At 35.1% G+C, this 72089-nt stretch overlaps 5 protein-coding genes and 1 long non-coding RNA gene across 7 annotated transcripts in view; 4 read left to right on the top strand and 2 right to left on the bottom strand.

Moving 5' to 3' along the window:
- Positions 1 to 15439: 15439 nt before the first annotated feature.
- On the top strand, positions 15440 to 30095 carry LOC114267786 (hexokinase-3). Of its 2 annotated transcripts, none has more exons than XM_028208848.2 (9): positions 15440 to 15923; positions 17244 to 17394; positions 17497 to 17679; positions 18185 to 18259; positions 25915 to 26070; positions 26169 to 26267; positions 26359 to 26486; positions 29248 to 29329; positions 29528 to 30095. In XM_028208848.2, exons 1-9 carry the CDS (start codon positions 15652 to 15654, stop codon positions 29912 to 29914), a joined length of 1533 nt encoding a protein of 510 aa, XP_028064649.1. In that variant the 5' UTR covers positions 15440 to 15651; the 3' UTR covers positions 29915 to 30095. The 2 variants fall into 2 exon arrangements, with proteins under 2 accessions (XP_028064649.1, XP_028064648.1); XM_028208847.2 differs by having other exon boundaries at positions 15443 to 15923; positions 17244 to 17406.
- A 1331-nt stretch (positions 30096 to 31426) lies between these two features.
- LOC114267789 (uncharacterized) lies at positions 31427 to 35736 on the top strand. Its single transcript, XR_003631060.2, has 2 exons — positions 31427 to 31556; positions 35388 to 35736. It is a non-coding gene; the product is annotated as an uncharacterized LOC114267789 (long non-coding RNA).
- Positions 35737 to 35794: 58 nt separating this feature from the next.
- On the bottom strand, positions 35795 to 37973 carry LOC114267787 (ubiquitin-conjugating enzyme E2 20). The gene is made up of 6 exons (XM_028208849.2): positions 37552 to 37973; positions 36946 to 36973; positions 36613 to 36840; positions 36434 to 36497; positions 36238 to 36297; positions 35795 to 36119 (listed from the first exon to the last, which is right to left on the bottom strand). Exons 1-6 carry the CDS (start codon positions 37671 to 37673, stop codon positions 36067 to 36069), a joined length of 555 nt encoding a protein of 184 aa, XP_028064650.2. The 5' UTR covers positions 37674 to 37973; the 3' UTR covers positions 35795 to 36066.
- An 11996-nt stretch (positions 37974 to 49969) lies between these two features.
- LOC114267784 (uncharacterized) lies at positions 49970 to 61588 on the top strand. The gene is made up of 15 exons (XM_028208845.2): positions 49970 to 50548; positions 50662 to 50747; positions 52503 to 52657; positions 53023 to 53087; positions 53232 to 53423; positions 53574 to 53637; positions 55788 to 56003; positions 56104 to 56237; positions 57235 to 57421; positions 57581 to 57640; positions 57727 to 57981; positions 59167 to 59425; positions 59509 to 59714; positions 60116 to 60166; positions 60606 to 61588. Exons 1-15 carry the CDS (start codon positions 50277 to 50279, stop codon positions 60894 to 60896), a joined length of 2493 nt encoding a protein of 830 aa, XP_028064646.1. The 5' UTR covers positions 49970 to 50276; the 3' UTR covers positions 60897 to 61588.
- Positions 61589 to 62088: 500 nt separating this feature from the next.
- LOC114267785 (ubiquitin carboxyl-terminal hydrolase 24) lies at positions 62089 to 68243 on the bottom strand. The gene is made up of 7 exons (XM_028208846.2): positions 67796 to 68243; positions 65576 to 66232; positions 65296 to 65480; positions 64630 to 64889; positions 63696 to 63838; positions 63021 to 63197; positions 62089 to 62527 (listed from the first exon to the last, which is right to left on the bottom strand). Exons 1-7 carry the CDS (start codon positions 67808 to 67810, stop codon positions 62339 to 62341), a joined length of 1626 nt encoding a protein of 541 aa, XP_028064647.2. The 5' UTR covers positions 67811 to 68243; the 3' UTR covers positions 62089 to 62338.
- Positions 68244 to 71780: 3537 nt separating this feature from the next.
- LOC145804274 (uncharacterized) overlaps positions 71781 to 72089 on the top strand; it is a 1581-nt gene continuing 1272 nt past the window's right edge. The window contains exon 1 of the mRNA XM_082897976.1: positions 71781 to 72089. This exon is cut by the window's right edge and continues 375 nt beyond it. Within this exon, the coding sequence (XP_082754102.1) occupies positions 72030 to 72089 (60 nt within the window). The 5' untranslated portion in view covers positions 71781 to 72029.

The following is a 72089-nucleotide window of genomic DNA, read 5'->3' as shown; positions in this document are numbered from 1 at the left end:
TATAAGATTGTTGTCATTTAAAGCGTAGCCCATTGATCACAAATTTACACCATGTAAGAAAAGGACAAAAACATCCAAGTGCATAGATTGTCAAAAAGAAAATACAGCAATGGACCAATACGAAAATAGGGTTTTTATTGAAAATAACGCTTCAAGTGCTCGGCATTCCATGGATGGGGGAGGTCTCGGCCTTCCATGTCCTGAAGTCGGTAAGTACCCGGACGAGGTCTGGCCTTAACAACGTAAAGTCCCTCTCACTTGGCTGCCAGCTTGCCCTCAGCCGGATTTTTGGTAGCAAGAGTTGCTTCGCGCAAAACAAGGTCTCCCACGGCGAACTCCCTCGGTCGGACTTTGCGGTTGTAGTCTGTTCTCATTTTCTGTTGGTATGAGGCTCGCCTGACAGCAGTGGTCTCTCGGAGCTCTTCAATCAGGTCTAGGTCTATCCGACACAGCTTTTCAGTTAGTTCCGGATTCGGGTGCAGAACCCTTGGGGTGGGCAGACCGATTTCCACTGGGATGACCGCCTCAGCGCCGTATGTTAAGCGGAAAGGGGTCTCCCCAGTGGGGATTCGGGCGGTAGTGCGGTAGGCCCAGAGTACGTTTGGTAATTCCTCAGCCTAAAGTCCCTTAGCAGCTTTCAATTTAGTTTTGATGATCTTTAGAAGAGAACGGTTGGTAACCTCAACTTGGCCATTGGCTTGGGGATGACTTGGAGAAGAGAAGCAGGGCTGGATTTGAAGCTCTGCTTAGAATTTCCTGAACTTGGCATTGTCGAATTGTTTACCGTTGTCGGAGACGATAGCTTGAGGGATGCCAAATCGGTACACGATCGACTGTCAGATGAATCTGGTTGTGTTCCGCTTGGTGATTGTGGCGAGGGGTTCTGCCTCCACCCATTTAGTGAAGTAATCAATGGCGATGATTGCGAATTTGGTTTGGCCTTGGCCGGTGGGCAATGGGCCAACTAAGTCGATCCCCCATTTAGCGAATGGGTAAGGACTGCAGAGTGTGATCAGTTCTGTAGGAGGAGCATGAGAGATGTTGGCAAAGCGTTGGCACTTATCACATTTAAGCACGAATTCAGTGGCATCTTGATTGAGAGTAGGCCAGAAGTAACCGGTGCGAAGTATTTTGTGGGCTAGAGACCTGGCACCCAAATGATTACCACATATACCCTCATGGACTTCCCTCATCACGTAAGTCGCTTGAGCAGGATTGAGGCATCGCAGGTATAGGCGTGAGAAGCCACGTTTGTACAAGAGGCTGCTGATGAGAATGTAGTTGGACGACCGGGCCCTGACTTTGGCGGCCTGCTGTTTATCGTCTAGCAGTTCCCCCTTTGTCAAAAATAGAAAGATGTCGGCTGCCCATGGAATAGGTTCATCTTGGAGGAAGTGGACTTGCTGCTGGTCTGGGGAAATGGCAGGGTGGGGCAGGTACTCGAGGCGGACACCATAGCTGAGGTCTAACTGGTCTGCAGAAGCTAATTGAGTCATCTCATCTGCCTTAGAGTTTTCCGCCCGAGGGATGTGTTTGATGTGAAAAGTGTTGAAGAGGCGAGCAAGGGGGAGTGCAATATCTCTGTAAGCCCGCATTGTGCCTTCCTTAGCATCAAATTTCCCCGTAATTTGTCTGACAATGAGCTGGGAATCGTTGAACACTTGGATATGGCTGACACCAATGTCTCTGGCGAGGTAGAGACCTGCGATCAATGCTTCATAGTCAGCCTCATTATTGCTTACATCGAACAAGAAGTGGAGAGGACACTTGAAATAACCACCCTCGGGGGCGATGAGGATGAGACCAGCCCCACTGCCTTCTTTGCGGGATGATCCGTCGACGTTGAGGGTCCAAGAGTGGGGGTCTTCTGCCTCAGTGTGGGGTTGCGGAGGCGGGGCGGCCGTGGTTGGAGTGGGATTAGTGAATTCCAGGATAAAATTCGCAACAGTCTGCCCTTTGATCGCCGTTCGAGGTCGGTAGGAGATGTCAAATTGGCTGAGCTCGACCGACCATTGCATAAGTCTGCCGGACAGCTCTGGTTGTTGCATTATCTTCTTCAAGGGTTGGTCAGTGATGACCGCGATGGAATGGGCTTGGAAGTAAGGACGGAGTCGTTTTGAGGCGGTGACCAAGGCCAATGACATTTTTTTCTAGCAATAGGTAGTTCTGTTCTGCGCCTTTGAGAGCCCGGCTAATGTAATAAACCGGGCGCTGTGCAGAACCGTCCTCCCTGATGAGGGTCGTACTGATTGCGGTGCTCGATACGGCTAAATAGAGAAAAAGGGGCTCACCCGTGAGCACCTGGGAGAGTAAGGGGAGGTTGGCCATGCACTACTTCAATTGTTGGAAAGCCTCTTCAGACTCGGTCGTCCACTCAAAAGTTTGTCGAAGAACTTTAAAGAAGGGGAGGCACTTGTCCGTTGCGCAGGAAATGAAGCGGTTGAGGGCGGCAACTTTGCCAGTAAGCCTCTAAACCTCCTTAACCGTTCTGGGTGACTGCATTTCTATCAAGTCCTTGATCTTTTCAGGGTTAGCTTCGATGCCCCGCTGACTGACCATGAAACCTAGGAACTTCCCAGATCCTACGCCGAAGGTGCATTTCTCCGGATTGAGCTTTATTTGATATTTTCGTAAGGTGCCGAAGGTCTCTCGCAAGTCGGCCAGATGATCAGTGGAGAGTTTGCTCTTGACTAGCATATCATCGACATATACTTCCATGTTTCGTCCTATCTAATGATGAAAGACGGCGTTGACCAATCGTTGGTAAGTGGCTCCAGCATTTTTCAACCCAAACGGCATGACACGATAATGGTAGGTTCCCTGGTTGGTGATGAAGGAAGTGCGTTCCTGGTCAGACGGGTTCATCAGAATTTGGTTGTACCCAGAGAATGCATCCATGAAGCTGAACATTTGATGACCAGCCGTGGTGTCCACAAGCAGATCTATGCGAGGAGGGGGATAACTGTCTTTGGGGCAAGCTCGGTTGAGGTCGGAGTAGTCGACACAAAGTCGCCATTTGCCGTTGTTTTTACGGACCAGGACCAGGACCACATTTGACAGCCATCTGGGGTAGTCCACGTTTGTGATAAACTGTGCCTCAAGGAGCTTATCTACTTCAAAAACAGTTAGAGTATTGCGCTCCAGGTGAAAGATGCACTGCTTCTGGCGAAAGGGTCGGAAATGGGGCTCAATGCTGAGACGATGGGTGATGAAGGAGGGGTCAATACCTGGCATGTTGGAGTGGGTCCAGGAAAATACGTCGTTGTGCTCAATCAGGAGGGCCGTAAGGTCGGCCTTGGCCTGGAAGGATAGTTGGTTGCCGATCTTGGCAGTTTTTGTCGGGTTGGTGGGATCGATGAGGACCTCGACAAGCTCTTCCACTGGTTCTCCTCTGACCAGCTCATCCTCGTCTCTGACGTCGAGCCCTTCAATGATCATAGCCTCCTTTAGCTTAACCTCTTTAAGTGAAGCGACGTAACATTCTCTGGCCACGGTCTACTCTTCTCTCACCGTGCTGACTCTAGGGTCGGTGGAGAATTTGATGGCAAGATGGAAAGTGGATGTGACAGCTTGGAAAGCATTTAGGGTGGTGCGGCCGAGGATGATGTTGTAAGCAGAGAGACAGTCGACGACGAAGAAGGTGAGCAACTTTGTGGTCTACCGCGGGTATTCTCCGATTATGATGGGAAGATCGATGAAGCCGATGGAGGTCACTCGATCGCCAGTAAAACCGACCAATGGGGTTTGGAGAGGGGACAGACTTTCTTCCCCGACCTTGAGCTGGCAAAAGGCATTTAGGAAGATGATGTCTAAAGAACTACCGTTGTCAACGAGAACTCGTCTGACTTTGTAATTGGAGAGGAGGGCAGAGATGACAAGGGGGTCGTCATGGGGGTAACAGATGCTTGTGTAGTCGGCCTCCGTAAAGATGATGGGCTCCATCCATTGCTTGGGCTGTTTGGAAGGGCAGTCCAATGTGACAACTTCTTTGTCCGAGGCCTGCCTTATTTTTCTGAGTTCTGCCCGCTGAGCCGAGCGGGATGGTCCTCCACAAGCAAGCCCGCCAGCAATAATTCTGATCTGTCTAATAGGGGGGGCAGGTTACCTTGTGCCCGGGGTTACTGTGGAGGGCAATCATGACCTTCGTTAGGTTATGCGAGTTGTCGAGGAGGGGTGTGTCGGTGGTTGTTTCTGATAGGTTCAGTCCTCTGCCTCTGCTGAGGACGGGCTTCCGTAAACCGATTGAGACGTCCCTGACGTATCAAGCCCTCGACCTGGTCTTTGAGGTTAACACACTCCTCCGTATTATGGCCGTGGTCCTGATGAAAGCGACAGTATTTGGACTGGTCTTGCCGGTTAGAAGGAGACCGTGACGGTTGGGGCCATTTTAAGGGATAATCTTGTTGAATCTGGTTCAAGACTTGTTCCATGGGAAAGTTGAGGGGGGTGTATCGTTCGAACCGGCCGGCCGGTCCGGTTGACGTCACCGGTTGGCTCGGGGTGATCGGTCGATATACTAAGGTGTTTGGTGAGTGTACTGGGTGTTTCTGGTTTTTGAGTCCTTTCTCTTCTCTCTGGGAGTTGGGTTTTTGGCTGTAGGATCTTGTTGGGCGGTTATGGAGTCTTTGGCGTTCATGTATTTTTGGGCTTTGGAAAGTAGGGTTGCCATGGAGGTCGGGAGGTTTTTGGAGAGGGAAAAAAGGAAATCAGATGATCGTAAGCCGGCCATGAAAGCAGTGAGAATGACCTTGTCATCATTTTCTGCCACTTGCAAGGCCTCGGTGTTGAAACGGGTGACGAAGCTGCGCAGCGACTCTCCCTCCGTCTGATGGATGTTAAGGAGTTAAGTTGCCGGACGCCGTTGGCGCTGGGCACCAATGAAGTGGCTGAGGAAGAAGTCACTCAGATGCTGAAAGGTAAAGACAGAGTCCGTCGGTAGCTGACTAAACCACAGTCGGGCTGACCCCTTAAGTGTTACGGGGAAAGCCCAATACATGATTTCATCAGGGAATGCATGGAGGATCATGAGGATCCTGTAGGTCTCCAAGTGATTGACTGGGTCCGTTGTACCGTCGAAAGAGTCAATCGAGGGCATTTTAAACTTAAGAGGTAGAGGTTTGTCCCTGATGGAGGCAACGAATGGTGAGTTGGCTGTGGTAGATGGTTTATGCTGTATGTTCTGCATGACTCCTTGGAGCTGGAGCTTCATGGCTCGGAGTTCTGCATCCTAGAGTGGAACGTTGTCACCACCGGAATGTAGCGGGGGTTGGACATTACTGGCCTCTCCTTCGGGTGTGGGTGCCTGGATCGATGAAGGTGGAACCCAGGGTGACGGGTTTATATCTGGGGGAGGGGGTCGCAAGCCTTCCAAGTTGGGTGGATGGGGTTGCTGGATAGTATGGCTCGGGGTTCGTTCTTGGTTGGGTGGGATATCTAGAGGTGGTGGAGGGGGCATAGGAAGGTTTCTTTGGAGTAGAGCATTAATCAAGGCTTGGTTTTGCTCGGCCAGACAGTTAATGTTGTTGGTGAGCTCGGTGAAATACTGCGGTGGGTTGTTTGGATTGGGAGGGTCGGTTTAGTGGTCGGCAACATTGTGGTAAGAAGCCATGGATCTAGTTGTGACCATCCACCTTGGTGGGTGGCAGGAAAGGGTTATTGGGAAAGGGTTTCCGGCGACAATGAGCACAACTGGCGCGCGGAGCAAAAATGTTTCCCACAAACGGCGCCAAATGATGATAGAGCGTGTTCCAGATGAAACGGGTCGGACTGATCCACGCTTCCCAAACCGGTGTCCGAGGTACCAAGCCCACTGAGGAACCTGCACAAAAGTTCAACGGGGAATGGGGAGTCCCCCGGCGAACCCTCCGACGAGCAAGTTAGAAAGAGAGATGGAATATATAGATGGATTAGTGATAGAGAAGCTTAACATTCTTCTTGTCTTCGACGTCTGCTTATATCCTCTGGTAATCATTTCGTTGTCCCTTCCGACCTGTCATCTTGGCCGAAAGTCTATGCTCTAATTTGCCTTGTTCATGGTGAGGCCGTTCTGTCTCAACGGGAAGGGGTTATCGCAATATATGTTGTAAGGGACTTCATTAATGGCTGATGTGCAGTGTAATAATTTTGCAGGATCTTTGTCTGCTTATGTGGCTTGTCTTTCTATTGCCACGTGTTTAGATGTCATTGGTTCTTAATGCCATGTTGAGTTCCAACAACGTTGGGCTTTAGTAGTTGAATTATGTATTGGGAAAATGCTAGAGGTCCCAAATTTTTTACCAACCAAATGACCAAATATCTCACATGGGTGTGGGGCCCACAAAATTGCGGACCCCACACCCATGTGAGACATTTGGTCATTTGTTTGGTAGAAAATTTGGTGTCCCTAGCATTACCCTTATGTATTGGGCCATAAATGGTGGGCTATAACTTTTATGGGCGTATCCATGTCAATACAAATACATTCGGAATAAATTGTGGATTGATAAAAGTGAGTTCATAGCATTTTTGAAAAAAAATATTCAGCTTGTTTGATTTTCATTTTCATAAACCAGTTTTCAAATTTTTTTTATTTTTTATTTTCCATATTGTAATGTTTTCAATGATTTTTTTAATATTTTAAACATTTTTTAAAATTTTTAAACACACCTAACATAAATACACTTAAAAAGTATAATATTTGTGATTTTTTTTTTTAAAAAAAAACACACTAAACACCAAAAAATACAAAAACAAATATGAAAATTCAGTACATTTTTTTGTATTTTTTTATATTTATTAATTTTGTAAACTATTTTTTACAAATATTTTACTATTTAGATCCATCTAAGTAAGGTGCATATAAAAAAGTTAAAAAGAAATTGCTTAAAATTTAAAAAATATTCACTAAAAACAAAAAATCACGAAAAACAAAAAACTAAATTTTCAAAAAACTGAATTCAAGAAACTGAAATCAAATACACTGATTAATTTTATATATGAGTTGAGAGTTTTAGAGGTGACTCAATTATTAGAATACTTATTATATTGTTAAAGGCCTTTAAGAACATTTTTAAAAAAATTCTCAATTATTAAACTACTTATTATATTGTTAAAGGCAACATTTTTATAAAAAAAAAAATCTTAATGCTCAATGTCTCACTTTTCAAAAATTCAATAAGATAAACTCTCATTTTGATATTTAACCTAAGGTCACATACTAAACTCTAGGGCCGGTAAGGATTACAACGCACTAGCCGTTTGGGTTAAATGAGTGTTTACAAAACGATGTAATGTAATAAAATGAATTTCAATTATAGTTAATGAGTGCCTTAAAATATCGATTAATCATGCTTAAATTGATTGTACGTATTTTAAAAATGCACTCTTATACTCTGTATATAAATATTTTAAGTTTCTTATGAAATGTGTTATAAGAGTACACGTTAATAAAAAGTGTTAAGTAAATATAATAACAAAGTGGTAGAATTTATCAAAATATTCATATTCTTCCTTTGTCATTCCTCTTTTTTCCTTTTCCCTTTTCAACTTTAGGGTTGATTTGGGGTGTCCTAAAAAAGTGTACTTTTTGTCTTTTTATGAAAAATGTGCAGAAAAGTAGAGAGGTGATGTGATGAAAAAAAATAAAAAGATAAAAAAATAAATTATATAGTTCATGCCAAACTAACCCTACTGCCGGTCACTTATTGTTGGACATCACTCTTCTACCCTTCCTTGCCATCTTAGCCTTTTCCCATCCCTCCTCCACCACCCACAAGTCCTTTCTCATCTCTTTCTGCCACCTTCATCATGTTCCTCTCACCTCTTTTTGTCATCTCCACCACCGCCGTCACCTTCCTACCCACCCCTCTTTATTCCTCTCTTCCTACTACCTTTGTTTCCCTTCATGAAATCCTCTACTTCTCTTCCCTTGAAATCCTGGAGACTGCTATGTATACAAATTAGAATATATAATATGATTAAAAAATATATTATATTCATAACTAACATCACATTCAAATTAATCTTAACTACACAGTATATTTCTTGTATTTGATTTTTCACACTTAACATCGAGAAGCAGTGAATAAAATTATTACCATTTATTTAATTTAATACTTTATATTCTAAGAGTAAGGAAGCTCTATTGAGTAGTTCTCATTGTTTGAATAGGCATAGGGATTCCATCTTCTTGTTCAATAAAGTAAAAATCTTGATCTCTCTCATAAATATTTTCACAATAATGGTGCCAACTAATGGAGCTGGTAACGTCTTTTGTGTGGTATAAAACGCATAGGATTAAATTCTGTATTTACCTGCACAATAAAAATCAATAAATAAAATTCTATATTCATTGAGATGGGTAGGAGATATGGGTTGGGAGAGGGCTGCCATTATGTAGGTCATAATTGTTGGACCTCAAAATTTTCAGTTTTTATTTACGGTATTAAAGCCTCGTTTGGAAACAGGTTAATTTAGTAATTTTTTGGCTATTTAGCTAAAAAAGTAGGTAAAAAAACTTATATATTTGTGATGATTTTTTTGGCTAATTATGAAAAGATGTGCAAAAAATAGAGAAAAAATAGAATCTTTGACTTTTTGACATGAGTTGTTGGCTTTTTGGCTAAAAAGGAGCTTTTTGACTTTTTAACTAAAAAGGTAAGTCCCCAAACGGAGCCTAATAGCAATAGAACATCTCTCTCTATATATATACATCAAATACATTTTAATTGATTTAATTTTGAGAAAAATAAAATGATTAAAAATTTATAATATTAACAACAGGGTTAAGAGTTATTTTTAATATTTTCTAACCGAATAATCGGAGTGTGCTTATGATTAATTTAATTAAAACTCATTTGACTTCAATTTAAATATAAAAAAATCAAATGCAAAACACAAATTTTAAAACTTGTTTTTGTTTTTTTCAAATCAAAATTGTTGCATTGAGTTGAAAGCATGAGTTGGGTAGACTATGATTAATGGGTTTTAGAAGCGGGGAAATGAAGCAGCACGGGATCATGATCAAGCGGCACTCACGTGAGCATTTACTCACTCAATGGCACGAGTTATTATAGCTATTTATAATGTGAGGGCACCCTCATTGTCTTACCATGAACCCGCAACTTATATTTCATTTGTAAGGTAGAAATTGATATTCAAAAAGCAAAACCAAAACCTCAATTCCCTAAATTTTAGATAATTATTTTTTTAAAAATTTATTTTTACTAGTAAGCATAATATTCATATGTAATTTTTCAAAAATAATATTGGATTCATTTTATTATTTTGACATTTGAAATGTAATACAAGTGCTCTTAAATATGACAAATATCTTAATTAAAATCAAATTTTAATTTGTTTACAATGTAAATTTGTAACGTACATTATATTTCCTAGCATAAATTTAACTTAAATAATAAAAAATAAGAATAAAAATAATGGGAAATTGTTTACTTTGTCCACTCAAACTATCTCACTTTTATCTTTGAATTATTAAACAATTACTTAAATTATTAATATTACTTTATTTTACTCTAAATAATTAATAAAGTTAATATTTTTAACAGAATATCACACCTGTTGACAATCAATTCTACTACAAAACACAACTAACAATTTGAAAAAATATTCAAAAAAAAAAAAATAATAAATTGTAACATATTACTATATTGGTTTAATAAAATGAAGCAAATCATATGTGCACATACATATTGTGTGTGTCGACATATATAATATTTTGTGAAAAAAATGCCTTATTTGGTTTATGTTTTGATATGTTATTTTAAAAATAAATTTTTGGAGAGAGTTTAGAAAATTTAAAAATTTATTTTGTTGTATATTTTGAAAATAATTTTAATCTGATATTTTTTTTTATAGTTAAATAGTTGGGTGTGAGAGGAAAAGCGATGAGAAAAAGAAAAGAAATAGAAAAAGTGATTAATTAATATATGGTAGAAAGAAATATGATTTTAAATCCTTTTTTTTTTTAATTTTTTTGACCAAACATGTTTTTAAATTTTTTTTCCCGAAACATATTTTAAGAGACAAGCCAAACATTCCCACTAATTTTTGTTAACAATTTCGAATAAATTAAACTAATCTCAATAATTTATTTATTTATTTTTTATCAGATAATCTCAATAATTTAAGATATATAAATAAATAAAAAATGAGAAGGGTGCACTTTAGTGTTGCATGGGCAACTCTCACTCTATCACATCTCTTATTTTCTTATAAATTTTTATTTTTGGTAAAAAATAGACAGAGGGAGAAGGTACAACTTTTATGCTTAGCTGGAATTAGCTGAAGACAGCTGGCGAGTAGTACGGTTCGGTTGGATACGCAGCCACACCGTCGCCGTTCTTCGCTCTCTCCCTTTTACTGTGGATGGAGCTGTATCAGAAATTTTTTTTTTTTAAAAGAGTTTTTTTTAATTGCCCATTTTGTCCTTGACTTTTCATCAATTGCCTCATAGGTCCCCATACTCATTTCTTATATGGAATTCATCAAAGTAATCAATTTGTTTTGTTCTCACTTTGCAGTGGTGGGGGACCCTTGATCACTGGTTTTTTAATCTTACTAGATTGCCCTTGGCCATTACTATTGTGAAAAGGGTGGATCAAAAAAAAATATCTATGTTCAAAACAAACAAAGAAAAAATATCTATGGTCCCCAATTTTTTTTTAAAAGTTTGTAACTGATATTTTTATGGTTGTGTTAACTAAAAGAAGATTTAGGCCTCGTTTGGCAAGTGTTCTTTTTAGTTAAAAAGTCAAAAAGTTATTAAAAATTTGAAAAATCAAAAATTCATACCAAAAAGTCAAATATTCTTTTTTCTCTCTATTTTTTACACATCTTTTCGTAAAAAGTCAAAAAGTCATTCTAAACATATTATTTTTTTTTATATCTCATTTTAGCAAAAAAGTCAAAAAATTACTAAAAAAGTTTGTTTCCAAATGAGGCCTTAATGTATTTATTATTGAGATTTTTAGAAGGATAAATTACACTCATCACATTTGAGATTTGAAAAATACATAAAAAAAATAATTATAATAATTTTCTCTTTGATATGACTAAAGCAAATATAAATAATGCAGATTATGTGTAAATACAATGATAATTAAGAGTAAAGTCTACATTTCAATGAAAAAGAGATATCACTCTCATTTTCTTAATATGATTAACAAATTATTTACTAGTGAGAAGGGGATTATGTGTTTACTCCTAGAAATTCAAAGCAAATAAGAAAATAAAAATTATTGTTTTTCTACAAAATATTTTGTTATTTCTGTTTGACTCGATTTCTCAGGTAAAGATTCAGTTTGATTAGTTAAAATGTGTTGTATTTACACACATGCTATCTATTATGAGAGTACAAACTTTCACAAAAATAGCACTTGTTGACAAAAGAAATCCAAAAAAAAAAAAAACAAACATTTCTATGATTGAAAATGAAATAACATTTGAACTAATAAGAAAAACACAATTAAAATAATTATGATTGAAATGAATATCACCATGGAGAGTTAACATGGAAATAGGATCTTGTTTTATTCTTTAATTAATTAATTATTATCATTATTATTATTTTTTTCAAATAGGTAATGAAACAATTAAATTTTTAGGTAATGATTCATCCCCCCTTTTCCGCCCCCCCTTTGACCCCCTCTCTCTCTCTCATTGGTTACATTTTCTTTTTCTTTTTCTTTTTTTTCCTGCTCCTCCAATCACCACCCGCCATGTGGCAAAGGGGGGGTGAGGGGGTGACCCCAAAAGGGGGTCCCAAACATTATTCATTAAACAATTACTTAATTTAAGAAGAAACAACATAATGTAGGGTACATTTACATAAGAACATGGCAAGCCAAATATACACAATTCGTTTCATCTTCCATTGTGAAGCTTAAGATTGACATGTATTTGGTGTTTGCATGTTTGGGCTTCTTTTGGTCATGGAGCTACTCATCTAGAAATTGTTTTGTAATTTGATTTATTTTGGCATTTCCTTTTAAAGGTTTTGTATCTTTGCATTCCTGTTTTTACTGTTTGTTTTAGCATTGTTTGTTTTGTTTATGTTTTTGTTTGGTTGTTTCCATTTTTTCTGTTAATAGTATTTATGTAGGAAAATTTACTTATAAATCTCATATTGAGAAATGGTAATCCATTTAATCTCAATAATTTTTTTATAAACTAATTAGTCCCATCCAATTTAAAAATGTAGATTTGATATATTATTTGAAAATTATATTTACAGTTATATCCTTATTTATATTATTATTATTTTTTTTTCCCCTTTGTTGCTAGAAAAGTAAGGTGCACAACATATAGGAATCAAATTTGGAAAGAATTTTTATATGGGAATCTTTTTAATTGGAAAGACTTGAAATGTGAAATTCTTTAAAAATTTCAAAAGGAATAAAAAAATAATTTTAAATATGAGATTCTTCAAATATTTCAAAATAAGTACAAAAACTACTTAATAAACTCTAGACAAATGTATAATTACAAACTGTAATACTCTAATGTAACACTCCAAAAAAACTTCTCCCAAATTTAACACTTTAATATAACACTCTAAAAAGAATTCTTTAGTGCAACATTCAAAAAAAAAAAAAAAAAAAACTTCTTAATGTATTTTTCTCAAACGTTATAACACTCCAATATAACACTCAAAAACAAATTATTAGTACAACACTCCATTATAATACACACAAAAAAAAAACTCCTTAATATAATTTTAAAAAATGTAATACTCCCAAAAAATGATATAGGATTCTTCAAACCATTTCAAAATGATATAGAATTTTTCAAACTTATTTCAAAATGATGTAGGATTTTTCAAACCATTCCAAAAGGAGTAAAAAAATTTCTTAGTAAGTTTTGGACAAATGTATAATTTCAAACTGTGAGTGTTACGTTTAGAAAAAGTACACTAATTTTTTTAATGTTTTTTGTGTGTTACATTGGAGTGTTATCTTTGAAATTATATATTGATTAGAGTGTTAAATTTATGAAAAGTATATTAAGAAATTTTTTTGTGTTACATTAGAGTGTTATGTCTGGAAAAAATATACGAATATTTTTTTTTTAGTGTTACGTTGTTACGCTTGAGAAAAATACACTAAGCTATTTTTTTTAGTGTATTACATTAGAATGTTACATTATTGAAGTGTTACGTTCTTGTTTATAATGTGAAATTTGTTCCAGGAGAAAAAAATCCAAAACCTCTATAATGTGGATTACCCATAATTTCACATTTGGAGAAATCTAATTTTATCCTTAAAAAATTGAGCCCCAATGGGTAAGTAACTACCTTTTTATATAATTTATACTTTAATAGAACTTTTAGATTCATAATAAAAAAAATAAAGGATTAAATAGTTCACATGATCACATTTTTAAATTTATTGGTGTGTCACCCATTTATCTATTCATTAAAACAAGTTTATTTATTTTTTTCAATAATTGAATATTCATCATCTAGTATGATCATGTTAGTTATTCAAATTTAATTTAAAATTTTACCAAGATTTAAATTTTTTTTAAGTCTTTCTATTTATTTTTTGAGTTGATTTCAAATAAGTTTCAATGAGATCGAATAATTTATTTATTTTATTATTATTTTATTCAATCTTACCACTTAAAAAATTAATAAATATTAAAAGTACTGAAATTTGACTTAGTTAAATATGAAATCCTTTAACACTTTTAACAAGTTAAATACAAGATAAATTTGAATAAATTAGTTAATTTTATTTGGTTTTACTCTCATTGTAATTACTTAAGGTTTTATTCCTTTCACTAAATATTTTTTAAAAAATCATACTTTGTTATTGTAATTGTGTTTATTATATTTTATTATAATGCAATATTTTAATAATTTTTTTCAAAAAAAGAAACCTAACCAAATTAAGCATGGTGCTCTAATCAAGTGGGACCAGTTGCATAAATTATTTTTTCACCAAAAATTATATATTCAATCAGATTAAATAAATTTATATGTATTTTAACTACTGCATTTTAGGGGTGAGTAGCGGATATTCCAATCCGACTAAACCAATTGAATCGAACCTATCCGCCGCATTTTAGATGGATGTGTGATGATCAACGGAAGGTTACGGATTGATTTTTTTCAATTTGCCTAATTTTGGATGGATGGCGGATTTAATGTTCCTTTGGCCGCAACCGAACCACTAAACTGCGAGCACCCCTAATAATTTGTAAGATTTTGTGTTTTCAATTTGTTTAGATATTTTGTTTGTATTTTCAATTTGAAAATCCTTTTATCAAATGGCAATGGTTGATATTTGGTATTTTGTGTGGAAAATACAAAGCTTAATTTTTTTTATTTTTTTTAAAAATCAAATTAAATAGTTTTTGAATAAAAAAAAAGTAATGAAATAGTTTTGATAATACATAATTTCTTTTGTATGTATTTGTTATTGGTAATTGATTAATTACTTGATAATCTTTTAGTTATGTTGAGTTGAATTATTATCCAAAAAAAATTGACAAATTGTTGTATTATGTTCAAAATTTGTAAAAGTTTAAACCGCTAAATCGATTCGCATTTATGCGTCAATTCGCTCAGTCCACATTGGTCAATTTGGTAGACGGATGTGAATTAATTTTTTTCAATCCGTCAATTCGACGGATGAATGACAGATTAAAAGTTCCCTAATTACAATCGAACCATGAACACTCTACTGCATTTTATGCATGTCCGCTCAATCCACATCCGTTAATTTGATAGATAGATGCGAATTACTTTTTTTTAATTCACCCATCTAACAAATGAATGACGAATTAAAAATTCCCTAATTACAATCGAACCTCAAACACCTTACCGCATTCTATGCCTATTTAACTTTTTTTCTCCGTTATGTTATCTCTTTAAATTAAAAATAAACAAAAAATAGGACAAACACCTATTCAAACAATAAATAAATAAATAAATTCAAAGACCAAATTTGTTTTATACACATCAACTCATATGGAATTAATGCACATGAGAGATTAAATGTCACATCACACAATAATATAACATAATTCTTTTATGGGTCGTCATAAACAATTCATTTGATAGAGAGCATGAGCATGTCATTTTCCTTTCTTTGTTGGAAAGGTCCCAATCACCGAGTCAACAACTAACCATACCTTTCAAACAAGGGTTTACCGAACCATTTTCTCAAAAGCCAATGGGCAAAATGGTAATTTCACCATCTCAGTGTCAATTTTTATCTGCCAACCCTACCAAACAGCCCATGTGGGCCCTCAAATCTACAACCAAATCAAAATTGTCAATTTCAAATATATTTTTGGGTAAAACCGATTTTCATTAACTCTATGTTAAAATGGAAAATAAAAAAAAATAAATAAATAATGGAATTTTTAAATAAGAGCAAGGGCAAATCAGCCTTTTAACCACAATATAAATATCCTACAGTTCGCTTTCCAACACTACATAGTGCGAAGACCGCAGACAACACACGCACACACTCTCTCTCTCTCTCTCTCTCTCTCTCGAACTTTTCTTCGAACGGGTCGTCGGCGAGAGGGGTCTCCGGTGAACCTCCGGCGATAGACGACGGTTTTGGAATTTCGAAACGGTATCGTTGCGATGGCTTGAGTGGGTTGATTGTGGAGGAGGAGTTTTAGCGGTGGTGGCGAGAGATGGGGAAGGTAGGGTTGGGGTTGGCGGTGGGGTGCGCAGTGGCGACGTGCGCAATCGCGGCGGTGATGGTGGGGAGGAGGGTGAGGAGGCAGCGGAGGTGGAGGAGAGCGGTGGCGGTTTTGGAGGAGTTCGAGGAAGCGTGCTCTACGTCGGTTTTGCGTCTGAGACAGGTAGTTGATGCTATGGCGGTTGAGATGCACGCGGGTTTAGCCTCTGAAGGTGGTAGTAAGCTCAAGATGCTTCTCACCTACGTCGATAAACTTCCCAATGGGTATGTACATACTCAACATTCCATATCAATATATATATCTTGGGTTTTCATTTGATTGAATAATATTGAGAGGAGTTTTTAATGGGTGTTTGTTTTTGGGGTTGTTTCAATTTGAAATTTTGTGATTTGAATCTTGTTTTGAGGTGTTATGTTATCTGATTTTTGATTGCTATATAGAACTTTAAAATTTGATAGTATTTTGTGGGGGGTTCCTCTTTCTTTATCACATTCTTTGTATATTTTAGGAATTTGAATGCTTTTGCCTATTTGAGTCTGATTCTTGTTTTTGGTTGGTGATTGATTTTTTGTTTCAAATTTGATATTCTCATCTATCTTTGTTGTCCCAGTTTGATAGCTTGTACTTTATAATTGTTTTGGGTTTTTTGTTTGGTTGTTGCTGCTACTACTGTTTGTGGCAAAATCGTTATTATAATTGTGGTTTCTTCTTTTTTGATGATATACCCATAAAAAGGTTTTTTCATGCCGACACATTTAAATGGACCACATACTATTTGTTTTTTTTTTGTTTTTTTATTTTAGGATTTTTAAAAGCAGTTTCATACAGTTAATATTGTAACCTGTTTTTGTTTTGTCATTCTGCACTGTGATGGAGCAATCTTTTAGCTGCTTTATTGGAGAATTTTTTTATTCGAAACTTTAGGCATCATGGGAAATACTTATATTCTCATTTGAGTATTGTATATTTGGGAATTCTGGGCCTTGGGCTCCACAATTGGGATCAGCTGGTGGTCTTTGATTGGTTTTTATTTAAATAATTACCAACTGATTCTCGAATTGTATCTGGAAAAATATTCCATTCCACTGTCATCCTCCAAATTTTAATTTGGTTTTGTTTTGATGGGAGAATCGTTGGATATCCATACATGATTGGATTTTATGCATAAATATCCTAGTAGATGTGAATATTGGTCTATTTATTATTGTATAATTTTCAGGTATATACAAAGCATATAACATCATTAGATTACCTAATATTTGAAATAATAGTGGAGATTTTTGTATTCTCTGCAATTTTCACTATGGTCTACCTATCATTGTGGACTTCATTGTTGCAATAACTGCAGAGGGAGGTAATCAACTAAATGATTCCAGAGGTTTATTATCCAGTTTGTATGATTGAGAGACTGTTTCATCATTGTTAACTTACATTGCTGTCTTCAATTCTAACACTGGCTATCAAAAAATACGATATGACTTGGGATATTTTTTATAGCCACTTGTCAACTTCTTTTTCTTTTTTCTTTTGGCACCCTCTTTCCTTGGTGTACTTATAGTTGATTATGCCTGAAATTCCTCCAGGAGTGAGAAGGGAACCTATTACGCGCTAGATCTTGGAGGTACTAATTTCAGGGTCTTGCGTCTTCAGCTTGTGGGTGATAGGTCTGCCATTCCTGATCCTGATGTTGAAAGGAAACCGATTCCTCTAAATCTAAAGGCCAGCACAGGCGAGGTGGCCGAGTTTGTACCGCATACGTTCTACTACTTCTGAGCTCAATTTTGCATTTTCTTATCTTATGATATTATTGAAACTGGAATGTTCTTTTGCTGGCAGGAACTCTTTGATTTGATTGCTTCATCACTAAAAGAGTTTATAGAAAAGAAAGAAGGAGTTCATGAACTATCAGCAGTCAAAAGAAGGGAACTTGGATTTACATTCTCGTTCCCTGTGAAGCAATTGTCTGTCTCGTCAGGCATTCTAATCAAATGGACGAAAGGTTTTACCATTGAAGACATGGTTAGTTGGATAGTGATCTAATAAGATGTACCTGTGGATGCTTCAAATCATTTTGAACTATGTGATGAGCTGCAATATAGTTAGGAAACATTCCTTTCTTGTTGATGGCAAAGTTGGAATTTGGATATTGCCTTCAGTGACATTGGTCCTGGGGCATCACTTAAACCATTTGAGCTCAATTGGTTTGACTGGGTTGTGGCTGTGATGAGCTGCAATATAGTTTAGTCTTGTTGATGGCAAAGTAAAATATAGATCTCCCCTTCAGTGACATTGATACTGGGGCATCACTTAAACCATTTGAGCTCAATTGGTTTGATTGAGTTGTGGCTGTGCTGAGTACAATACAACCTCATGTTTGCTTAACTTGATTCAAATTATAGTCTTAATAATTAGAGAAAATGCCTTTCTACTAAAAAAGAAATAGAAAATAATCTGGAATCGGTGATTATTCAAGAGACCACTGGAAATGGAGATTTATATGGTACAAAAAATTTTTTCATGTCAGGTTGGAAGAGATGTTTCTGAATGCTTACAACAAACAATGTCTAAAAAAGGCGTAAATATGGGGGTAGCAGCACTTGTAAGTGCTTTCTCAGTTCCCGTTTAAGTCATTTTACTTTCTGAATGTTCTTTTGCTAAGTGTTGAATAAATATATTTTGTGTCCATATATATGTATATATTTAAGTGTGTAGTGTGTACTAAAGGTTGGTTGTGCATGTTCTTGTTTGGCTGTTTGTTGTTCAATATATTGCTGGATACTTCAGTACATTATTGTGGATTGGTACTCTTTTAAAATAGTACATATCTAATGCTTGCTTCATTTTTCGTCCTGCCATCCTTTATGTGTACCGTTTTAAAATACTACCGAGTGTATGCTATTACTGAGTGCGTTAACTGTATGCTGAGTGTGTTAAATGTATGCTATTATTGATTTTTCAAATTAAATATATATGTATATAAGTGTGCGCAATGTGTGTTATTATTATGTTTTTCCAATTACATCTGTAGTATTGAGTTAGGAATTCTTTCTTTTTACTGGAAAATGGGTCTTCAATAATTATTAATGGATGTCTAAAATCAAGCTTACCAGTAATTGATCACTTAATATGTTACTTAGAGCTTTTTCCCGTAGGTTCTCATTTGTTATTGAAATATTCATCTGGAAATCTAGAAATACTGGAAAAGCATGTCATTCGTCTGTGGATTAGGCTCTTTGTGCACAATCAGCTTTGACTGCACACTGGAAAATAATGTTGTATGCTGTATTAATCCAACCTGGAGCCTATAAGAATATATTTTTGTGAAGGTTGACAAGATTTTGAAGAAAAAAATTACTGTATAATTTTTATTTGTATGTGTTTCATTAAAACTCAGCTATGTGGTTTCGAACATGAAAGCAGCCACTTAGTGCAAATTATAGATATGTACCCAATCTACCTCTCCGAAACCCCTCATCTAATGGGAACTGAATTGGGCGTACATACTTACCAATTCATTTTCTTCTCATTTTTCTAAGCCAACTAAACAAAAGGGGGAAAAAAGGACTTCTTCCTCTTCATTTTCTTTACCTATCTTTTCAGTTTCACTTTCCTTCTACAAACGCAAGATCCAAGCACAGGGTTGGTTTGTGCCATTAGTTAATATCTGTCACCCTGATACGTCTTCGCTAGCAAGAGGAATGTTTAGTTTTTTACATGAACATTAGTTATTTTGCTGTTAGAAATTAACACTTCTCTTTTTCATTCCCCCCCCCCCCCCCCCTCCTCCTCTTTTGGGAGCTCACTGATTCAGGGATTTCTGTTTGCATGTCTTGATAAGACTCACATACTTGAAGTTCTTCAATCCATAATCTCTTTTCCTCAACTTATGATCTCTTTGCATGATCCTATCAGTTAAAACACTATTTTGAGTTTGTTGTTCATTTCCTAAAGATTCTAGTACTAGGAATGGCAACGGGGCGAGGCTGGGCCGGGGACTACCCGTCCCCGATCCCCGAAAGTAATACCCCCCCCCCCGGTCCCCGATCCCCGACGGGACCCATAGCCCGGCCCCATCCCCGCCCCCGACCTCGGAAAATCCCCGGTTTTTATTTTATTTTTATTTTTATGTAAAAATCTATAAACATCAATAAGCATTCTCAATCACCCTTCACTACTGGATGTATAAATTTTAGAATTTATCAGTTGGAATATCAACCCTAATAGCTTCATTTTTTTAATTAATTAGAACTCAGCCACAACAAATAAAAAAAAGAAAAGAAAGAAAGATAGAAAGATCTTGAAACAACATACAAATTTGAATCATGTAGCAACATCCATTTAAATCAATAAACATCAATAAACATTAATAAACAAAACATCCTGAAGCAACATACAAATTTGAATCCTATAGCAACATCCATTTAAATCAATAAACATCAATAAACATCGTGTAGCAAAGCATCAATAAACATCCTGTAGCAACATCCATTTAAATCAATAAATATCAATAAACATTAATAAACATCTTGTAGCAAAACATTAATAAACATCAATAAACATTAATTCAGCAGCCCATACATACACAACCCACACACAAAACATCATGTAGCAACAAAATAACACAAACAAAACATCTGTCCAGCAGCACACACAAGAAAATTCAACAAGTAACAAAGAGAATAATTAATCCCAAGCACAACCCGCAAGGGATAGGTTACCCAAAAGTTGAAATTTAAAAAAAAAAAAAAAATATCCATTACAACATAAAAAAGCAAATCCATTGTTTCTTCAAACCAATACAAACCACACAACTTCCATTATCTCCTTCAACTTGAATTCCTGTTAAATAACAAAAAGAAAAAACAAATAATTAATACTAATAATAAAATGTAAAAAATGTTAACAATTAAAACAAAAAAATATGACAACTAACAAAAAAGTGGCACATGACTGATCTGACTCGATCTCATCATCATCATCATATATAGTTGCATAGTCCACCGATTCCAATGTTGAATTTCCTAAAAAGTAAAGAATATAAATTCAATAGTGAAATTATTCCATGGTAATATAAATTATAAAAAGTGAAATAATAATATGTAAATTGGATAAAATAATACCTTTCATCTTTTCACCCTACAACCAACTTTGTGCACACATTAATACTTCTAATATGTTTGGATGAAGTCTACTACGATGTGGATTCACCAACCTTCCGCTAGTACTAAATGCTGACTTAGAAGCAACAGTGGATACAGGAATAGTTAAAATGTTCCTAGTTATTGCCTTTAAGGTCGGATACTTTGGTCCACTAGCTTTCCACCAATTCAAAACATCAAAACCTGAAGTTCTTGGCAAAACATCATCTTCTAGATAATGGTCCAACTCTGATCTTACATTCTTCATTTTTTTACTTCTCTTTCTACTAATAAACAAATCAAATTCTGAAAGGGTCTCTGTAACAATTTCTGGATGAGCAGAAGAGTCACCAACAACATCGGTCTCCATACCAACTCGATGCTGATACTCTTGCAACAAATCATAACAAATATGACGAACCCTATCAACTTCATCTTCAGCTTTGTCTCCATAAAGTTTTTTAAAATAGAACTCCAATACACTCATTTTATACCTAGGATCAAGTACAACTGCAACCCCAATAACACCATGTATCACTAACCAATATTTATCAAATTTTTCCACCATTTTTGATGCCATTGTTCTGATCACTTCAATTTCACAAGAGAGCCATTGAGACAGTGTCATCCTAATCTCACATAAAGTTGGGAAACAAACATTGGCTGTGGGATACTTTGTACCAGAAAACAACTCAGTGATAGAAAAAAAAATCTTAAACCTCTCACTAATTTCTCTAGCAAACTCCCATTCTTGCTCAGTTGGCACAGTCTTATATTGGGACTCTCTAATTTTCAACCTAGAAAAGACATCCTTATACAATAAGGCTGTCTGAAGCATCAAGTAGGTTGAATTCCACCTTGTTGCACAATCAAGTCCTAATTTCTTAGTATGTGGAATACGCAATTGGTTGACTGTTTCTTCAAATTTTTCTACTCTTTTTGGTGTTGCTGTCCAATAAGTTACACTCTCTCGAATTTTCTCCGCACCAACTCGTATGACATCCAATCCATCTTTCACTATCAAATTCAAAATATGCGCACAGCAACGCATATGAAATAAAGTACCACCCAACAAAAGCGATGAATTACTTAACTTATCCATCAACATGGTAATCATGGCATCATTTGTGGAGCAATTATCAACAGTAACAGTCGAGATTTTTCCATCAATATTCCAATCCATCATACACTCAAGCAAAGTATCACAAAGAACTTCTTTTGTGTGTGGACATGGAACATAAATAAACCTAAAATATGATATTCATAAACAAGTATTAATAACATGCAAGTTGAACTTCTTTTGTGTGTGGACATGGAACATAAATAAACTTAAATGATTTGCAAATTTATAAAAATATACCTCAAAATGCGACTTTGCAATATCCATGAATCATCAATAAAGTGTGCGGTGACAGCCATGAATCCTTTCTTTTGATTGCTAGTAGTCCACATATCAGTTGTGATTGCCACCCTACTTTTATTATGCTCTACCAAACTCAATGTCTTCACCCTCTCATGATCATAAATCTTTAAAATATCACTCTTTATCGTATTTCGAGAAGGCACTTTAAACAATGGTTGAAGTGCTGCTGAATATCGTTTAAAACCAACATGGTCTACGATAGAGAGGGGATATTCATGCAAGATTATGGCATGTGACAACTCTTTCGTAGCAAAATCTTGATCAAAGATATAAGAATTCATTTTTGGAATCTCTCTACTAAAGTTGTTAGTTAACACTTTTTGCCTCATGTCCATCACTTTTTTCCGAGTACAACTCTTATGGTGATCATGCAAATGCCTAGTTCCATTTTTTGAATCACCTCCAAGCTGCTTATTACAATAATTACATATTTCCTTCCACACTCCATTGACTTGTTTTTTAAAATGTTCCCACACAACACTTGGTTTTTTTTTAGTTCCTCCACAAGTAGTATTAGACTCTTCTAAATCAATAACATGTTGATTAGAGAGGGGAGACGGTGAGTTCGTAGGTGCGTTCGTAACTGGCGATGAATGTTGTGACGCGTCACTCTCAAATGGTACTTGAGAGTTAACGGGTGCTTCAGAGTTAACATCTGACATTTTTAACCTTTATAAAAATAATATGGATTGAATTAATATAAATAAATTAAGGGGATGTGATCCAACTAACAGTACTAGAATGTTTAGTTCTTAGATTAGATCCTTGAGAAGACAGTAAAGGGGATGTGATAGAGTGTTCAACATGCATTATAGAAGATGCAATATGGGTTCTCCGCTAAATAATAGTTAGAGAGACTCCTAATCCAGAAGAAAACTCATTATTTAGGATACATTTTTCTTTCACATGCATATTTTTAAATATTCTTGATGAAGTAATTTTTAAAATGAAAAGGCCAGATCCTTGTCATCAGTTACAAAAGGGAAAGCAAACAGGTTCTGTCTGTGAACATTGATTATCACTAATGCAGCAAAACATGATTTGTGGCAATAATCATTTTAACAAAATGCAACCAAATTATATCTTCCATTAGTTCAAATAATCACTGTCAAACTGTGTCTGATCAATATAAGCTCCACATGCAAGGAAGCAATAGAATCAAAATACCTCCAGTCCGTAGAGTTCAAGCAAGCACTTAGATTGCAGGTCCTCTCCTCTGCTTGATGGCAATTCTGGTTCAAATTTAATCATAAGCAATGTCTCAAAAAATAAATAAATAAATAAACAAACAAAAAAACTGAACTACTGTAGAGACCATATGCAAATATTACTAATTGATTGATTATTCTGATAAGTAGATTACAGATAGAGCTAGTCAAATGGTGTTGAAGGTTAAATGGTGTTGAAAGTTGGAGTCTTGCCATGAATTTTGATCTTCTGGTTCCAAATATGGTGGAGATTAAATTGTTATAGTGTGGAGTGCATGTATGAAACGAATTTGAACCATAGATTGCTATTTCTGAGTAAAATTATGGGTGTGTAGACCTTTTGTCTTTTTTGGGGGGGCTATTGCAGAGTATTCAGTTCCAAGCTCTTAAGGAGATGAAATGAACAGATCTCAGGTTCAGCCACACACCACTTTTCAATTTCTGGTCTCTGGGTTTTTAGGTCCATAGACTTTCTACACTTTGAATACTTATCTTGACTGACTTTTGTAAGCAATAATTCAAAATATTCTTCCAATATGTTCTAAAACACATACAATTTATCTTATAACATAAATAAAAGCAATTCAAAAGAAAGCACAAAGGTGTGATGATCACAATAGACAGAGTATATATAATATTCATCATAGAAGGCAGAAACAGATTTTCACATACATGGCCAAAATTGAAGGGTGCTGATTCGGGTCCCATATCTGAATTGGATAGATTATTTATGAAAAAAAAAATATTAATTTAATAATAATAGTTACACGATTTCATCATATTTACCTTTAAAAGAAATAGATGATTTATTAGTCATCTATTTTTTCTATAAAAAAAAATTGATAAAATCATTAAATCAAATCAATTTTCTTTTTCTTTTATGAATAATCTACTTGTATAATTTTATTATAAGATAATCTATTAAAATCCGTACACAAGTCTAAGAATTTTCCTTCATAAATTTTTACTTAAATTGAAGATCCAAACACAACATAATAAACTCATGTACCCAATAGGGCTCTACAGTAGGAGAGTCCATTCTTTTTAACTAAAAATATCACAACAACATATACCCATAATCCCACTTGCTAAAAAAGAAGAAAAAAACAACAAAAATACACACACACACACACATATATATATATATATATATATATGGACAGAGAGAGAGAGAGAGAGGTGGTTTGATGATCACTTGTTCTTAGAGGTAGAATTGGAGGAACAAGAAGATGGGCCTTTGAAGATTTCAGAGAAGATTTGTGGAGTAATAACCCCTAATCCAGAAGATCAAAATTCATGGCAAGACTCCAACTTCTGTCATTACCCAAATTCCCAAGACCCAGCAATTTGCATCAAAATACTCCCAAAACCCAGCAATTTGCATCAATAATATAGACAGATTATCAATAATATCAACAGATCAAACCTGATGTGAAAGATAATGATCAACAGATTATCAATAATTCACAAGCACAGATTATCAGGGTCTGAAGGTAGATCTGCATAAAAAATACAACTGATTATCAATATAAAATAAACAAATTTAGAGAGAAAAAAAAAAACAGATCTATATTGTATTTTTTACAGATTTCTACTCAGATCTAAACACTCAGATATATATATATATATATATAATATACATATATGTAAACCTAGATCGAATTCCCTAGAGAGAGAGAGAGAGAGAGATACCTAAACAGAGATGGGAGGTGCGGTGGTGAAGGAGGGAGGATTGTCGGTGACGGAGGGAAGAGAGAGGGACAAACCAGTGGCGAGAGAGAGAGAGAGAGAGAGAGAGAGAGGAGCGGCGTGTGTGAGAGAGGCTTTGAGTGTGTGTGTCTGTGAAACCCTAACAAAGACAAGCATATGCATATATATATCCAGGGACAAAAGGGTCATTTTACCTCGGGGACCATGCGGTGCGGGGCGGGGCGGGGCGGGTCCGGTTCTGAAACACATATCCCCGTCCCTAGCTCGGATATCATCGGGAATGAATTTTTGAATACCGTCTCCGGCCCGTAGGGGATATTTTTCGGTGAATAACCGCTGAATTCGGGGTCGGGGGGTCGGGTCACCGTCGGGCCGGTTTCATATTGCCATCCCTATCTAGTATTGCATCATTTTTTTTTTCTTTCTGTTGTAACAATATTGTATTTAGAGTGCTAACGAGACGAGCTTCAGCTCATTCCTATTACTTGTGAATTGTAATTTAAATTAGCCTAGTCAGTTTTTGTTTCTTTCTTTTGATTCTGTTTCAGTCGTCTTGTCCTTAACTCATCAAGTGCAAGTTCATCTAGTCTGAAATTGTGCACAAATTGGTTCTCGCAACGCCCCAATAGTTAGTAATATAGACATATTCATGCATAAATGTTTAAACATGTTTATTTTATGTGTTTGTTACTTGTCTTTAATTATAAATGTAGTAACTACACATATGGCTAATGTACAAAGAATTTATTGGTCTAATTCGCTCTTTTGTAAGCAGGTAAATGATACTGTGGGAACATTAGCACTTGGACATTATGATGACGAAGACACAGTTGCTGCAGTGATAATTGGGACTGGTACAAATGCCTGCTATTTGGAGCGGGCAGATGCTATTATTAAATGTCAAGGCTTGCTTACTACTTCAGGAGGCATGGTATCCTTTCTTGGGTTCTCCACTGAAATATCGTATGTGGCTAAATTTGGGGGAAACGATAGCTAATTTTACTTATGATCTTATATTTTATTAATTAGGTAGTTAACATGGAATGGGGAAATTTCTGGTCATCTCATCTGCCAAGAACATCTTACGATACTGATTTAGATGCCGATAGCCTGAACCCAAATGATCAAGTAAGGTTCAGTCACTGTTAAATTGGTCCCCTTTCCTCCGCTTTGCTCCAATAATCTTGTGAATAACACAACCATGATGATCTTGCTGCAGGGTTTTGAGAAAATGATATCAGCTATGTATCTGGGTGACATTGTAAGAAGAGTGCTTCTCAGGATGTCACAGGAGTCTGATATTTTTGGACCTGTAGCTTCTAAACTATCAGTGCCTTCTATTTTAAGGTATGTTCCCATTTCCCTTTTAAATCTCTCCCATTCTTTCTCAGGCATGCAAAATATCAAATCCTTCCACAATTTCTGTAATTCAATGTACTCTGCTACTTCAATATTTTATTTTTTATTTTTTTTGTTCTCATCTACTTATCCTCTGTAGCTGTTTTAAAGGCATATGACATTCAATCTCGTACTCACATGTAAAAGACACCCTCACACAATTCCATAATTGATTTTTCTTTTCTTTTCCTCTCCATAATTGGCTTCTAAACTTCCAGTTATTTTTTTTTCCCTCTTTATAGTGGTCAATTGTCTTATAATTTCTAGGCTTCTAACTGCCAAATTATGTTTTCTCACTCATACTTCTGTCAGTTTCATGAGCCATCTTCTTTGATTGGTTTTTGCTGTAGCATTACCAGGCTGTATAACTTTCTTTTCATAGATTGAAAGCCTTTGAATATTTTATAGAAGATATTTTGACCAATGTGCAAAAAATTATGACATTTGGGAAAAAACACTGCTAATGATTTATGGGAAGTGTGACTATGGTCCAGTAGTGATTTGTAAGGAACTCTGGTTCAAAAAGGGAACATATAAGGGAAATGTTTTGAGTTACATGGATACAAAGGAAAAGTGTATGTAGTCAGAAACATTTACAATTCTTTGGTAGACGGAATGAAAAATGTATTCGGCATCTAAGTTAAGTTGATCAATGATGCTTGGTTCATGGCATTCTAATTCAGCAATTTATGTGGTGACACAAATATGTAAAATAGATTGCCGAAGGAAACTAATGATTTTCAAATCTTTTTCATTTGAATTTAAGTTACAAGTATAACCAGTTGAGTGGCAAACTTTTAAATTCAATTATTAGGATTATAGCTTTAAAAAAGCTGGTGGAAGGTGTTTAGCACAAGTTATTGCATTAAATTTATATGCCTTATTTAGCCTATTTTAGCCAAAACAAGCTAGCTTTTTCTAAGCTAGCCAATGGTGCTTTTCCATTTTAATTTTTGGACATTGGATAAAATGACCCCTAAATATTTTAGGGGTGAGTAAGTTTACATTTTCTTAATACCTATGGGTGAAGGTAACGTCTCCTTCCCAACAAAATTCTGCGAGTGTAATGATGTTTCTGAAGCAATGAATACTTGTGTTTATCACCAAGTTACTGGGTGGTTGTTGAGTGGCCTAATTTGATTAAAAGAGCTGTAAATGTAGAAAATTTGAAGAAATAAAAGTGAAGTGACTATGATTGGATCCAAGGTTGTTAAAATCGGGATCTAACATGGGCTCGTTGGAAGGGACTCGTGGATCAAATTGTAGAATTAGATCGAAAATCGTAAGATTCTACTTTTAATGTAAAACAAAATAAAAAATTATCAATAATGATAATATATGTTACGTAATTTAAAAAAGATTAAAGAAAAATGATAAATTTGATATAATGCATCTTTTATGTTAACATCAATTAGAAGAGATGTTTGAAAAAAGTGTTTATAGTCAAATTTTTTATATAGAAATACACATATACATATATATATATATAAGAAACAAATAATAACAAAAAAAAAAAATTGTTAGAATCAGGATCGGAGTAGAATTGGGATCGTATGCGATTCTACACGATTTATGAATAGGATTGTAGTAACTTTAAGATCCTACTAAATTTAAGATCCTAGTGTGATCTGGATCGTTTAAAATCGTAGAATCGTAAAATTTTTCAATCCGGACAGGAATTCTGATAACTATGATTGGATCATGATCCGAACACAAGGGGTATGTTTGGTTTGTGTTTGAGAGATGTGTTTTAGAGATAAAAAGTACGAAAACATGTTTGGTTTGGTTTTTTTTAAAAGATGTTTTGGAAAATTATTTTGAGATAGAGTTTTGGAAAAAGTGATTGATTTGATGTGTGTGAGAGAGAGATTTGTTTGGAAAACTTGTTTGGTTTACAAGTTTTGGGAAATTTTTTTGGGAAAATTTGTTTGGTTTGGTTATTTTTGAAAACTTATTTGTAGAGAAAATTTCCCAAATTTTTTTCAGAAAATCAAACCAAACGAGCCCAAGATTTTTGGACTCCTCGACATTTTTTTCACTCCTTTTTTTAAATTTAAAAAAAATAATAAAAAATAAAAGAAAAAGGAAAAATATAAACTGGATTTGCAAATTGGAATGAGAGCTGGTGCATGGGCAGGCTCACTGTTTGTTGTGCATGAACTTAATAATGCCCTGCTATTTTAGTGTGAATATTGATGTTAGATGTAAATAGTTCATCCTACTCGACATTAAATAATAGCGGTTTCTCTATTGCTTGGTCATTTTTGGTGAATTGACAAAATTTTCCCCCAGTCAAGGGTCCTGATAAATCATAGAAGCCCATAGTTTTGTCTTCACAGAAAAATTACTGTAGCTAAACCCAGAACTGCCCTGGCAATAGGGCAACAATACTGCCCTTAAGAAATCTAACATCCTGTGTGATTGATATTGTGCTTTCATGGGTTTTCTTGGGGAAATTGGGCTTTTGTCACCTCTTACATTGTACATGCAACATATGGGTCTTCAGTTGTAAAGGTTACCCTTTTCAGTCAAAAATCCAAACCCCTAGTCAATTGGGTTTTCATTTTAATCCAATTGCAAACATTGGCCACAGGGCATGTGTATTTAAAACTAGCTGTGGATTTTCTGTGATGTATTATGTCTTGAGTTGTTACTTTCTGGTTTCATCTCTAATACTAACTTTATGTCACTGGCCCCTCAATAATTTCAGTACAGAACATATGGCTGCTATGCATGAGGATGATTCCCCCGATTTGAAGGAAGTAGTCAGAATTTTAAATGATGTCCTAGAGGTAGATCGGTTTGCATCACCTACTTTTCAAATCAAAAGACTTATGAAAGTGACTAGTTATTTCAATACTGCAATCGACACATCATTCTTTGCAAATCACTTTCCACCCACTTATAACCCAAAGTATTGTATTACTCGCAATTCTTATGTTCTATGTTTTTTTTTTTCCTTCATTTCCCCCCACTCCATTCAACTTCAGATTCCCGGTGTCCCTCTAAAAGTTCGGAAGCTTGTTGTGAAGGTATGTGATGTGGTGACTCGCAGGGCAGCCCGATTGGCAGCTTCCGGAATTGTTGGCATCTTGAAGAAGATTGGTCGAGATGGGAGTGGTGGCATTACAAGTGGAAGAATCAAAAGTGGAAGTCATAGTAAGATCAGAAGAACAGTTGTGGCGATTGAGGGAGGTTTGTATACCGGTTATTTGATGTTCAGAGAATACTTGAATGAAGCCATGACCGAAATCTTGGGCGAAGATGTCTCCGCACATGTCATTCTTAGGATCACGAAAGATGGACCAGGCATTGGATCAGCACTCCTGGCCGCATTGTATTCGTCTTCCAATGTGGATACCGTACAGTTGCTATAGATACAATACGATTATATATAAATATAGCTCCTGTAAATTATAGAATTCGTTTTCAATATTTTCTATTATTAGCTATATATATAAGAAAGGAAAGGTTGTGTAAATGGTTCATGTATTAAAAGGTTGCTCTTGTTAACAAAATTTCCTTGGCTTATTTCATATCATAATTCATTTTTTCAAATGTTGTATTATGATATTGTTAGTTTTTGTTTTGTTTTGTTTTTTTTGGCTCTAAGTTGCGGATGTGTTGCATAATATACTTCAACTGACAATAATTTATTTTTGTAAAAAAGATAAGAAAAGGTGATTCTGTTTCATATATGAACTTCCTATTCTGCTGCTGACATATTCTTGTCCTGGTATGCCATGAATCTGTCTCTAGTTTTTGTAACAAATTGTTGTCTGCTGAAACAGAGATGTTTAACAACCTCGATTCAGTATGCAACAGTGTTGTCTTTGTTCAAATGCGCAAGATATATGGAGACCCAACATCCAAGGATATTGTGATTGAGAGTTCTCACCATCCTAGGATTGGGTTTTAATCAGGTTCATGTTAAAGAGTGTTACTGGTCGAAGTGAACATGCTATGCTTTCAGAGGATGAAATTTCAAAAGCAATCAAACTACTCATTGCACAATACTTTCCCTGTGGAAACTCAAACTGCACACAAGGTACCATTCGGCAACTTTGTACCCCCATTGTAAAAGAATGGGTGAAATTGCATTTTGCCACTATTGCTGCCATAGTAAAAAATTTGTAAAAGATTTTGCCTCTACCTAGAAGTCTCTTTTCCAGTTGTGGATGATGGTGATTCCCTTGATTAATGTTAAAATTCCTAGTAGTGGTGGTCATGAAAAATCCGAACCCGAGCCCACCAGCGTTAGACCGACCCGAACCAAATGAAAACGGACGGTTTCAAATATTTAACCGGACGGTTGTAGTTTAGTTTGGCTGAGTTTCGCGGCCAATAGTGATTTTATGTAAGTTATTGCGGTCAAAACCGACCCAACCGAAATTCATAACACAAGCAGCTCGTACGTTTTTAATAGAATAAAGCTTGAGACCCCCAGTGGGGGTACTGGGGGTCCTCACTGATTGGTCCAAAAAAAATAATTTTTTTTTTTTTTTTTTTTAAAGTTTTTGGCCATTGCCAGCCCCCCACGTGGAGGTGGGGGTGCTGGGGGTCGTTCCCTGCTGGGGGTCTCCAGCAGGGCTCTTTTTAATATATATTTGTGTAATTGTATTATTCTTGAGAGATGTGCAAAGCTTCCACAAGAAGCTTTCTATGATGATTGATGATATTTCAACTTTCAAAGCAAAGTTGAATAGACCTATTACACACAGACACAGATAATGCAGAGCCTTCCCCTATTATCTCCTCTCCTTTTTCCCATATTTCTCTCTTCTCCATATTTCTCCCTCTGTGTAATGTAAACCCACATTTTTCTTTCATTATATATCTTTTCACAGTTATGATTTATCCATTATCAACTTCCCAGATCCATCTCTTTCCAATCTCTCTCTCTCTCAACAACTTTCATCTCTCTTTGATACCGTGTCATGTGAGGTGTTTCATCTATCCTTCAAATCAGAGGCTCTCATGTTGGTGGTGGTGCTCTCTTATAACTAACCAAAGCCCTAGGTATGAGTTTACTTATTTATTTTTTTATTATATTTTGATTAATTGCAACCCTCGATCAATATTGTGTTTATGGTTAATGTTTTCTTGAATAACTAAAACCCTACATGGATTTTGTATTTTTAAATTTTGTTTCAACAAAAACACTAGATTTAATTTAGCTATGGTTTGAAACTACAGTTTTTCTTCTTGATATAATTGGGTTTAAAACAAGTAACAAGTGGTGTATGAAATTTGTTAGTTAATTATTTTTAATTGATATTGTTGTGTGTTTGAGTTTTTCTTCCTGATATAATTGGGTTTAAAATAGGTTGCAAGTGGTGTATGAAATTTGTCAATTAATTATTTTTAATTGATATTATTGTGTGTTTCGAATTTATTGTTTGTTTGGTTAACAAATAATTCGTTTTATCATGATAGTTTTTTAGAATTGTAAAATTATAAATTTAATATTTTTTTGCTAATTATACTTTCAATTGTAGAATTGTCTATTTTTACAATTACTAATATTTCAACTTGGTAATAAATTAAAAATCATGAAAAATGTCTATTTTCATAACAAAATTACTAATTCTTTTTATCATGATAGTTTTTTAGAATTGTAAAATTATAAATTTAATATTTTTTTGCTAATTATACTTTCAATTGTAGAATTGTCTATTTTTACAATTACTAATATTTCAACTTGGTAATAAATTAAAAATCATGAAAAATGTCTATTTTCATAATAAAATTACTAATGGTGAAGGCCCAGTTATGATTTGGCCCAACTAATTTTATTGTCACAGCCCAACCCGTGAAACCAACCGAATCTGACTGTTAACCTAATTCCTATGAACGAATGGTTTCGAACCATTACCCGGTCAAAATCATATATTAATTCTCCCAACCCGAATATGTTCGGTCGGTTACCGGTTGATAGGTCAACCCGATTCGAACCGACCCGTGTGCAGCCCTAATTCCTAGTCTCAAATGAGCTATACTTTTTTCATATGGACCAAAGTATTGTTTTTTGACTTGGGCTGCCAGATGAGGCCATTATCCAAAATCCAGAGCTGGGTTTGTGTTTGTGAATTTACTTTACTAACCAAAAACAATGGCTATATGATCTGGATTTCGGGCTATTTTTTACAAGCTGATATAGACGATGTTCGGCAACGGGTTGGGCAGGCTGTTTTAGCCTCAAATAAAAAAAAAGCCATGTAGCCTGGGTAAAAAGCCATGTAGCTTGGGTAGAGAGGTTCAGTCCAGCTGGATGTCATTAATTGGGTAAAAGTCTTTTTACCCTTTCTTGCTTATATCCAAAAACCAAAAAGTGACAACTGATTTCGGGACTTTCATCTCTTTCATCTCTATTATCTGTATTTTGGGTGTGAACGGAGGGTTTGAGAGAAGAGTGAGGTACCTCTCCTTGGTGGCTCTCATTTCGGCGGAACTGTTGCGTAAAGACCCACCAGTTAATTGTCTTGCTTGCCGATCGTCGAAGACTTGCAACCGGTAGGGTATACTAACTCGATTTCTGTGCTTCTTCTTCGTTTTCCAACTTGCTCTTGCTGGTTTTTGTTAAAATTAATGCCATATTTACATTACATACATTGGATACATTGCATGCATTGAATACATTGAGTTCATACATTCTTTGTATTCATGTATTTTTATATTCATGTATTTTATATTTATTAAGTACATTGTCTAGATTATATTCATGTACCTAATTAATTACAAGGTTGTTTAGGTTCATGGATCTTATTCATTGAACTTATGTATAACCTTCTCTATATAAAAGGATGTAAGCCTATGGGCAACATAGATAAATCAATAAGTGATAAAAATTCAATACAAAATATAGTTCATTCTAAAGAGAGTTTTATTAAAAGCTAACAGTTTTTAACTCACTGTTTCAGATCGCACTGTGATTTGGTTGGTATTGATGGTATTTTTTTTTTCTTTCACCGATCTACACCTATGAACTTTTTTTTTTTTTTTTTGCACCTATTGATGGTATTTTTTTTTCTTTCACCGAACTTTTTTCCCCAAGTCAATACATGATAGACGGTGGCAGTGCCCTCACTACCACGTGGAAATCTGCCTTGTGTATTTATTAATTTTTGTGTGGGCAGTTTGGTCAATTTGCATTGTACCATCATTTCAAGCACATTTTTTAATACAACAACTCGAATAAAAATCTATCCCATTTTTCCAAACACAAAAGCTAAAATAGCCTCCTAAAATAGTCAAAAAACCTCCTAAAATAGCCATTTCCAAACACCCATATTGGCAGTGTTTGGCAACAGGTTGGGCAAGCTATTTTAGCCTCAAATAAAAAATAAAAAAAAAACCATGTAGCCTGGGTAAAAAGCCATGTAGCCTGGGTAGAGAGGTTCAATCCAGTTGGATGTCATTAACTGGGTAAAAAGTCTTTTTACCCTTTCTTGCTCATATCCAAAAACCAAAAAGTGACAACTGATTTCGAGGATTTCATCTCTCTCATCATCTTTATCATCTGTACTTTGGGTATGAACGGAGGGTTTGAGAGAATAGTGAGGTACCTCTTTCCGCCAGCTTCCACTCTGACAGAAGTGTTGCGTAAAGACCCACCAACTGACTGACCCGATTTCTGTGCTTCTTCTTCGTTTTCCAACTTGCTCTTGTTGGTTTTCAACCCACTGTTTCAGATTGCACTCTTCCTGTAGAAACCTCCTTCAACTGATTCAAGTGATTCAGTCAGTAAGAAAGTAAGATGCCTCTCCTGCAGGCTGAAACATTGCCTTTGAATAGATGCGGTTTTCCCCATTTTTGTTCCGAAATCTCACCTTTTGGAAATCTCAAATAAAGGGAAGTGGGAGTATAGGTTTTTTTGAAGACCTCTCCCTTCTTCATTATTCTAATCATAGAAAAGGGGGAGAGGGTTTCATAATCTCTTTTCATTCTGAGTCTACTTGACTCTTTTTTTTTTTTTTTTTGCTTTATGTTTTTCTTTATGCAATCAATTGATTCTATCAAGTCCATTCTTCGATAGTGCATAGGCTTTGGCGAGCCACTACTTACGTGTGTGTAATTCATGGCAGTTTTTTTTATTATGGATCTATTTTCTTTCTTGGATTTTCTTATGATCATGAAACTCCACCGTTAGATTACATATGCAAGAAAACACCATACACTAATCAAAGGATGAAAAATCTTTCATGATATTTTTTTCATATTCCTTAGTATTATTCTTTTCTTATAGTAGAGAGCGGTAAGTTAGTGCTGTTCTAAAAGGAAGTGGCAGTCGTTCCAGTACACACAAACAAGGTGGTATTTTGGCTGGTATTGATGGTATTTTTTTTTTTCTTTCACTGATCTACACCTTACTTTTTTTTTTTTGCACCTATTGATGGTATTCTTTCACAGACGGTGGCAGTGTCCTCACTGCCACGTGGAAATCTGTCTTGTGTATTTTATTTAATTTTTGTATGGGCAATTTGGTCAATTTACATTTTACCATAATTTCAAACACATTTTTCAACATAACAATTCACATAAAAATTCATCTCATCTTCCCAAACACAAAAACTAAAATATGCCATGTGTAGTTATTAATTTTTGTATGGGCAGTTACAGTTTGGTCAATTTACATTTTACCATAATTTCAAACACATTTTTCAACATAACAATTCAAATAAAAATTCATCCCATCTTTCCAAACACAAAAACTAAAATAGCCAACTAAAAAAGTCAAAAAGCCTAAAAAATAGTCATTTCCCAAACACCCACACATAAAAGTCGTGTGCCATAACTTTGCTGATGGAATTAACACTATTCACTTATTTGAGTTAATTTGTTGCATTGAAGAGAGAAAGAAAATGGAAGAGGCAGATTTTTTGCCCGAGCAAATGCTGGTTGTAGACACAATGAAAATCATCAACGTAGTTGCAAATTCTGTTGCTGCACCACAAGGCTGATCTCAACAATCCAGTGATGGTGCTCTTTCCATACATGCATAATTTTTAATTTTATTTTTCATTTTGGGGATTGGCAAAATACAATCTAAGGCAGCTCACTTCATCGAAACCATAGCTTCTTCCACTATTTTGAGTTTGGATATATAGGGAGAGTTGCTTTGTAGTTTTCCTATGTTATATCTAACTGGTTGTAGATTCAAGATTCTGATGAAAATTCATTGTCTAATCGTTTGTGGATTCAAGATTTTGATGACATTTCGAGGTTGAAATATAACGTGCAAAATTGTGAACCAATAATTTAACAAGTGAAATGCCATTAACTTCAGACGCGTCATTACACGCACAACTGTAGTAAATCTAGACACAATTGGTTGATAAAAATACTACACACGCGGAGCGGAGTAAACAAAAAGTCATTAGCACACCATAAATTTTAACCAAAAATATTCATGAAATTCTCGTTTCTCAGTTTTCTGTGACAACCCAACTGTAGAAAATTGAGAGAAAAAGAATGAATGAAACATTTTGAAACAACACTAACTGCCAAACACCTTTTCATATCTCCAGAGCTAGGCAGTAGCAGTAATAGGCTTGTATAACTTCTCCACCATCTTCCTATATTCTGCAAGAGACGATAAAACATGGTTTTCAGTCGACATTCATGATTGTAAAATTCAATTGAAAGAAAAGAAATAAAAATAAAAAAAACACTAAACACAGATAACAAAAATCTCTTGTACCTTCTTGGTTGCTCCAAAGCGATGCTGCTTGAGTGTTTAGAGGTGAGCTTGTGTTTGGTTCTATAAAAATATATATATATATATATATAGGGAAAAAAATCAGAAAAACAATACACTCAATGGGTTTTCTTTAATTCTGCTTTTTTTTTGTTAAAAAAAAAATGAAAATTACAGATAACACATGAATATGACCTACCTCCGAGCAGACTCTGGATGGAAAGCAGTATGGTCCTCACATCGTAAGCGGATGACCATTTATCCTATAAGCACGAGCATAAATTGTAAAGAATTTTTATCAAATTACATACAAAGACATGGCTAAATCAAATCTAAAGTATACGAAGATTGTTTTGATACTACTATAAATATAATCACCTGAAGAATGTCTAGGCATATGTTCCCATAGACATCAACATTGGGATGGAAGCAGGCAGTTTCGAATTTGACCTTTGGAGGCTTAAACGGGTAATCGTTTGGAAAGGAGAGGGAGAGCTTGTACTCTGTTCCTTCGAATACGGTGTCTTTGCTTCCAGTTATTGTACCTTTCCAGCAGAATATGTTGTCTTCCTCAGGGAATGCAGATATCCCAGAATCACCACTCATCTTTACATTTGGCCAAAAAAGAGAGAATATATTTATTAGAGAGAGTTTTGACTATTGGGTCAATGCTCAAAAGAATTTCACACAAACATAGTTTGTAGTTCTTACCATTAGAGCCATTAGTTCTGATTGCAACCTGTTTTGTGAGAGAAAAAAAAAAACCACAAAACACGAGAGATGTTCAGAACCCTAGAAATCACAAATTAATTAGGGGGGAAATGGGTAACAAGCTAAAGCATATATAGAATGCAATTTGTTTGATGGGAACATATACAAAAGAATAAGTTTAGAACACTAAATGGATTATAAAACCGGACACAAAATGTATATCAATAGATAAGATTTTTCAAATGTGAGAACTACTAACTTATTCAAATATTCTAAAATTTCATTTATTCATATGCATTATGTCTTCCATTTTGTGTTTGTTTTATGTATTCAATTAAGTTAAATAATCTCCAAAGCATTAACTGCAACATTTTTTTCATAAAACCAGAAACACAAAAGACTTTACTCAAGAAACATTTTGAACCACAGAAAAGTCAAAGAATCAAACATATTCCAAGACTAATCAAGATAAAGAACAAAAGAGAGGCCAATTCAACACAAAGCCCAATCAAGTGATATAAAACAAAAGAGAAGCTAGTTTAACACAAAACCCAAATCAAAAAACAAAACTTTCAACTCATACAGAGGATCAAATTATATATATACCTCTTGAGAACAGACTGAGTATCGGCGCTCTTCGTCGTGGGGAGGGGCTGCTTGGACGATGTGATCACCGGAGCGGTCACCGGGGTGTTGGTGTCTTGGTGGTTGTTATTGATTGTAGTCATCGTCTTCTTTGTTACCCTCCTTGAAGATTCAAACAATGATGCTAAAAAGATCTTGAATTTGAAGCTAAGAGATCTTGAATTCAGTCCAGAGAGAAGAAGAGAGGGAAACAAGAATTGGATCTCTTCTTCCTCTTCAGATAAGAAATCGTAGAGAGAGAGAGAGAGAGAGAGAGAGAGAAGTGGGGAGGGTATTGTGTGTGAGAGGGTTAGATTTAAAAGAACGTTAAAAGGGCTTTGTCCTGGGAATGCATAGAAACTTTTTTTGAACGTTACATGCTTTTCTCGTAACGGCTAGTTTTCGTTTTCAATCGCTTTGCGTGACCTAGGGTTTGAGTGAATATTGGACATGGATGGGCTTAGCTGCTTGGGTACTGATGGAGGCCCACAAATTAAGGCCCAATTCAAGTTTTCAACTTGCCTAGATTTTTATTTTTATTTTTTGAAAAATAGAATGAAAAAACTATTCTCAATTTAGTGTGATTTTTTTTATTGTTTTTATTTCTTTTTGAAATCACCAGACCCTTCTCCACTATTTTCTTACCACTGCTGCCACCGCTTTACTCTTCCTCATCTTGTCAGCTAACCTTGTCGATCCTCATTTCCCTCTTATTTTGATGTCATATCAAGTATTAAACTTTTTATTAAATGAATGGAGTTAACAAAATTATTAAAATAAATAGGATATAAAAGGTAAGTTTTTAATGTATTCAAAGTGAAATAGGGATTAAATTAGAATACAAGTCAAACGTGAACAATCAAAAAGTATATTGCATTATTAGCTATAAATGATGCTATAGGCTAAAATTTTTAAAGCCTCAATGTATATACCTTTAAATTCCATAAATCTGACCTCTCTTTCAACCTTTTGCCTTGTTTTTCTAACCAACCAAAAATCAAAATATATTTTACTTATTTTATTCCATTATAAAAAATTAAAAAGAGGTAAAATTCACTAGTGTAATGACTAAAATACCCTACATTTCATCGGATTTACAATGAATGAACTTTTTTAGGTATGTTTCATATCCAAAGATTCATAGTGAGCCTCAATAGAAGTTTTTCTTGAGGAAATACCCGTTGATCTAATCACCACTGGCGCCACAGAGGGTGACCCTAATGCTTTTGATCTCTCCATCACAGAATAGGTTGCGACGAAGCCAATCACACATGAAGAAGGGGAAGCAAGGAACGAGACAAGTGTATTTACTCCTTTGTCCCAAATCCTGATCTTTTATTAAGTAGCATGTTTCCAGATATCCTCGTAGAAGGTCCATAGGGAGTCTGGTTTGTGGAAGAGAATGGTAGCAAACTGATTTTTCTCCTTAAACTTGGATCCCCTTTCCAAACTGACTCAGCCTTAACGCTGTGTTTGGTTGGAGGATTTGGGGAGAGATTTAGAAAGAAAAAGAGAAAAGGTATGTGAAACTAGGTGAAATATAAGTATGTTTTATTTACCTTTCACCTACCTTTTCCATTTTCCTTTCCAAATCCCTCCTCAAATCTCTCAACCAAACACAACATAAGTGTCATGAAAACAGACTCAAAGAACCAACTGCCATGGAAACTCTTGAATTTGTTTGCTCTTTCTAGGAAGGAAACAACGCAGATATGATAAATTCATATCTAAATATTATGTTGTGATAAATGTTTACCTTTTACAATTTCAATACCTTTTTAACTTTTTCATAAACCATGGGTCTCCAAAGGAAAGGCATTACTGTATAATACAAAGTTCTCTCTTTGAATTGGCAACTGCCTCCTATCTATCTCTCTCTTCATCTCATTATTCATTACAAATTTCAATTTACCACATTTAACAATTGGTTTGGAACATTGCATATTGTATAGATAACTTGACATTGACAAACAATGGCAAATACTTTCATTTCGATCGGTCCTTGCGATTAGCAAGGAAATGGAAAAATTTCCAAAACAAGAAAAAAGAAATTGAAAATTACATAAAAATGTTTGGAAACATAAATTGAAAACTATGTAAATGTATAATAGCCAAATACTTAATTGACTAATTAAACATATTGAAATTTATATAGTTACCACATTTTAAACAAAAATAAAATAAGAAGGTGTACTATAAAAAAGAAGAAGGTATTGTCAAATAACTCAATTTTACCAAGTACATGAAATCAAACAATGCACACTTTTTGCTCCCAATTTAAATCCAAACCACAATCAACTAGTACAATTATCGCCATGTTTGGAAATAGTTTTTGGTTTTTGCTAAAATAAATGTCACATTCTAAATATCAATTAATCACTTTTTCCCCCTCCCCTTTTCGTAACTATCTATTTAACTATAAACAATGTAAAATGATTTATTCATTGAATTTACTACTGTCCGAGTCAGCTGAATTTGTGCCAGTCAGAGGACTTCTCGAACGACCGACTTCACCCTCTTTTACCGTGGTTGTCACTCTCGTCTACCGCGATCGTCACCTTTTTATCCAGAAGATCGGCATGAACAAATTCAAATATTTATATGACACCAAATTCGGGGAATGTAATGATTAATTAATATGTAAAATGAAATATTTTATTTAATTAACTATTTTATTTTATTTTATTTTTTACCCTGACAAACAAGGGCATAGATGCTAAAATTTCATACTTGTTGAGTGGTGGCGTGGTGCAATTAGTGGTTGGTCTTGAGCTTCGTCACGTGGTGTCTTAATGATATTGTGATTGGTGGAGAATATGAAATTTACGAATTAATGTTGAGTGGTATTATATGTACTAATTAATGTACCAACCTAGGTTATGATATTGTCATTTCAAAACTATATACTCCACCCATTATACAAATTATAAGGCCCAAAATTTCTAAAATTATGACACATAATCCGTTAGTACACTAATTAGCATACCAATTGATACATATAATTTTATTCATTTGTGTAGGGTGATTAAAAAACAACCTAGTGAATTGTGATTGGCGAGGGATATGGCCATGTAACATTTTTTGACCAACCAATAATTTTTGAGTTATCCTAAGTCCTAGTTTGAGAGCATGCTTTTTTAGTAATTTTTTAATTTTTTGACTAAAATATGATGTAAAAAAAATTAGTATGTTTGGAATGATTTTTTAATTTTTTACGAAAAGATGTGCAAAAAATAGTAAAAAAAGATAATCTTGGACTTTTTTTGTCTATGTTGCTGACTTATTAGTTTTTTTTTTGTAACTTTTTTACTTTTAAGCTAAAAAGTGATGTTGCGAAATAAATCCCAAATGATTTTTTAATTTTTTTACTAAATCTTTTATATGGGTGCGAAATCTACACATGTAAATTTGCATGAATCCCATACCTTAATGCTGTGTTTGATTGAGGGATTTAGGAAGGGAAATGAAAATGAAAGGAAAAGGAGGAAGAATTCATAGGATACCGAATCCCAACTATGTTTGGTTGCGTTGGGAATCGGAGGAGGAAAAGAAATCATTTCTCAAGAACTCTCTCATTGTCCTTCATCATACACAGAATTGTAATCATGAATTGCAAAAACAAAAAAATAAGGCTTCACATGATCAAAGTGTTGTTTGTTTTTTAGAAAAAGAAAAAGTTTTAATTTTTAAAAATAAAAAATTAATTTGATAAAAATAAAAAATCATTTTTTTTTATTTTTAAAGATTATTTATAGCCTCCCGAAAAATAAAATTGTATAAAAATGATAAGTATTTTTTTATTTCCTTCACCTAATTAATATTTTAGAAAAAAAAAATTGAAAACAAGTTTTTGAAAACCAAATCAAATAGTTTATCGATTTTATGATTGTAAGAACCAAGCTGAATAGCTAACACCTATAAAATTGGACCAAAACCAACCAAAGAAACAGAAAAAACAAATCAACCACCTACAACCACCTACAGACAGCTAGCATCCGCAGCAGAGCATAAGCGCAAAACACCAAACCAAAGCATAAGACAGCATTAGCAGCAGAGCATCAAAACCAGAACACCAGACTCATCCACCAATATAGAAACCATAACATCAATGTATCATAGTGCAGCAATGCATTATAACCAGAATAACAGACTCATCCACCAAAACAAACTCACCACCAATGCATCAATGCAGAACATCAAACCTAGCATAACAGACTCATCCAACCAAAACAGATAGCATAACATATAACATAAATAGATAATACTACAAAACATTAGTGCATCAATGCAAGCTCCTCTACCAAACCAGACTCAACACCAGTGCATCAAAGCAGCACATCAAAACCAGAACACCAGACCTCAATCCCTGTGTAATCTATATAAGCACAGAACCAGAGCAGATAAATCAGAGTGAAACCACTACAATCCAAAAGCAGAACATACATAAAAAAAAACATTAAAATAGAACTTGATAAGCAGTACATAGCATTCATATCCACAATATCATAAAGAAGTGCAATAGAGGCCATTAAGCAACAAAGAACATTTAGAATCTCATGGACACATATATGCCCTGAATCTACCATTCAAGTGCAACAAGCAACTAAGAGAGTCTACATACAAAAAATCTAAGCCTAATGATATTTTCATAGGTTCACCAAATCCCTGAAATATTCAAATAAAAAAGTACCAAAGAAAGAAAAATAGTACTATGCATCAAAGATTGAAGATCCGAATTTAACAAACAACCAAAAACCTCGGTGTTCAATAGGGCATTCTAGGTACGCTCGAGCATCACTCACTTTTTTAGCAAGAACTTGATACACCTTCATTTGAGAAGCATCACTCATGCCACTAACCTTCTTAATCTCCTTAAATAATTGTCCATTTGTGTAGTTCCGAAGGTTACCACGATCAAGTACTGCTGCAACTGCATCTAGACCATCCTTAATTGACCTTATTTCCTCACTCAGAGTATCACCTGATTTATTCTTTCTCTTCTTTGAGTTAGAGGAACAAGATACTTCAGTAGTTCGGTCATCTTGAGTTCTAATCCCATCAAAATTCTCTAAGAGTGACTCTGTATGATCAGTATTTTCATCGCCCAAAAGAATTTGTTTCCTAGCCCAACCAAGTCGCTTTTCTTTCGGACCTATAGCAAGACTCCCAGTTGCTCGATCATTTTCGAAGAGTTAACATAACTTTTGAAAGCTTTGAATCGGAGCATATCGAAAACTGAGAAGCATTATAAGCTTTGCCTATAGAGAATAGCATATATAATATTATATTAAATAATGATGAACAAATATTTTAATTTTCTAGTACAAAACTACATCAATCTTGCAATTAGATATACCTTGAGGCAGTGGCGGAGGTAAGAAATTAAGTCAGAGGGGTCATTTATTAATTACAACATTGAAAAAGTTTACAAAAGTATTTCACATAAATTTTTACGATTAACTTCAAGAAAAAAAGAAAAAGAAAAAAGAAGTAATCAGTGTGTTTGGTTTGAGTTTTTTGAATTAATTTTTTTGAAAATTGAGTTTTTTTATTTTTTCATATTTTTTTGTTTTTAGTGAATATTTTTAAAATTTTAAGCATTTTTTGCCTTTTTTAGATGCATCTTACTTCGATGTATCTAAAAAAAATAAAATATTTGTGAAAAAATATTTTAAAAAATGAATAAATATATAAAAATATGAAAAATATACTATTTTTATATTTTTTTTGTATTTTTGGTATTTAGTATTTTTTTTAAAGATTTTTTTCGCAAAAATTATACTTTTTAAGTGTATTTATGTTAGGTGTGTCTAAAAATTAAAAAAATTGCTTAAAATATTAAAAAAATTCAATAAAAATAAAAAAATATAGAAAACAAAAATGTAGAATTTTCTGAAAAGCGTTTTTAGAAAACTCAAACCAAACAAAGCGAATGTTATTTGTAATTAGTGTATCATGGACAATATTAAAAAAAAGTCATGGATATAAAGTTTTAAAATAAATTGTATAATGATAAAATAATTTTTTTATACAAAATATGTGTAAAAATTCAATATAATAGTCATACCACATCATCATTGATATGTGATATCACCAACCAATAATAAAAAAACACATGGAGAATGAATCCTACATGTTAAACGTAACTAACAATTCAATAAATTTTATATTTTCATTAAGATTAATTATATTTGCATGTCAATAATGATAGGCATCACCATTATATTGGAATTTTCATAGATAATAATATCGTAGTCTCTTTATTTTTAATTAAAACAATCATTATTATTTTTATAATTTTAAAAATATCATTGACATTTCACTTTAAATAATATTTTTATAATTTTTTTTATTTAAAATATTTTCTTTGTGTTTGCCCAAAAAAAAAAAAAAAAATTTTCAAAACCCAGGGGGGGGCACGTGACCCCCCTGGACTCTTCTTCCCTCCGTCCCTACCTTGAGGTAAGCTGCCCATACACCTGTTATAGCTTCAATCAGTTGTATTGAATGATTATATCCAAATTCACTATCAGTTGTTAACATATCTTTAGTCATTGCAAGATTCTTTTTTAAAGTCTTCAACCGATTCCTTACATGACTGGAATCACAATGTACACTAAACTTGGTACTCACCGCATTGCTTGCAGCTCTATAAGCAGATGATGTAAAACTACTACCAATTTTTTGCCTTTTGAGGATTTGGTCCAAGAGTGAGTCAATAAGAACAGCATCCATTTGATTATTCTATTTCAAATGTTTCTTGTCAATTTCTACTGAGTATTCTTGGTCACCTTCCACTTACACTCAAAAATGCCATAAAACATATCGGAAGAGGAGCATAGCTAGTAGCAAATTATCACCCACACAAACGCAATGTTTCACATTATACAATAACAAATTAAAATATAATTCATTCCAAGATAACATTCAAATAATAATAATTAACTTGCCAATTTTTTGTTTTACCAGCAAAAGAAAAAGATTATATTGATGTAAAGCAAATGAACACATAATGGGTACATCGCAAGAACAAGAACAAGAACATCAAATAACCCTTCCAACCCCTCTCTATTTTCCAGGATCCATATTATAATTTGATTGTTATTGAAGATTTATATCATAATCCTTCCACATGTTAGTAGCTATTCGTTTCCTTAACAATTCTTCTTCCCTATATTCTTCAGCTAAGCTTGATCTAGCCATGTTAGTTTGCACTTGTGCTCTTCTAAGCTCTGTATCAACCTCCTCAATAAGACTGTCATTGGGATCAATACCCATGAGGTAGTTGTGCAAAATACAATAGGCCAAAGCAATATCTGCTTGAGTGTCAACATCATAATGTGGCTCTGTCTCACTTCCTAAAATTGGAAACCTTTTCTTTAGGACACCAAAGGTTCTTTCAATTGCATTTCGCAAAGATGCATGACAAAGGTTGAAAAGCTCTCGAGAATTTTCTAGTTGATGAACACTATACTCCTTCAAATGGTAACGAGTACGTCTATATAGAGCAAGGAACCCAGATTTTAGTTAAAATCCTGCATTTACTAAGTAATATTTCCCTAGGACCAACAAGTAACTAAATGATGTTAGTTTGAAAGAAAACAAAAAAAAAAAAGATTTATATTCATCAGCATATATACACGTTTAGTGATCACCTTGAGAAACGATCAATTTATCCATTTCTCTTGTTAATGCATTATCTAATATTCTCGAGTCTGAAGCAGATCCTTCCCATCCTAGAAGGATATATGTAAACTTTAAATCAAAAGAACATGCAGCCAAAGCATTTTGAGTGGGATAGCATTTTCGTCCTTGGTATCTTTGTGCATCCTTGTTTGGCACTCTTACACGAAAATGTGTACCATCAATCGCACCAACACAATCCTGTAAAAATTCATTATTTGTATCCAAACATATAATATTATATACCCTAATTGCATTCATGTAACTACCTTAAAATAAGGCCAATACTTGGGATTGTGTCTAATCTTTGGAGGGCAGTTGAATCCATTAGGTTGTCTTAAAAAGATATCTTCCAATGATATAATGGCTTTAAGAACTTGATGAAAATGTCGACTAATAGTCTCACCTGATCGTCTATAAAAGAACTTGATCGTACGGTTCCTCAAATTATTGCCAATTATATAATCGAATTTTGCAATTTGTTCTTCTACTTTACTTTGAGGATTGTCTCTAAGAAACTGAGCTCTTTTAAGCATGCTAACTAGTGTGGCAAACGCATCTTTGCTCATGCGTAACTGGCTACGACAATCTGCATCTTCCAAAGTCGTTAGTCGTTTAATTAGGACATATCTTTCATAATCTCCTTGTTCTGAAATTGACTTCCTTACATGATCACGACAATGAACAAACTGAGACAAGGCTGACAGCATACGAAGTATACATAGCTACACAAGTGGCTGCCCACTTTCTATACTTTTCCCACTTCTCTTGATCATGTATCTACAATTCTTTAATATAAAAAATCACATCCACTTGTTAATAATGTTCCAGAATTGAAATGATACATCAAAAAGTTCATAGACTAGGCAACACTCAAAATGACAACCCATTTGGTTGGTTAACTTGAAGCATGTAAAAGTGAATAGGAGATAATAAGTTGATGCAAAAATATGAATTACTAGGCCTATTGTATCTTTTTTATATGGTGTTACATTTGAATTCTTCCTTGGTCAAATGGTAAACTATTTGGACGTTCTACTAGATATGGGCAGCAATAGGGAACTACTGGGAAATATATTATTTGATTATTTGATTATTTGAAATAGCATTTGTAGCAATTCATTTTTGCATTATATTTTTTGAGTGATCTGTTGTGATTAACACAGACTTTGATATTTGGTCCTTATTCGCTTGGCTCGGAGCACATGCGGCTGACTTATTATTAAAATCAGATAATAAAAAAAGTACAAAGTACGCTAAAGGGGACAAGAAGTCCATCAAAACATAAGAAAAGGAAGAGAAAAATTAATCACAACTATAAATAATAGACAATTTCCAATCTCTAGAAATAAAAAAACAAAGGCATTCTTTTAAAGGTATTGTTATTGAAACCCAAAAAAGAGACAAGTAAAAAATCTTCCCCCATAGGTCTGCAACTTATTCAAACTTATCATTAAAAATCTTGTATTTCTTTCCGTTCAAATAACCGAAAGCACAACACAGATCACACTATTCCATAGGACTAGGGGCTTCTTAGTAGAACCAAAACCTCTATAGTCAACAACGAGCGTTTAGGTACATAAAGCCAGAAATACCCAATACACAGAAATATATTACATTTTTGACCAAAATACTAAATTAAAGCTATCCAGAGTGATCCAAACAGTTTTTCTATTTTCCTAATGAAGAAAAGCATTGACTAAAATATATTAATGCTAAAAACAATGGAATTTTTGCGGGAGAAGATTGAAGAAACTAAAGACATAATGCATCAATAGTTCAACTATTATAGGATGCACTTAGAAATGTTTTACATGATTAATTTGATCATAAGAAATCTGTACTCATATTACCCAAAACTAATTTAATCCAATGCGATAGACCATCCAAAAGCTCATGTTTCAAATAAACATTCAATCAAACATTTCATGAGAATAAAAGGGTTAATTTATAAAGTTTGACATCATGAAAAAACACAAAACAAAAGAAAGTGAAATAAACCAAATAGGCACACATCTACAGACTACAACAAGAAAATTGTCATAACAAACAAACATATAAACAGATAATATAAAACAAACAGAAAATGTAAATCCAATTTAATCCCATGCAAAGTGAAAAGAAGATATTAAATCATCAAACTACTTAGAAAACAAATAGGATTTCTGCAATTTCACTTCAAAGCAGAAATTGCAAAGCAACTTGAACATGGATAAACAAATCCATGTATCTATAATCTCTGATTCATAATAAAACATATATAGGTATGTGTGTGTGTATGGAATTTTCAATATAGATCTAAGTTTGATAAGAGGAGAAAAGAAAATGAAAGAAGGGCACAAATACCTGATTGAAATTTTCGGACAATGAATTATCAATCAAGTTCAGTGATTGAAGATTACCAATTGAAGCAGATGATGATCCCCGATTGGAGCGATTTCCTGAATGATGCTGCGAATCAGAGATTACTACCAGAGTTAGATCTGCAATTTCACTTCGAAGCAAAATTGTAAAACAGCTTGAACATAAATAAACAAATATGTGGAAATCAATAGGGATCTGAGTTTGATGAGAAGGTAAGAGAAAATGAAAGAGGAGCACAAATACCTGATCGAAAATTTCAGGCAATGAATCTTCAATCGAGTTCATTGATTGAAGGTTACCAATTGAAGCAAATGATGATCCTTGATTAGAAGGGTTTGTTGAATGATGCTGTGAATCAGAGTTTGGTACCGGAGTTAGATCTTTAAAACTCGTCGTCGGTGGTTTTTTGAAGCTACTCATGAATGGTCTCCTGCGAGAAGCCATGAACAATGAAACTCTCTTTCCCCAATAAATTTTTCCTCTCAGTTTTCCTGGAATTTTCTTATAGATGTAAAAAAGAATTGATATTCTAAAAGGTTCTCCTATTTCTTAATTTATTTCTCATCCCCTTTCTTTTCCCATATATTTTTTTATTATAACTAAACAAAAATGGGATTACATTTCTCTTTCCTTTTTAAATTCCTTTCAAAATCTCCTAACCAAATACAGCATAAATAAAAAATTTGATAAAAAATTTAATAGATTAATTAGGTTTGTAGCATTTTTCATAATTTTTTTGGGAAATTTGGTGATAGCCCCCTCACTATCTATTTTGTCTTTCAAAAGGACAATAATTATATAAGTACTTTCAAAATCCCCTAATATTTTAAAACTTGTTTCTTTTACTATATTATCCTCATATCTATCAGCTCTCCTATTAAGCTATATTTACTGTATATTTCAGAGTAAAATTTTACTCTGTATAAAAGTAAAATTTTACTCTGAATAAGAGTAAAATGTTACACTCTGAAACTAAAAGTAAAATTTTACTCTGTATAAAAGTAAAATTTTACTCTGATAAACTAGTAAAATGTTAGACTCTGCACAAAAGTAAAATTTTACTCTATATAAAAGTAAAATTTTACTATGAAAAACGAGTAAACTGTGAGACTCTGAAGTTAAAAGTAAAATTTTACTCTGTATAAAAGTAAAATTTTACTCTGAAAAACTAGTAAAATGTTAGACTCTACACAAGAGTAAAATTTTACTCTGTATAAAAGTAAAATTTTACTCTGAAAAACGAGTAAACTGTGAGACTCTGAAGCTAAAAGTAAAATTTTACTCTGTATAAAAGTAAAATTTTACTCTGAAAAACGAGTAAACTATGAGACTCTGAAACTAAAATTAAAATGTTACTCTGCACAAAAGTAAAAAAGCGAAGGCAATGTTTGTGGCGGCTGAAGTGTTTGGCAATGACCACCTCTTGATAGTAAAATTTTACTGTCATTCTAACACCAGAGTAAAATGACAGTAAAATTTTACTCTCATTATCTGAAACAAAAAACAGAGCAATAGAACCAGAGTAAAATTTTACTCTGGTTCTGTCAAATGAAATTAGATCAAAAACAACAAAAATAAATCCAAAAAAAAAAAAAACAAACAAAAACAAAACAAATTAATCAACAAATCAACATATCTAATTGATAAGAAAAACTTCTAAAACTCGATTAACAATCACAAATCTCAATGACAAGAATACATGTGTTCAACAACACTCATACACACAAATATATATATATATATACACATATATTAAAAACTAAGCGATTAATTCATTGCTCTTCGGAGTAACAACGATCAATTCAGAGACGATTTGTTTCTTCTCGTAGACGATCTCCTTCGATTTCGGCACCAGAGGACAATTTTTCGGCCCATAGTTGATTTCGTTCCCGATGTTCTTGATGAGTTCATCGTAGAGATCGGTTTCGGCATTGTTGATCGCCAAAGTTTCGCCTGATAACTGACCGGACTTGGCTAGAAGAGTGATGACAATGACGTTGGCGGCGTTGGCGAGGTCTGAAACTTTCAGATCTGAAGCTTGAAGGAGTTAGAGAAGGGAGAGAGGGAGGAGAAAGACAGAGAAGGTAGGGAGAGAGTGGGTGGAGAATGTGGAAAAATTTAATTATGGGATAGTCTAATAAAATATTTAAATAATAAATTTTATCTTTTATGTAAGATTTTATAATTATGAGAGGATTTAGAAAGTATAATTTTTTTCTTAATCCTTTTAACAGTTTAACAATGAAAGGAAGGTAAAGGGAGTTTATAGTCAAATTTCTAATTTTTTTTTGGTGATGGGACCAACAGGTGGCGCGTCCTGACGTGACTTGACGTGACAAGTTGTTTCAACCCCAACAAGACGTCGCCGTTTCCCGTGACTGAATAGAGGTCAAACCCTGTTTTTCTCTCCGTTATCTTCTTCTCGTTATTCTGAGAGAAACCACGACAACGACGGCCAAGGTCCGTCTCTCTCCGCCGCCCTCTCTCTCTCCCCCAAACTCCTCGACTTGTTCTATTCCCTTCAAGCCCCAAAACCAGCCGATAATAGGGTTTTCAATCACCTATCATCGCTCGCAGAGAGAGAGAGAGAGAGAGAGAGAGAGAGAGAGAGAGAAAAGTGGGGTTGATTGAAGAAATGCGAGTGTTGGGGAACAAGAGTGATGTTACTTCGGCGTTTCAGATGGATCATTGCATTCAATCCCCATAGAATCTCTTCTGCTTCTTCTTCATCTACCGATTCCCCTGAAAATTTGCTTAATGATGTGAATCATCTTCCTCCCTTGCCTCCCCGACCACCACCGCCGCCGCCTCCGCCACCTCCTCCGCCGCGGCGATACCTTCCTAAAGCCGCCAACCAGCCAATGCTCGATGCCGTTCATGAGGTCGCCATCTACATTCATCGCTTCCACAATCTCGACCTCTTCCAACAAGGGTGTGTACTTTCTCGTTTTTCTTCGTCTTGCTACTTGTATTTCGTGATCTCTTCTTTTACTTGTTCCTGTGAATTGATAATTTTTTTATTTTTTATTTTATTTTCATGTGTAGATGGTATCAGATTAAGATTACGATGAGATCGGAGGACAATAACAACGCTTCTATCGCTACTCCGGCTAGAGTCGTTCAATATCAAGGTATATATGTATGTATACACAATCAATGTAAACATATAATTGTACTAGTTGATTGTGGTTTCATATAATTTTATTCATAGAAACGTTGATTTTTTTTAATGTGTATGACTATATAAATTTGAATATGTTCAATTAGTCAATTAAGTATTTGGCTGTTTTAATTCATTTAAATAGATTTCAATTTACGTTTCCAAACATTTCTATGTAATTTTCAATTTCTTTTTTGTTGTTTTGAAATGTTTCCATTTCCGTGCTTATTGCAACAACCGATTGAAATGAAAGTATTTGCAATTGTTTGCCAATGGTAAGTTATCTATAAAATATACAACGTTCCAAACAAATCGTTAGATGTGGTAAATTGAATTTTTTAATGAATAATGGGGGTGAAGAGAGAGAGAGAGAACTCTGTGTTATACAGTAATGTCTTTCATTTTGGGACCCATGATTTATGAAAAAGCTGAATAGGTGTTGAAATTGTAAAAGGGTAAACATTTCAAATGGATTTATCGCAACACAATATTTATAAGTTTTTGGCTAATGCAATATTTAGATATGAACTTGTTTATCGGATTAGTTATGAATTGCTGGTTGCGTTTGTCAACAAAATAGGGTGATGGGAGTGTGTAATGTCATGATAGACTGATGAATATGTTGCAATATTCGTGATGTCTCTATACACTTTTTTATGTAAAATTTGTAAAATTAAATTATTATCATTTAGCCTTCAATATTCAATTTATGTAATCTGTATATTATGAATTCATGATATTTTCCAATATTTTGTACTGTATATACGGGCCTATGTTACCAGAAAACAATAATACCTTAGCAAATTACGTATTGGTACGCACGTTCCGAAACATGGTACACGAATAAATTTAGTGATCCGAAATAATCTCAAAAGTTTTTTTCAATATATTTCTTTAAATATTGCATGAGGAGACAAAAATAAAATACATAAACTAAAATCTAAGGTGAGTTAAGTTTTGACAAGTCAAAAACATCAAAAATGGTTAATTATTTTTATAAAAATGATTTGCTATATGAAAAAAAAATATATATATATATTAGAAGAGTACCTTAAATTCTTAAGTGTAATATATATAAGTCTACTCTTATCATATCACATTTTAGAGCATGTGGCGTACCATGTTGCGGACCACGTTCCATGTATAGGAACGATCCATGTTCTAGGTAACATAGATATGGGCTCTATTGAACTTGCATAGTTTTTAGGGGAATACTCTCTTGCTCTTGTTCTCACCAATGCTTCCTCACTCTCGTCGTTGCTCCCTCTTTGGTTCTATGTTTTAACTACTTAGGTAGTATTTGATTCACTGGAATAGAATAGAATGAAATGGTCATTCCATCAAAATATTCATTCTTAAATTTGGTTGACTAGAAAAAATAGTGAAAAATGCATTGCAAATGGAATCGTCATTCACCATTGTAAGAGAATGATCATTCCATAGGTGAGTTTAAGGAATAATCATTCCATTCCAACTCATTCCTATGAACCAAATGGAGCATTAAGTTTGGAAAGGACATATTTTTTTATTTATTTAATCATTTGTCTTGATATTTTAACATTTTGCATTTTGCCTTGGTTCAGCTATACAAGTCTTCTTTTTTATTTTATTCACTTATTATCTTTTCAACTTTATATATTTTAGTCCATCAGGGGGCAAGTCTTTGATCGATGTTTCTTTCTTCTAGATGAGCTAATATCTAAGGTAATCTTTCTTTGAGCTGCAGCCCCTGATTTGGGTTCTGATGATGTATATGGAGTGTGGAGGATTGATGATGTGGATCACAGTTTCTCAACACCGCCTTTCCGGATCAAATATGCGAGGCAGGATGTCCTTCTATCTGTCATGATCTCATTCAACCTATCTATTGCTAAATATGAGGTATTGATCACTTTTGCATGTGCGCTTGTGTGCATAAAAGATGAATTGTATTTAAAAGAGAGTAAAATATACCAGAAACAGTGGAGATCTCTTTCAAGAGCAAGGTAGCAAGGTGATGTTATTAATCTCTTGGTAGGGCACCCAAGCCCCTACTACTAGCCCATATGGTGGCATTACTATCATTCCCTTCCACTTTTGTATGGGATCATCAGTTCCTTACTGACATCAGTTTTCTAGAGAATAACTGTGTCTATATATTTCTACTCTGTTTGAATGCTCATACTTTCCTTCAAATTTTCTGTTCATTTTATTTATTTATTTGTGATTTATGATATCTGGCAACTGATATAGCATTAAATTACCAGGGTTTATCCACTTCTGCTGTCCTTTTGAAATTTGAGCTTATGTATACGCCTGTATTGGACAGTGGGTTAGTTATTTTCTTGTTGCTATTTTCTTTCTTAAATATGTTACATGAAATATTTTTTTTCTTTTTATTCATGCTTTGTAACATGCAAAGTGGAGTCAATATCCATTCTAAACCCCAATTGCTGTTTTAATGCAATGTCTTCAGGCCTGGTTTGCAGGATTCTCTGGATTTATGCTCTACTGCAGTCCATGAATTTCGAATTCCTCCTAAAGCACTTTTTGGTCTGCATTCTTATTGCCCTGTCCATTTTGATGCTTTCCATTCCGTGCTTGTTGATATCACTGTACACATCAGCCTATTGAAGGGTGGTATTCACACCCTACCGAAGGTACCCAGGTTTGTTGCAGATTCCAGTTTCTTAAATTGGTCAAGGTCACAGTTCTCTAATTTAAAATCTCTGCTATTTAATGCTATTAGTTTGTTTGCTTTAGCTAATTATGCGCTGTAAATTTGTCTAAGTAACCTGCTTACCTGAATTCTTTTCAGTGACTCTTCTGATGTTGAAGAGGTTGAAGATTTTACCGGTGAAATTTTTGACAAGTCAAAGCAAGTATGTGCTTTATGTTGAATGCTATGTAATGATTCTTTTACCTGTCCTTCATCGTCAATCTTTTTCATCTTGCGTATCTGTGTTTTCTACTTATCAAGATATATGTGTGTGTGTGTGTTTGTTTTCTGTACACGTCTGAACTTGGGCTGTCTGTGGCACATCTGCTTCATCATTGCCATATGTATGACACAAGCTTATGGCATTATTATTATTATTATTAGGAAGTGTGAAATTTCAAATTCATGGAAGTTGAAGACTCACTTGCAAAATCTAGTGCATGAACCAATTGTACTTTCATGAGTTTGAAATTATTTTCCCAACTTCCAATTTTTTTGATATTCCCCCTATATTTGGCTGAATCTGTTTATCAGAAGGAGGCTGATTTCATCATTTTATATCTAGTTACCTTGTGGAGAACATTGCTCATGAGCTTTTTTTACCTCTGCAGTTAATTTTAATCAAGACTAGCCTTTTGCTCTATCTTTACCTGTGTTGAAGTAATATCTTCATAAATAGTTGTGATAACTAATTTTACAAATGTACAATTTAGTTGATGTTGTGTGCATTCCTTGTGCTATAAAATCCATATTGTTTTGGAACCTTAGAATGTGAAACATGTCTTCATAAATAGTTGGTTAACTGGGATGACTAATTTTACATTTATACATTTCATTTTAGTTGATGTTGTGTTTGTTTCTTGTGATATAAATTATTTTTTTGGAAGCACTCAAAGAATCCTCTTGAAAGTGGGAGATATACTAAAACCCAAAAAGAGTTCCAAGTAACAATTTTTTCCCCATAAGTTCTCTCTGTCTTCAGTATTCTCCTAAATTTTTTTTGTATTCCTTTCCAACCCAATAACCTAAAGCACAACACAAATATGGTATCCAATTCAACTCTATTAACTGAAACAATTTCCACCATAAAGCCAAAAGCCATGGGACAAAGCAAAGCAAATGATCACAACCCTCGTCATCCTCCTACACATACACACCACTGTAGAAGTAAACAACAATTTTCTAACCTAAAACATGTCCATGATATTGAGTTTCTTGTGAGCCAGTCCATTGAAAATACTTTTTATGTGGCATCATTCCAAATCAACTCATGAGGGTCAAAGAATGGAACATTTGGATCATCAAAAATGGCACTATACCACAGTTACTAATGCCAAAAAATTATCATATTTGTGTGTGCTGTTTAAATGGAAGTCATAGAAAACATAATAAATATAGAATTAAAAATAGCTGAAAGTAATTAAATCTATGATGTGTTGTTCCTCTAGGAATTTTAAAGTCATATGATGCTATTGGTTTACTAAAAGTGATGTTAGAGTTGGAACTTTGATGGAATGACAGATAAAGAACTCTGGCAATAAGTAAATAGTCTTCCAAAAAATTGAATCTAATTTTTGATAATCTGGTATTGTGGTAAACCCCGACTAATCCCGAGACCCATTCAAAGTAGGTTGGGCAAATCTTGAGCTATGCCTGCGGGTGTGGCCCCAAAGGGATTGATAGCACTCAATGGGAGTCAAACCTTAGGCTTGATGCTTCATAAGGCACCAAGGGCCAAGTGACAGACCACCATGCCATATTGATCCTAATAGACCTCATTAAAAGAGAGAAGATTTGGTGGAACAAAATAATTTTTGTATTGCAAACTTTTATTATTTTGGAGGATAGATAAAATCATTTTGTATTAGACGAAAGAGAGGACCTATTTTTATCAAAAGTGACCTCAAGATGACAAAGTTAGTTGGTATTGTGCTACAGTTAACATGCGTTACTCTGGTTCTGGCTGAGGCAAGAAAAGTGATGATTAATGTAAAATAATTGTGACGTGTCTACTATACTATGTCGAGGAAATCTTATACTTTCTGTAAGATGAATTTTTGTGACTTTATTTAGCATTAAGTAGCTAATAACAGCTTAATAGCAGTTTTTTTGTTTTTTGTTTGTCTTTTAAATCTTTGAAAGTTTGTATTTTTTGAAAGTTACTTTGTTGGGCATGCGATTTACATATCAAAATTGGCTAGAAAGATACTTGGTGACTTTTATTTGTTGCATTTATTTATTTTTTTAATTGTCAGTTAAATTTGCGACAGATAGTTATTGGGTAAACTGCTTTGTATATTTTTCTCTAACCAGGCCATGCTTGTTAGAGCATTACTAACTGCCCGAGACATACTGCTGGAAGAGCTAGAAAAACTCGGCAAAGCAATTAATCAAACGATTGATTTTACTGATTTTACTTCCAAACTGGATGATTCAAGTTTGTTTGGGTTTTCTCTGCAAGGAGGTGTGGAGACTGCACGTGCTGAAGTTTCAGCAGAAGCACCCACCGCCCCACAAATGGGTTCTGAGGTCTTGATTTCATGCTGCAGATTACTCAATATATCTGTTCGTAATGTTGGTATCTTTTTGTGGCTTATCGTTTTTTTTTTCTTTTTTTTTTTTGGAACAGAAACCAAATGGTATGGTTGATTTTCGGAGCAATGAGTTTTTCAATTCCTTATCCCAGGATGAACTCTTGAACTCTTTCCATTCACTTGGGAGTCAATTATTGTATTTGTGGAACGTGTTTCTGAAATTCCACAGGTTTGTGTTAATTCAATGATTGTACGTTTTTTTATTGGTATCTGAAGGATTATGTTAGCCAAACAACTTTTCTTCCTTCTTTTTATATTTTCTGAGCTAATATAAGGAGAAGACAACCTCAGTTAATAGAAGAGAGTAATTCCCTTTTCCTCTCCCTTTCTTGATAAATAGAAAAACCTGCTTTCCTGGAATAGGGAACCTCAGCATGTGGCATATCTGCCAGGAGATAAAGAAAGTAACTCCATATAGAGTAGTATTCTCCCCAACCACGGCACGATGGATGTAAAAACGAAGAAAAATAAATCCTTTGAAATTCATCCTTCCAACCTGAAAAATATTAATTTTACAGAGTACTTTTTTCTGCCTCAGATCCTCTAGTCAATTAGTACCTCTAGAATCCACTTCTTTCTCATACTGTGATGCATTCGGCATTTTAGATTGATCCTAACCAGATATGATTATGAATAGGAACCTCTGCACCCTTAAAGGTCCTTCAATTTCTTTTGTCCATTGAGAACCCTCTCACACTCTCACACAGTGGGGAGCAGCCTTTGACACAAACTCTCTGCTAGCTAGGTTCCAGTTCTGAGAAGTTCTACTCTACGTTGTTTGTTTACTAAAACCGAGCATTAAACATTATTAAATGAATAAGACAAATCTTTAAGTTCTTACCTTTTAGAATTTAGGGGTGGAATTTTTGGGAATTACTGGATAAAAATTCTTTTTATTTTTCTTTGATTAATGTTGGATCTTGTAAATTTCTGCCATTGTTTTTTGTCATGTACATTTTCTTTCTTGTCTTTGTTTATTACTGTAATTGGGTTTTAGGTGTTGTACTAATAATTATCTTTAGTTATATTATAAAAATAAAAGTCTCGTCTTTCATTTTTTTATAGAATGGTAAACTAGATTATCAAGCTTCTTAAAATTCTGCTATTTATCTGTGTTTATATTTTTGTGGAAGAAGTTCGGATGCTGATGTTTTGCTTTGTTACAGGGCTAATGAAAGAAAGATTTTGGAGTTTCTGCGAGATGCATGGGCTCATGACAGGAGAGCTGAATGGTCAATTTGGATGGTATACTCTAAGGTGGAGATGCCTCACCACTATATAAGTAGTGAGGTTGATGACTCCTACTATGGTGTCCGTGGAAAACCATCAGTTCTGCGAAAGTTAACCAATGATGTAATAGAACATGTTTTATTAGAACTTGGCACAGATTTTCACTTATTTAAGCTCTAGGTTCAAATTTAATTGTCTGTTTGCCACCTCATCTTAAATTTAATGTTGAGAGGTGATTTTTACAGTGTAGTGATCTGAATTATTTGCTTGTTTCCTGTTTAGCCTGCACAGACTGCAGCAGTGCGAGCTGAACTTCATCGGCGCAGTATTGAGCTAATGAGGGTGAGTTAATGCTTTTGTATGAAGTGCCACAATATATGCTTCTCCACATATGTTGGAGTTAATCAGCAGGTATTTCTTCTATGCAGATCAACAACCGGTCTATGCAAGACATGCATATATTTGGTGATCCTTCACGCATTCCGATTATAATTGTAGAACGTGTTGTTAATGCACCGTTGCGTTCTACCAGTGGACATTCATACTTCAGTTATCTCAACCAGAAAAATACGTCTGGCTTGCTCACTGATATTAGCTCTAAGGCCAAAAACAAATCATCTGTTGCTAGCAATCACCAAAACGGTCGTGTTTTGAAGATTGTTGTCTTTGTACACGGTTTTCAGGCATGTTCTATTCTCCGCATCATGCCTTAAATTTATAGATTATGTTGCATGTTTTGTGCTGTTGTTGATTCTTTTCTTTTCAATGGCTTTCCCACCCTGGAATGTTTTCAAGAAAGAACCATTGAGATCCAAATTCTTTATCAAAAAGATCAGTTGGAAGCAAAGAAACCATCTGGTGCAATCACTTCCAACTGGTTGAAATATGCCAAAAAGAGATTGAGCTTGGTCTAAAACCGTGTAACTTACTTCATTCAAAACAAGAGAGGCTATGGGCCAATTATGATGGCCTGATTAAGTGTCAAGTATAACCATAACTGTTTGACTCACAGACTTTAAGCATTGAAGTAACAAAATGCAATTGAATACTAATCTTGGTTTATTGTCTAATGTTTACTTCTGATTTGGAGGTTGAGATTGAACTTCCTTCAAAGCCATATCTCGACTATTTTTCCTTGGTAAGCTAGAGAAGGCGGTTCAAATTGTTACCTAGCCTGGCGGATTTAATGATTCACTGGTTAGATTGGGTGGTTGATCTGATTTTGGTGACACTGCATATTTGTTTCTCACCTTGTCAGGAGAAGCATGCTATTTAGTGTTGTTGCTGATAATACTTGAATAGCAATAATTTTGAGATGATATAAAGGAAATCACTATTTCTACTGCTATTTGGCTGCTTCTGCTGGGTTTTCTGTTGGAAAATTTCCTAGGGCTGCACTGAATGGCCATGGAAGAAACCAATTTTTCGGAATTGGTCCTTATTGAATGTGTAGAATAAATCATTTAATCTGCAGCATAGTTTTAGTATTTTGGTAAATTAGTTTGAAGCTATAAAATTCAACTCAAGTTGACAATGACATTCTGAAACACCCCTTTCTTGAGTAATATCTTTGAAACACACTATTAGACTTTGACAATGAAGTTTGACTAGGTAACTGCTGTCCTTGTGGAGTGTTCTGGCTTATTCATTGTTCCCACCTGCCGGTCTTTTTTATGCACTATATATCAATTTCTATTTTGAGTTCTATTCTTTATTGGTTATTATACTTGTCTTACCATTCAAAACCAACTGGTGTTCCATTATACAAGTCCAATATTTGGAATGTGTTTGATCAGTATTATATTGACATCATTTGTGTCAGAAATTTGTTTGTGACATCTATTTCATGCATGTCTTGTATTACATAGGGACATCATCTGGATTTACGGCTTGTTCGGAATCAATGGCTTTTGCTAGATCCCAAAGTAGAGTTTCTTATGTCAGAGGCGAATGAGGACAAAACATCTGGAGACTTCAGAGAAATGGGACTAAGGCTGGCTCAAGAAGCAACTACTTTTATTAAGAAGAAAATGGATAAAGCCTCGAGATCTGGAAATTTAAAAAGTATCAAGCTTAGCTTTGTTGGCCATTCTATTGGAAATGTCATCATAAGAACTGCTTTAACAGGTGCGCAATTTTTTTAGCTTTAAAGATCGTGTTCTTGAATTTGTTGCTAATAGAGTGCTAAGTTTGTTCTTTTATTCTTGCAGAGGGCATCATGGAGCCATACCTAAGATACCTGTGTACATATCTTTCTATATCCGGTCCACATTTAGGTTATCTGTACAGTACAAACACGTTATTTAACTCTGGGCTGTGGCTCCTGAAGAAGCTCAAGGGCACACAGTGCATTCATCAGCTTACTTACACGGATGATTCAGATCTCCAAAATACTTTCCTGTACAAACTCTGCAAGGTACTAAGCAAACTTTATCATTCGTCACATCATGGTTAGAAGGGAAAAAGAGGAGGGAGTTGCATCAGAGACCGTTTCTCCCATATAATATCATGATCTTGTGTACTGAGTCTTGCTTGTCCACTTTGGAATATTTGATTTAGCCAAATTAGTGATGTAATATTCGCGTTTGTCAGATGTGTTTGAACATTTAAAACGAGGGAGTTGTTTCTGTGAGGAAAAATGTCTAGTGGCTGCTTGTCAATTTTAAACTGAAAACAACGTAATATGTACTCTTAAGGCTTCGTTAGCTTTACATCGGAAAAAACGAAGCCTAACTGAAATTTTATTTTTCAAAACCTGCCTCAGTTTCTTCTTTCACCTTGGCTGAAGTTCTGATGTAGTTTCTTTCCCTCTTTCAGCAAAAGACACTAGAGAACTTCAAGAATATAATTCTGTTATCTTCACCCCAGGTATTTCCTTCTGTTTTGCAGGTTTATTTTGTCAATACACTACTTTAAAATTTTTGAACTCAAAAAAATAAAAATAAATAGTGATATTCATGTAAATGGGTTGAGTAGCACTTATTGAAGATAAATTATTAGCTGGTTTTAGGATGAGAGAGAAGAAATGGTGATGGTTTGAACAACAAAATGAAATTAACCCTATAATAATTATAAAATGTAAATCACTAACCAAATTGCGGTGGGACTTACTTTCAGCCATTTTTAAAAAAGATTTATGGAAAGATTCGTTTGCTTGAGTGATATATTGATTGCAATTCCTGTAGGTTGAACATTGATGGTCCAAGCAAGACCTGCTCATTTTATTCTTTTCTTATTAATACTTGTAATATATATATATATATTGGCAGCCTAATGCCATTTACTACTTGTGTCATCTATCTCTCAGGATGGCTATGTTCCTTATCATTCTGCCAGAATCGAAATGTGCCAGGGCGCTGCAGGAGACAACTCGAAGAAGGGCAAAGTCTTCCTGGAGATGCTGAACTCTTGCTTGGACCAGATACGATCACCATCACGTGAGCATAGGCTGTTCATGCGATGTGATGTCAATTTCGATACATCAACCCAAGGCAGGAACTTAAATACCTTAATTGGACGCGCTGCTCATATTGAGTTCCTGGAGTCTGATGTTTTTGCAAGGTTTATCATGTGGTCTTTCCCGGATCTATTCGAATGATTGTTTGTGGATTACCGTCATTTGTAATTTCTGTGTCATTCCAGCTTCTTCTTCATCCTGCACATTCTGAACTGGTAGTCAGCTAATGATGCCCCTTGCCCAGAATAAAATTCTTTAACGAATTAAAGCATCTTAGACCGTGTTGGACAAAAAAGTCCCCTCTCTGGAACTTCTGATCCTTGATCTTCAGCAACAGACTTAATCAGTAAACCAAGAATTATCGCTGATGGTCTACTAGTAGTTTTACTGGTGCGTTTTTTCTCAAAAAGAAGCTGAATTCTTGACATTAGGGCAGACAATGCTGACTTGAAGCCCGACTCAAATTAGAAGGGAAGTTATTAAAATTCTTGGATGGAAGGGAATTTTAGAGATGTAATTATTTCTGTAGGTGAAGATGATTTAACTGGTTCTGATTCCTTGTTTGATAAATACTTTTGGAGTCGTGATGAATTTTATAATTCATACACGGGAGGAAGGTGTTGTGGGGGATTGGCAGAGACGGAGTGATTGTTTGGAAAATCAAAAGCATCACATGCTGGGGATCAGATCTTTATGCAACTATTGTGCAATGTAATAAAGTTCAGGTGTACCATCTCCGTTTTTCTTTTGCTTGTAAATTAAGCGAGGAATTTGATGTTGATTCTATGGAAGACATTGCGATAAAAATACATAATTTTTTTGTATTTTCAACACACAACTGAAATAAAGCCATGTTTGTTTGGACGGACTGGATTAGCATTCTCATGATTAATAATTTTAAGATTACGAATCCGTTAGATTATATATCCTATCTTAACTAATAATCAAGTTTAAAATAATTAATCTCTACTTCAATTGTTTAACCAAATATCGGATTAATAATTTTATTGGACTATTAGTCCAATTTTAAGTTCATGTCTACCCAAATAAACATGGCTTAAGTCTCTCAAACTCACCCAAAAGGAAAAAAAATAGTGACATCATAATTTTTATCTCACTCTAAATAAGGAGTGTTCGTGATTTGATATAGTATTAACATTTATTGAAAGGCACCCTAATTCAAAATCAATTTTTGTCTTGTTATTATTATTATTTTAGAAAATTTCAATCTTTTTCATCTTCTCATTCCAGAAAATGTCATGAATACAGATTTATTTATTTTAATTTTTGAAAAAAATTGAACTGCACCCTGTGAATGAAGATTAGACTGGTATTTAACAAAGAACAAAATAAAGATTTTTCATTCTAATTCTGCATTTATCTAACACATGGCCATAAACTCTTTGTTCAACAAACAAGTATACGAGCCAAATCTCCTGTCAAGGTTTTTGTATAGTTAAAATGATAATTCCCTTGGCAACCAACCCTACATCCATAGTCCAATAAAACCTCCGAACTTGTATAAATATACAAAACATTTGTGTATATATATAATAAACAAACTCCCAATGGCACCAATACATCTACAATTGCTTGTAGAAGAGAATATAGGCTTGTTCATGCAACACCTTGCTTGTGGGAATTACGGTTACAGAAGCATCGTCGAAGTGCAGCCACTTGCCATTTGGGTGGCATGTATCAGCAGTATAATGCCCCTTCCAGGGCTCCCTCCCATGATGAGTAATTGTTGCAACAAGTTCGTATCTTCGACCCTGTACCCAGCATAATCGAATTTAGAATCTAAACCCTAAATTTCGTTGTTTGACAACCAAAAGAATTAAATCGAGCATTTTGAGTGCATGCAAAGGTCCAAATCTTCAGAAAACTTCTAAACTAACGTGTAGACACTGCTCATAGAACAGGAAAAAAAATGTCTAGAGTACATTTGACAAATTGAATACAAGTGTTACACCTTTTACTTCTGACAGTCAATGGCCTGGTCTAATGAATTCAAACCTTTGGTAATTTATTTGAAGGAAGCGAAACCCATTCTGAAAGTGTTCAGTGGCATCAAACTTCGGTAATAAGAGTAATTTAAATAATTCAATAGCAGTTGAGAAAATATTTCCCCAAATGCAATTCAAAAGGGTATCAGAGTCATATCAAAATAAGAAAACTACAGGCACAGAATAATCTTATCATGGTAATTGTCAGCTATGATTGATTAGTGTAACGGAGCAGTAACAGAAATTAAGAATACTTCACCTCAGACGAAGGTGAAAACAGTAATTCACGTCCAAGAACTAGCTCCAGAGGAAAACAGACAGGTTTATGCAATTTGGTGCATCCTTCTCCTCCGTAGTTAAAACGCATCAAATGCAATATCATTATCTCAGAAAGCTCCAGTATCTTAACAGTCTTGCTAGCATTCACCACCTCAGCCTGAGATTTGAAACGGGATTTTTTATATATATACAAGTAAATAAATAAATAAACTAAGGGCACCACTCAAGTACACAAGTAGAATAAATTTACAAAAAGAAAGAACACAAAAATCTACATTGGTGTTCAAACTAAAAACAACAAAAAGCAGCCTAACCAAGACTCTAAGAAAAAACAGTGGGCAACCCAAAACAACCCCTACTCAAGTCCCTCCACACGGCATCCAAGAAAATTGCAAAGACCTTTAAATCTCTCCATTACACACCTTGACACTTTAACCCATCTCAGGTCCTCCATTAGCAACTCACAAGCCCTAGTTTTCTTCCAAAATTCTCTTGCACTAATTGTAAACCATCCATAATCTAGTTCACAGTGAAGCTTACTCTACTTTTTTGAAGTGCATATATAATGTAAATACAAGGATATGCATACATGAAATTTAGACATTGTTTGACTGGACCAGGATCAATATCAAACAGTAAGAATAAAACTCCGAACCTTTGCCGCTGATGTTCGATAGCCTTCAACAGTCTCTGGTGCAGAAAACAGATGGAGTGCATCTTCTATGCTACAGACACGTTCCGGACAGATATTAAGGTGGAGCAAAAGAAATGGTTGAATAGTAGCAGAGGCTTTAATACCTGCTTGTATCAAAAGAAAGGAGGCCATTAATTGTACAAAGTTACGCCACTTTTGGCGCCTTCTACAGACTAATTTTACTTGTCAAAAGAAAGGTAATTATAAGCAACTGCAGCAAACAAAAAGCGATGCAAAAGACTATGATCTCATTAAACTAATTCATGCAGACTCAAACAATTATAGAGTAGGCTACAAAAGCATAAGCACATGGTCAGAAATTCCTACTTTAGCCTAGTCTAAGGAAAGCGGAAGGGGATGCTGGGGATTGAACCCAACCATATGAGCTGGAGCATCAAGGCCCTCCTATCCACTGGGCCAAGCCACATTCTCCCATTTTTTGTTCTTTTTTATATTTTTCCACTTCATCTTCGTGTGAAAGGATCCCTCAATTACTCTTGCGCTGACCATATCTAACTATTAGCTGATCTATTTTTCCAATAAAGTCATATGACATACTATAATCCACTTCAACTAGGCTAACTAAAAAAAAAAAAAAATTAAAAAGCACTTTTCTTGAGATAACCTGATAGTTCAAGAAAAAGAAAAAAGAGTTAGCATTTTTAGCAACAGAATCAGGATAAAGAAATGTAACATGGAGAACAGGTAAGATATTTTTATCAGAGACAGATAATTCCAATGTAAATTTTCCAGTAAAATAAATTATGTAAAATCATAAAAATATAGAACTAAATGAGTGACAAGTAAAGGAATAAGAAATATGACATGTTGTACCAAGAGGCAAGATAAAGCTTAATGATAGTGCATAGATGCATAGGCTGCGAAGCTGGCCTACCTTTTGCCTTCACAACACTTCTCAATTGACCTCCAAAAATAGAACTTAATTTTGACGGAATGAAGCTCTGAGTTCTTGTAATTGCTGTTCTGTTCTTTGGGCCAACAGTCTCCCACTCATCACTATCATCCTCATCATTAATTGATGAAACCAAAGAGGCACTTCCCCCATTACTGCTTGGGACTTGACCTTCAAGTTTAAGCAATTCATCATGCATCTGATGCATGACAAAACTTAGGAACTCCTGAGCATCTTCTTGCCTGATAAATATACAAATTTTCAGCAACTAAACACCTTAGTACTCACGAATCACGATACAAATACAAAAATCTAACAGCATGGCCGTATAATTATCACTCACAAATAAATTCTAATTGAGTCAAACAGTTCAATACTTCTTATCTTTCAAGTTCTTGCAAGAGAACAGCAAAGATGAAATTAAAGTAGCCAAAACTGATATTCTACTACTTAGGATTGTTTTGGTATGTTTCACTATGCTATGATGTGTTTCACAATGTTCCAGTGTGTTTTCATTTCGGTATCCTAGGAATTAAAAATGTTTCAGCAGTTTTAATAGAAACAAAGGAAAAATTTTGTTCCTTAAGCAATGAGTACAACTACTGAAAAATGGAATGGACGTTAAAGGGTATAGATGAAACAACAAACCTATGCCTGCCAGATATGCTGTTTGGCACTTCTGGAGTGAACTTTTGTAGAATGGATTCAAACATGACAGGGCGGAAAGGCCTCCCAGTTTCCAGAAGCATCTCTTTTTTCTTTGAGCTTGACTCTATGGGAGTGTCGAAGTCAGAGACAAACTCAATAAATGCATGCAATGTTGGATAGCCGATCTAAAAATTGCAAAAGAAATCCCAAGTCCATAAGCAGAAATTAGATGCTCATATTAAATATTTTTGCAAACAAAACAATTAAGTCTACAGTTTACCTTTTGTATATCACGATTTCTTAATTCCTGTAAGAGTAGAACAAACGGAGGACAAGAGAGAAGAGCCTGCAGAGTTGCATTGAGAAAGCATAAATTCCCCAAGTTGACCAAACCTCGAGGTAGTAAATTTCTAACAGTTGCACCAAGCCCATTTGATGCCTTTGGAATACTTTCTTCTGAATTTATAAGGTCCACACCTACTGATGAGTCAACCAAGGCTTCATTTGTTAAGAGAGTAGATGATTTAGTCACTCCTTTAGTGACATAATGTTCTGTAGAATTTTGCTTTAAAAGATCAGAAACATTTTCAGAGGCACTTGACACAGATAATTCAACATTATCAGTTTTCAGTTCTTCTATACAATCACTACAGCTAACAAGACATGTGTCATTGATGCTTCCATTTTTCTCAACAGTTGTGGCTATTACTTGAGAAATACTTTCTGTTGTACAAACTTTCACAGCATTTTCTTTATTGACCAACTTTGATGGCCATCTTTTGGAATACTCAGCTTCTGTCAGTTTACTGTTGAAAATGCCCACAGATCTTAAAGTTTCAGCATCCAAAGAACCAAATTTAATTTCTATATCAATCTCTGGTGGCTGCCTCTGGAAGGACTTGATTTCATCTTCGGTGAATGAACCAAATACCAACACCTGCAAGTGATGAAAAATCAACAAAACCACAAAAATAGCATGCAACAAAGGCCTACATAATGCGACTTTCTAACATGCATAAACAAAACAGTAAAAGACTCAATTGGAAAGCCAGTCCATTATCAAGACATGACAGAAACTAATCTCATTGTGTGAGAAAGAAATTTGATATGAGGTAGTCAAAGGGGTTAACAGACAGTGGTAAATGAATCCTCTCAAAAGTGTACTCTAGGCAATGCCTACATGACACCCGAAGGGAACAAAAAGAGGGTCTTGCATTAATACCATCCTAAAAACTCCATATCACATGAGAGAGAATAATTTGGAACACCAATAGAATTAGAGAAGGACTATGCTGAACTCTGGTTAGACAGTTAAAACAAATGAGACATACATAGGAAATTCTAAATGTAGATGGGCTAACATGTTCATTCCTGTACTATGCTAATTGACCTCCCAAAGGACAGCCTAAATCTTGTTGCATAGGCGCCCCATCTTCTGTTAACTTCCAAGAGCATTTGAGGGCTTGTAAAGCAAGACAATGGACCAAAGTGACCACCTACCTTTATGCCTTTGCAGGTGTAAGGTTCTCCAACCAGCATCCCATAAAATCCTAGCAATATCCCTCTATGGAAACAAAAATAGACAATATATATATATATAAACATCAACAGAGCCCCCCCCCCCCCCCCCCAAAAAAAAACAACCCAACTTGCTTAGCACCAAAACAGAGCCCTATTTATAACAAGAAGTCAATATTCAAATTAGGCTCCAACCACATCTAAATAAACCACAGGCGAAAAACTACAATAATCTAAACAAGAAAACCACAACAGCCCAACTTGCTTAGCACCAAAACAGAGCCCTATTTATAACAAGAAGTCAATATTCAAATTAGGCTCCAACCACATCTAAATAAACCACAGGCGAAAAACTACAATAATCTAAACAAGAAAACCACAAAAAACAACAATATCATTACACATTGAAACAATGAATTGGTGACAAATGGTGTCCACAATTTGGTACCCAAATTTGATCGCCATAGTGTAATTGAAAAAAACAAAGACCCTGATACTCTTTTATGTTACTGAGAAAATGCAGAATAATGAAAAAAAAAAAAAAAAGAGCTTAAGATAGTTTTGATTAACAATCATCATTCCATCAATACATGGAAAGTAACGAATCATATTTAATATGGAGGTTAAAAACCCTTCAAAACCAAACATTATCAATCTTTTTTCTTTTTCTTTTTTCACTGAAGAAGAACTGTATTTGTAAAAAGCAAAAAAGAAAATATCATTTTTCTTTTCTTTTTCTTAGCTTATGTTTGGGTGGAGGATTGGGGAAGGAATTTGAAAAGGAAAAAGGTCCCTTTCCAAATTCCTTCCCAAATCTCCAATCAAACACAGCATAAATGACAGATTCCAAACTTCCTTTCCTTTTGTTTTTCTTTTCTCCCAAATTTTCTCAGCGATCAAACAGAAACCTAACTTCACCAATATATATCAGAAGGAAAAAAAAAAAAAAAAAAAAGAGAGAGAGAGAAGAAAAGATCCGAACCTTTTGATCAGTCATCTTTAGCAGATAATCGGAGAGAAGAGCACGAAAGCATCAAAGGAAAGCTTGGGAAGAAGTGGCCATGAGAGAAGAAACAAAGCCGTATTGGGGAGGGACTGGAAGCTAGGGTTTGGAGCCCAGAACTAGATAGAGTAAGAGAGGACGAAGTGACGGCGGAAGACATGAAAATGTAGAGAGAGAGAGAGGATGAGGGTTTTAGAGAGAGAGGGTTGCTGATTTGGAGGTGGGGGGATTTGTCTCCCTCAAAGGTTGAATGTGCAAAAAAGGAAGCTAATGTGGGTGGGTATAATGAGCAAACAGAGATGATTCAGAGATTCAAAAAAGCCTCAGAGAAATAGATGAAAATAATTGGTCCAAAAAGTCTCAGAGAAATAGACGAAAATAATTGGGGAGGCCTATTTTGGGTAATTGGTTTGCAAAATGGTTTCTCTCACTTTACTTTTCTTTTCACCCATTTAAGCATTCTTAGAGCATCCCTAACGCGCTTGGCATATAATGTTTGTTAGGTAAAATGTCTAGTATGATTCACTTTTTTTAATTACAATACATTAGGTATGTGATTAGGTATTTTAGCTTAACGCACATTCACTAACTACATGTAGCTAGCCTTTAAGATTAGGCAAAATGTATTTAATCATTAGGATTATTTCCCTCTATCTTTGTTGCTGATGTGACATTTTATAAAATTAATAGTATTTGGACGAATAGCTAAAATAAAGAGCATGGTTGGAGCAGAAACATGAAACAGTTGATAAGTAAAATAAAATGTATACTTTATAGTAATGTTTAGATAGGTAAAATGCCTATTACCGTTGGAGATGTTCTTATTTCTTATTTTTCTTTTAGTACTTACCTTAGCCCTCTGTTTGAGAAGAGGCTTTTTTTTTTTGACTAAAATAGTTATAATAGACAAAATAGATTATTTTAATCATAACAAACAAAATATCACATCCAATCTATAATCATTATACTATTCTCTAAAAAAAAAGTCAAAAAAGTCAAAAAATCAAAAAGTCCTTCTCAAACTAAGTTTTTTAGCTCAGGTTAAAATAGTCAAAAAATCAAAAAGCCAACCCACTTCCCAAACCAACCCTTAGTTTAAATTATATTCTCATCTTTCTCACTTTTGAACTACTAACCCTAGCTAGCTTGTTGCCACCCCCATGGCCTCTTGCAACCCCCTTCCACCCTCCCTTGCCAACATCCACTCTCATTTCTTTATTATTCTCACATCAGGATCTCTCTCTTTTCCTTAAGTGATCTCTCTTTATGTGCTTTTGGTTATAAAGGTGAAGAAGCAAGATTGTACGGGGAAGAAATAATTCTCCTCGTATAATCCTGTTGACCAAGTCCACGCTCCTCCGTACGACGTCGCTTTGTCACCTGAAAATACAAACGTGAGCTAGCCGGCGGGTGTGTGCCGGAAACCTCTCCGATGCCTAAGTCAGTAAACTTGACAAATGGACAAAGCTCTATGTTTTCAGAAAGCAAAATTGTGTGTTGTGTTCTGTTACCTCCTCCAAGGTGATGTTTGTGAGCTTTTATAGGTTTCGAGTGGCACAATCCTAGTAGGACTTGTACTCCTCCATGCAAAGTCCTCCTAGGATTCATACTCCTAAGGATAATGCTTATCCTTTTACACCCCCCCACTGCTTTAACCAAGTGGGATGATTTTCATCATGGCCGAACTGCCATACGACCGAGATAAGCCTGGCTATACTAAGCCACAGAGTAGGCCGTACTAACAGTAGTTCGGTTCTTCTTGCTACACCATATCTCGGTTCTCTCATACACGAACCATGGTGTGTTTGGACCGTTCTACCGAGTAGCAACATTCCGACCGATCTACCCGGAATACCTTATGACCGGACTATCTCTGAGACCGGCCTAACTAGAAAGCCTGCACGGACCAAAGTAACTCAACATCTCTCCTGGGCCGGAGCAACTTTATCACTCTGACCGGAGTAACTTTCATATTTCCATTGGGCCATTTTATCCAGTCCTTCGTACTTTGGGCCATAAAGTCCATTTCGCAGCTCGGCCCAACTTTTACCAAAAATTACCCACTCAATTGTCCCTTAATTCCATCTGCATAGCATGATTGGGATTACCAGTCTATCGGCCGAGCTGGAGTTTCTTAAGCCTTTCCAGCCGAGCTAAAAAGAACAGTTTAGCCTTTCCAGCCGAGCTAAAAAAAAAAAAAAAAACTCTTAAGCTCTTAAGCCGTGCTAAAAACTTGTCAAACCTTTCAGCCGAGCTACTTTTACTCCGGGCTCTGTTTGTCCGGTCAAAACGTCTCTTCAATCACAGCGTCTGTAACGCTTCCCTTTCCAATGACACGTGGCGGACTCTGATAAGCCAGGGGCAGCTGTCACGCCGCCCTCGTACTACGAAATTTTTGAACAGTCCCGCCCTTTTTGCCTTTTCGTCCTTTACACAAAACAACCCCTCCATCTTTGAATCATTCACCTTCCATTCTTCATCTTCTCTCTCTGTGCTCTTGCTGTTCTTCCGTTGCTTCTGAAGACTGATTTTGCTGCCACTTTCCCATCTCCAGTTCCCTCTTCTTCAACCTGGTAAGTAAACTCATTTTGCTTCCTTTGTTTTGCTTTCGTATCTGTTCTATGTATTTTGTTTACTGTATTTTTTGCAAAACATTTTCTTCCATTTCTGCTTCGCTTCTGTACTTTCATGGAAAAACAATAGCAGAACTCATGCGTGTATGAACTTCTGTAGAAAACTAGACTTAGATCCAAAATCATGTAGCAACCGAACCAGGATACCGTTTGTCCTATATAGGTAGATCACTTTAAACAATAACCGAACTAGAACTTGTAACAAAAGTTTCACTGAGTCACCAACTCCTGATTCACTGTAGCCGAAATAAAATTACCGAACGAGGTTTGAACACATTAGGAACTTCGATCTTCAACTGAGCTAAGCCTTTGGGGCTAAGCCAGCTTTCTTTGTTTCCGAACCAAAGCTCAAAAAGCTACCCCTAGAGGCTCAACCGAAGTAACAAAGCTCATACTTCAACCGATTTAGGCATTTTTGGGGGCTAAACCAGCTTTCTTAGTTTTTCTAGACCGAACTAAGTAAGCTGCCCCTACACGATGAACCGGTCTAATAACCAACCTGCTTAAACCGAGCTACCAAACCTTTTGACGAACTGAGGCAGAATCGGTTTTTAAGGTCGAAGTAGGGCTCTTGTACCTTGCTTTTAATTTGTAGCACGGTCCAATGATCTGTGCTTAACCCCTTTGTTTTCTACTTTGCAGACTTAGGCTGCCCAGGTACTCCCGCGTGCGCTCAACCGAGCTACTGAGCACAACTTTTGCACCGATCTAACTTACCCTTAATTTATACCAGAAATGGGTAAGTATAGGTATCTAGTAGATACTCCGGGCGGTTTAGCCGAATTCAGGAAGGACTATAACATACCTGATGATGTCCATTTGACCTTAGCCAAAAAAGATGTCATCCCATGGGATAATGAAGGCTTTGTCCCCTTCACCCTTTTATCCATTATAGAAACCGGACTACGGTTTCCAGTCCAACCATTGATCTGTGAATTTCTCAGGCAGACCAGATTATGCCCTACCCAACTGTCCACCAATTCATATCGCATCATTATGGGAATAGCCGCACTGAACCACCAAGTCGGACTAAACCTTGGCCTGGCCGAAATCTTCCACCAATATTCCATCGGCTCAAAAGAAGATGGGTGGGTTTATTATCTTAGAATACGTCGCCGCCGAGAGAAGATAATTAAATATACACCGGACAAAGATTTAAACGACGATGATTTTTTCTAGGTCTCTGGGAACTTTGAGGATTTTCAAGCCCAAATTCCTGCCCGACCTATAAATTGGAAGAAAGGAGAGCCCGGTAATTTAACTTCGGTTATCTTTCTTGCATATATATATATATATATTTTTTTATTTCGGTTTGTTAGTCTATCAACCGAACTAACAGTTCTTCTTTCGCAGATTCCGCCCACCTCCATTCCTTATACAGCTATCCCAACCTTGCGATTTTGCGAGCTGCACTACGGCTTAAAGAAAGGAGTTGGGCTAAGCTTCTAAACTTTGAGCCGACCTACCGGTACAGCGGTCGCCGAAAAGCCAGAGTAACTGACTTTCTTCTCGAAGACGCCCCAGAGCCGGACCCAAACTTGCCGCAAATAAGATTAATTCCATTAACAGCTGAAGAGGAAATGGCCAAGAAGAACAGACTAAGGGCACTTCTGACCGAGACAAGCCGGCCCGAAGTACCG

The sequence above is a fragment of the Camellia sinensis genome, chromosome 12 (genome assembly GCF_055761805.1).
Source record: "Camellia sinensis isolate YWXY chromosome 12, ASM5576180v1, whole genome shotgun sequence".
NCBI lineage: Eukaryota > Viridiplantae > Streptophyta > Magnoliopsida > Ericales > Theaceae > Camellia > Camellia sinensis.
The sequence above is the reverse complement of the archived record's forward strand: the minus strand, read 5'-3'. Positions and strand labels throughout refer to the sequence as shown.

Bases quoted from the DNA above. Each gene is read 5' to 3' on its own strand.
- LOC114267784 (XM_028208845.2), top strand. From the start codon at position 50,277: ATGTTACTTCGGCGTTTCAGATGGATCATTGCATTCAATCCCCATAGA. The intron at 50,549-50,661 runs GTGTGTACTTTC...TTTCATGTGTAG, and splicing joins CTCGACCTCTTCCAACAAGG to ATGGTATCAGATTAAGATTA. The intron at 57,641-57,726 runs GTGAGTTAATGC...TCTTCTATGCAG, and splicing joins GCAGTATTGAGCTAATGAGG to ATCAACAACCGGTCTATGCA.
- LOC114267785 (XM_028208846.2), bottom strand. The intron at 63,839-64,629 runs GTAGGCCAGCTT...TGATACAAGCAG, and splicing joins AAGTGTTGTGAAGGCAAAAG to GTATTAAAGCCTCTGCTACT. The intron at 62,528-63,020 runs GTGAAGTATTCT...TGCTGGGTACAG, and splicing joins TGTTTTCACCTTCGTCTGAG to GGTCGAAGATACGAACTTGT.
- LOC114267787 (XM_028208849.2), bottom strand. From the start codon at position 37,673: ATGACTACAATCAATAACAACCACCAAGACACCAACACCCCGGTGACC. The intron at 36,974-37,551 runs GTATATATATAA...CTCACAAAACAG, and splicing joins ACTCAGTCTGTTCTCAAGAG to GTTGCAATCAGAACTAATGG. The intron at 36,841-36,945 runs GTAAGAACTACA...CCAAATGTAAAG, and splicing joins CAGAACTAATGGCTCTAATG to ATGAGTGGTGATTCTGGGAT.
- LOC114267786 (XM_028208847.2), top strand. From the start codon at position 15,652: ATGGGGAAGGTAGGGTTGGGGTTGGCGGTGGGGTGCGCAGTGGCGACG. The intron at 26,071-26,168 runs GTATCCTTTCTT...TTTATTAATTAG, and splicing joins TTACTACTTCAGGAGGCATG to GTAGTTAACATGGAATGGGG. The intron at 29,330-29,527 runs GTAGATCGGTTT...ATTCAACTTCAG, and splicing joins TTTTAAATGATGTCCTAGAG to ATTCCCGGTGTCCCTCTAAA.